We start from the raw sequence: 72,089 nt of genomic DNA on the forward strand, positions 1-72,089 counted from the left end.
GGGTAAAGATTTCCATCTAGCCAGATCGCCTTCTACTGTCTTTAAAAGTGGGATGTGGTTTAATTTCATAAATGTATAAATCAAGCCCTTATACAGTGATAGGTTTGTAGCATAAACCTATTCGCTGGAACGTTCAAGACAATTTACTACACAGCAAAAAGCAAGACACAAGTAGGCAAAGTTCTTTGTGTTACTCATGCATGAGGGAGGCCTGTCTGGAGCCAAGTGTCGTTCCACCCACTTGACCTCTGTCAGACTCTCAGCCAGATTCCCCGTAGCACTCCTTTTATTGTGGTTACATGAATATGCATAGGTTCATTAACATATAACATCTTACATAGGTATACATGTGAACAAAGAATACTGTGTGTGTGTGTGTGGGGGGTCAGAGTGTGACCCCATAAATGACTTCCCTAAACGACTTCCCTAAACCTGCTGGTCTGGAAGTCCAACAGTTCATCTAAACAAAAGGCACTTAGCCTAAAACAGATATAGATACGTTTATCCTACCATAAAACAATAAAACAAGGTACGACCTCTTCCCATGCTCCCAGGATGAAGGTGTGCATTCCAGTGCTGAATACTTTTGCAAGCCGCTGTAGTTGATGGTCATGTTGTTCTCCTGTTTTGCAGCTTTGTTTGAGTCTGAATTGCGTCGTAAACTGAGAAAAGCAGATCAATATTTTCTTCTTCCTGTTATTTAATGGTGGTTGGCAACCAGCGAAAACCATGTTACATTATCACGTATTTCCAGGACATCTCTCCTGAACCAAGCCGAAGTGGTGCTACAAAGAAATTAGTTCTTAAGGAGAGTGCATTTAATAGCAGTCTGGCCTGCCACAAAATGCACTGCTAAAAATACAGTTTCTGCTTGTCCCAGAATTTATTAATTTTGAGACTGAGGTAGGACTGAGGCTGGTTAGTGGTCTAGGTTTCATGGATGTGACACCTTAACTTGTGTAAAGTGACCACCAGAGCATATTCTGAGACTTTTGTCTAGTTCACTGTAGATAGGCAGAGGTCTCTTAAAAAGTACCACCTTATACAAAACAAATGAAGTTCCAGTATAAGAAAGAATAAGAAGAGAAAAAAGCAACACTCCGCTAAATGAATAAATTTTTAAACATTACTCTAAATGTCACATATAGAAAGAAAATCAGTCTTAGTTGCTGGCTTTACAAAAAATAAGTATACTTTAACTTCATATCATGAAGTATACTTCAAGTAAATTTCCCAAGTATACGTTACCTAGTAAGTATACTAACAAATGCTTCTTGGGACTATATTGGTCCCTGTTTTAGTACATAAAAGTATACTTGAAATTAACTTTTAGATGTACCTTTCGTTCACCATAAATGCACTAGCATAACCTTACAACTATACTATTAATTTACCTTTTAGTTTATATTCAACTAACTTCTGATTGAAACATAGTAATTAAAATGCAGTTTAAGCTCAATGTTCACATGTAATAAATCCCTCCATTCCCCAGACAGTCAAATAAAAGTTCAAACTTTCAGAAGACTTCCTTTGCAGAGAACTACACTCATAGTTCAAGCACCAGGATTTTATTTCAAACCGGTGAGAAATTTTTTGAGAGTTGAGCTATTGACCCTTTTCACTCACGGTTTGAACAATTTCATTTTTTAAATTAATGTTTTACCCCACTTACTCTGTTCAAAGGGTAAAAGACATTACACAAGAATTTGTGACAAATTCTTGTTTTGAAACATCAATTATTTGTTTCATAGTTGTTTTAATTTTACAGTTAAAGCACTGCAATGCATGCTGAGTATTTCTTTGTACTTTTTAAGTATACTTCAGGTATACTTCAAATAAACTACGTACTACATAGTATACTACAAGCACTACTATAGTACAAGTATAGACTAAATGTACTTGTACTTTTCTGTATGCTTAAATGTAATTTAATCTAAAAAACTATAAAAGTACATACAAAGTATACTAAAAGTATACTTCCTTGTTTTCTAGTTTTTAAAGTATACTTATAATATACTTGAATATTCTTTTATATAAGAGTGAGACTGGTTGTTTGTTACAAAGTGGACTGTAATTACGTTTCACATTGTTTGAATAAACAAATAAATTTATTAATATATGAGGTTCAATTTGAGAAATTCAGTTTTAGTGTAGCTGCAACTTACTCCTTAAGTTAAAAATGATGCTGTATATTGTAGTTTATATGTTATACTACTTTCACAAAGAATTGCATTTTATGATAATACACTCTGAATGAGGATTTAAGTAATTACTCTTAGATCTACCGTAGAAAACAACAGAAATCCGGATGGTGTAATAGTATAATCTCAGTAACATCAACAATTGTTACATTTGCTGTATTTTACAGCTGTTTCCATGAGTACGGTGAGTTACCGTAAAACTAATGTAATGTAATTTTCCCACAATGACATGCAAATTACACCACTAAACTGCAAACATCCTTTAGAGATTTTTACTGTTGATTTTGCAGTACTAAGCTATGGAAATTACTGCAGGCTAACAGTGCACTTCTATTCCACTCTCAAAACAAAACCATTGTTGGCCTTACAGTTATGTTTCAGTTCTGAAGTTGTGGACCCAAATGGGGACCAAAACAAGGATTAAAACACGAAGTAAACTTTAAGGTTGTGGTATAGGTATAGATATAGAGTTGGGCTATTTCCTGCATATCATATATCCTGCATATTAATCTTGGGGAATGACATGGAGGACATTCCCTATTTTTAACAGACTAAGGACTTCAAAGGACTTCTTCTCCTTCACAGCAACAGCAGCATCTAAAGGACATGAACAGGGTTTATTGTCTTATTCTTTTGTCATTGTTTTCAAGAGATGTTATTATTTTCTCAATTCCTCTGCTCAGGTCATGCAGCAGATTCTTGTAAGTGATAGACAGCTGAGAGTAAAAGTATTAAAGAAGCAGTTGCTCAAGGAAAAAATAAAAATTGTTCACTTTCTTTTGCTTGTCCAGGTTTGACGACCTGGACCAAAACGAAGTATTTGAGCTAGAATGAACAAGATCTCTGTGATGGACCAAAATCATCAGAGGCCTTGTGTTGTGAAAATTAGACAGTTGATGTACATCACATGTGTCGTCATCATCTATCTACTGTTTTGGACCTACAGGTGAGTGAAATTACCTGAAATTACATGACCCAATAGTAATTATAGCAGTATGCGGCTCTCACTTTATCAATTTTTGTTGTTTTGTAAAAAAAAAGTTAACAGCAGGAATGAAAAAGCAAAGTCACCTAAATGTGTAGCTGCACACAAAACATTAAAACCCTGTGAAGTTTAAAGTACTTTCCTGTTTTTGATTTGACTGGTTTCTAGTGTCACGAGCCCGAGATGATGGCAGATACAAAGTTTAGGACTCAAAAATGGACTATGAATCTAGTGCTCAGGGCCCATTCTTGTGCTGCCATTATCAGAGCTTCTGTGCTGTCATTTAATCAAGCCTTTTGTAGCCACTGATGGGATTTTTTGTTGTCAAGCAATTCCTCTTTCTGTCCATGGTATATTGACAACCCATGATTGTTTCTGTTCCTGTGTCATGGTCCGTGTGTGTGTGTGTGTGTGTGTGTGTGTGTGTGTGTGTGTGTGTGTGTGTGTGTGTGTGTATATATATATATATATATATATATATATATATATACACACACACACACACACACACACACATACATACATACATACACTGAACAAAAATATAAACACAACACTTTTGTTTTTGCTCCCATTTTTCATGAGCGGAACTCAAAGATCTTTAACAATTTCTACATACACAAAAGACCCATTACTCTCAAATATTGAGAGTTGTTCTTTGTGACAAGATAAACATGTCTCATGCACAATAGTGATGGGATTTCCGGCTCTTTTTAGAGAACCGGCTCTTTCGGCTCGGCTCACTAAAAAGAGCCGGCTCTTTCGGCTCCGAACCGGCTCTTCAGGTCGTTTTGTTGCTTTAATTAATTTATTATTAACAATAATAAAAAATTTTGCACAAAAGAAATTACTAATGTAAAAAAAAAAAGTGGTTTTATTTATATATGTTTATATATAAATATAGAGACAAAGCACGTACAAACTGCAAAACACATTTCTAGCGTTAACTGAACTTCAAAACAGAGCTACCTAGATCACTTAAATTACACAATTGAAAGCATGTGTGTATTGTTTGGGTATTTATACACAAGCACTCATATATATTCAAATAATTTAAAAAAATTTTCATTTACCTGTTACTACCACACACCAAATCCGGTCGTTGGTACTTGCTGGCTTGTGTAGCCACTAGGTGACAAAAGCTCAACACTGCGCCCGAGCATCCTGGAGCACTTCTGTTGTCTTTTGTATGTGTTTTGGAGTTTTTACGTGCTTTGTCTCTAGGGGCCACTGTAAATACTTTTATTTATTCACTCCACATAAAATGTAATAAATAAATCATATAATACAAAAACCAACTATTCACATTTCAACTTTTAACTATTTAAATTTTCAGCTTTTTCTTTTTAAACAAATTTAAAAGTGAAACAACACAAAACACTGCAAACCACAACACAATTAAATATAAATTAAAATATGAAAACAAAAAGAACATTCATATTCTCTGTCATATGGACCTGCATGAATAAACTTTCTGAATCCTTTATCATCTGCTACTGAAAATAGTTGTGGATGATTACTATACCTTTCTAATGTGACCTTGTTGTCCCTGGCTCTCTTTCTCTCTCTTTCCCTCCTGCTCTGTTCCTGTACTACTGTGAGTATAACTACCGCCCCTCTGCTCAGCGCAAAGCACAAGGCTCGCGTGCGGAGTGAAGCGGAAAAAAAGTGCGAGAGAGAGAGAGAGAGAGAGGGAGGGTGAGAGAAAGAAAAAGAAAAAACCCAAGCAATGAATGTTCATTCTCTACCATAAGCTGTCTCCAAAGACTTTTCAGAGAATCTGGCAGTACATCCAACTAGAGATGGCACCATACCACTTTTTATATGTCCGATACCAATATCATAAATTTGGATATCTGCAGATACTGATATGAATTCAATATAGTCTATTTTATAATCAATAAAACTGTTTTTGTCTTGCTGTATTTTGTACAAGTTCATAATAAAATAAAACACACATAAAAAACACTAAAGCTATTCTACTATACTTGTATACAAAAAACACACTACACCCAAAATATTTTGCAGTTCAGCAATACTAATCGTTTTATTTAAACTTGTTGCAGAACTTTAAATCTAAGTATTTAAAGTAATATTCAAAAGTAATTTAAAATGCAATTTTATGCAGATTTCAAAAACTCTTTGGTTCTGAAAAAAAGAAGTTCAATATCAGTACAAAATAATGAATAATAATTCAACAACTTAAAAAGATTCCCCTTTGTCGGGAGCAGAAGCTGGGCTCTCCAAATCATGGAGAAACAACGTCCCACTTCTTTATTTTTAGTTCACAAACTCTTCTTATAACGACCAACTACTGAAATTTTGGAGATGTTAGCCCTTTATACATTAAAGTTATAATGGGATACATATAATATGAGGCTGAGCCTGCCACAATTTGTTCTCCCTGTCTAAATCACGGACAAACAGTATGCCACAGTCTTGATTTTTAGTTCACAAACACTTCTTATAATGACTAATTACTCCTGAAACTTGAGGTTTTAGCTCTTTATACAGTAAAGTTACAGGAGGATAAAAATAACTATCAGGCAAAATAATCTCATCCGATATTACGTGAGAACAATGAATATATAATTTTCTGTTGTAAACCTCAAACTGAATAGTAATGTAACGACACTCACTTGTCACTTTTTCACAAAACTAAAACATCTCTACTTTCATGTCTAATTGTCTATAATGGAGGTGGAGTAAACTGGATCCGCACTCTGTGCCTAGCGGGTGCTCGCGGTGCGGGCGGAATGGGTTTTGTCGGGGATGCCTACCTTGGCAAAACACCTGGTCTGGCAGCATGTAGCGAGGCTCCAAAGGTTTTCAGTGTGAAGGAACTCCAGATCACTGACAGGTCTCGCATACAACAGCCACTTTATCACATGATGCATACTGCTCTGACGTGCTAAGGTCACTACCTGGGTTGCCATGTTGTTTTGTGAGGTGCTTTTGTGATATTTAATGGATCAGATTACATTTTCTTCCCTCCCCGATATCTGATCCAGTAATTTAGTTCAGGATTGGACCAATACCGATACTGTATATCGGATTGGTCCATCCCTACATCCAACCAGCCTCACAACCGTGAGATTTAGACTGTAACCACACCAGCCCAGGACCTCCACATCCAGCATGTTCACCTCCCAGATCATCTGAGACCAGCCACCTGGACAGCTGCAGTAACAATCGGTTTGCATAACCAAAGAATTTCTGCACAAACTGTCAGAAACAGTTGTACTCATCGGGGTATGGACCTGCAGTTTGTCGTCACATTCAATGGCGTCTCGAGAGGCGTTCTGTTGGAGAGGCATTTCTTTCACGGATGAGTCCCGGTTTTCACTGTTCAGGGCAGATAGCAGACGACGTATGTGGCATCGTGTTGATGAGCATTGTGGATCGAGTGGCTCGTGGTGGCGGTGGGGTTATGGTATGGGCAGGTGTATGTTCTGGACAACGAACACAGGTGCATTTTAATGCTGGCATTTTGAATGCACAGAGATACCGTGACGAGATCCTGAGGCCCATTGTTGTGCCAATCATCCATGACAATCACCTCATGTTGCAGCATGATAATGCGTGGCCCCATACTGCAAGGATCTGTACGCAATTCCTGGAAGCTGAAAACATCCCAACACCCCCACGCCCCAGTAAAGCAAAACTATGCACATTTCAGAGTGGCCTTTTATTGTAGCCAGTCTAAGGCACACCTGTGCAATATTCAAGATAAGATAAAATAAGATAAGACTTTATTGATCCCACAACGGGGAAATTATTGCGTCACCTCAGCTCAGGTACAGATATCAGAAGGAAATACAAAAATATAATAAGAACAATCGATGAAAAAAAGTAAGATAATACACTATATACAGTGGGGCAAAAAAGTATTTAGTCAGCCACCGATTGTTCAAGTTCCCCCACCTAAAATGATGACAGAGGTCAGTAATTTGCACCAGAGGTACACTTCAACTGTGAGAGACAGAATGTGAAAAAAAAAATCCATGAATCCACATGGTAGGATTTGTAAAGAATTTATTTGTAAATTAGGGTGGCAAATAAGTATTTGGTCACCTCAAACAAGGAAAATCTCTGGCTCTCACAGACCTGTAACGTCTTCTGTAAGAAGCTTTTCTGTCCCCCACTCGTTACCTGTATGAATGGCACCTGTTTGAACTCAACATCTGTATAAAAGACACCTGTCCACAGCCTCAAACAGTCAGACTCCAAACTCCGCCATGGCCAAGACCAAAGAGCTTTCGAAGGACACCAGGAAAAGTATTGTAGACCTGCACCAGACTGGGAAGAGTGAATCTACAATAGGCAAGCAGCTTGGTGTGAAAAAATCAACTGTGGGAGCAATCATCAGAAAATGGAAGACATACAAGACCACTGATAATCTCCCTCGATCTGGGGCTCCACGCAAGATCTCATCCCGTGGGGTCAAAATGATCATGAGAACGGTGAGCAAAGATCCCAGAACCACACGGGGGGACCTGGTGAATGACCTGCAGAGAGCTGGGACCAAAGTAACAAAGGTCACCATCAGTAACACACTACAACGGCAGGGAATCAAATCCCGCAGTGCCAGACGTGTTCCGCTGCTGAAGCCAGTGCATGTCCAGGCCCGTCTGAAGTTTGCCAGAGAGCACATGGATGATACAGCAGAGGATTGGGAGAATGTCATGTGGTCAGATGAAACCAAAGTAGAACTTTTTGGTATAAACTCAACTCGTCGTGTTTGGAGGACGAAGAATACTGAGTTGCATCCCAAGAACACCATACCTTCTGTGAAGCATGGGGGTGGAAACATCATGCTATGGGGCTGTTTTTCTGCCAAGGGGACAGGACGACTGATCCGTGTTAAGGACAGAATGAATGGGGCCATGTATCGTGAGATTTTGAGCCAAAACCTCCTTCCATCAGTGAGAACTTTGAAGATGAAACGAGGCTGGGTCTTCCAACATGACAATGATCCAAAACACACCGCCCGGGCAACAAAGGAGTGGCTCCGTAAGAAGCATTTGAAAGTCCTGGAGTGGCCTAGCCAGTCTCCAGACCTCAACCCCATAGAAAATCTGTGGCGGGAGTTGAAAGTCCGTGTTGCTCGGCGACAGCCCCAAAACATCACTGCTCTCGAGAAGATCTGCATGGAGGAATGGGCCAAAATACCAGCTACTGTGTGTGCAAACCTGGTAAAGACCTATAGTAAACGTTTGACCTCTGTTATTGCCAACAAAGGTTATATTACAAAGTATTGAGTTGTATTTTTGTTATTGACCAAATACTTATTTGCCACCCTGATTTACGAATAAATTCTTTACAAATCCTACCATGTGGATTCATGGATTTTTTTTTCACATTCTGTCTCTCACAGTTGAAGTGTACCTCTGGTGCAAATTACTGACCTCTGTCATCATTTTAGGTGGGGGAACTTGCACAATCGGTGGCTGACTAAATACTTTTTTGCCCCACTGTACAATGGTAGCATACACAGTATGTGATTATGGATATGGTTGGAAATATGGAAGACATAAACTATATAGCTTGACATAGCTATTGTACCACTACTATTCCTGTTTATAGACATGTACACACACACACATGTACACACTAAATATACATATGTATAGATATACATACATATATACCTGCACATGTCCATACGCATGGAAGGTCCATTATGCATGAAGTGGTGACCGTGGATGTTCACAGTGTCCAGTGACTTATGACATCGTGATTGAGGAGTTATAGAGTTTAACTGCTGTTGGGATGAATGATCTGCGAAAGCGCTCCTTCCTGCAGCGAGGGTGTTTCAGTCTCTGACTAAAGGAGCTGCTCAGCCCACTCACCTACTCATGCAGTGGGTGATGTGGGTTGTTCATGATGGATGTCAGCTTTACTAACATCCTCCCCTCACCAACCACCTCCACAGACTCCAGGGGACATCCCAGCACGGAGCTAGACCTCCGCACCAGTTTGTCAATCCTGCTCCTGTCCCTGTCCGTGCATCCACTCCCCCAGCAGGCCACTGCATAGAAAAGGGCAGATGCTACCACAGTGTCATAGAATGTCCTTAACAGAGTCCTGCAGACTCCGAAGGACCTCAGTCTCCCCAGCAGGTGGAGTCGACTCTGGCCCTTCTTATACAGGACGTCTGTATTTGTAATCCAGTCCAGTTTATTGTTGAGGTGAACACCCAGGTACTTATAAGAGTCCACTATCTCAATGTCTTTCCCTTAGATGTTCACCGGTGTTTCATGGGGTGACTTCCTCCTGAAGTCTATGATCATCTCCTTTGTCTTGCCGGCGTTGATTTGGAGTACGTTGGTCTCACACCAGCCAACAAAGTCACTGATGACCCCCTGTATTCCTGATCATTCCCGTCTGATACGCATCCAATGATGGCTGTATCATCTGAGAACTTCTGTATATGGCAATCGTCCGAATTATAACAGAAGTCTGAAGTGTAAAGGCTGAACAGGAAAGGTGAGAGAACCGTGCCCTGTGGTGCCCCCGTGCTGCAGATTACCACCTCGGACACACAGTCATGGAGCCTCACATACTGTGGTCTGTTGGTAAGGTAGTCGATGGTCCATGCAGTCAGCTGTTTGCCTACTCCGGCTCCCTCCAGCTTCCCTCTCAGTAGTGCAGGTTGGATGGTGTTGAAAGCACTGGAGAAGTCAAAAAACATGATCCTCACAGTGCTCCCCGCCTGCTCTAAGTGAGAGAGGGATCGGTGTACCAGGTAGATGACAGCGTCATCCACCCCAATTCCAGAACGGTAGGCAAACTGCAGGGGTCCAACACTGAGCCCACCAGAGGCAGAAGGTGGAGCAGGATGAGCCTTTCTATGGTCTTCATCAGATGAGAAGTCAAGGCAACAGGCCTGAAGTGGTTGGGCTCCCTGGGGTGTGCGATTTTTGGCACCGGAACCACACAGGAAGTCTTCCACAGTTCAGGAACCCTCTCCAGGCTCAGGCTCAGGTTGAAGATGTACAGAGCCACCTGACAGAGCTGGTCTGCACAGTCCCTGAGCAGTCTGGAGCAGATTCCATCCGGACCTGCTGCCTTCCTTGCCTTCGTCCTCTTGAGCTGATTTCTCACCTGATCAGCTGTGAAGTAGATGTGAGGCTGGGCTGGAGTGGGGGGTGGGGCTAGCTTTGTTGTGGGTAGATGTGTGGATAGGGGTGAAGCAGTGTTGTGGTGAGAGGAGAGCTCAGGTGACAATGGAACCTGGGGGGTGGGAGAGGTGATAAGTGGGCCATTGTCAAATCTGTTAAAAAACAGATTCAAGTCGTTAGCCCACCCCCGGCCAGCAGACACTGTGGCTCCTCCATTGTCCTGGAAGTGTCCAGAGATTTTTTTCATGTTCCTCCAGACTTCTCTGACGTTTTTCTGTTGGAGTTGGTTTTCCATCTTCCTCCTGAAGCACTCCTTGCCTTCTCGGATCTTGTATTTAAGATCTTTTTGGACTTTCTTAAGTTCCTCCTTGTCTCCCGACCAGAAAGCACTCTTCTTGTTCAGCAGGGCCTTCAGTTCTGGGGTGACCCACGGTTTATTGTTTGAGAAACACTGTATCTTCTTGGTAGGCACAGTGTTCTCAACACAGAAATTAATGTAGTCCGTGATGCAGAGCGTGAGGGCGTCGATGTTCTCAACGTGAGGCTTGCAGAGTTCCTGCCAGTCTGTGCATTCAAAACACTCTCTTAGGGCCTCAGTGCATTCCTCAGACCACACCCTTATCACCTTCGTGGGGGGGGTTCCTCTTCACCATAGGAGTGTAGGTGGGGTGGAGAAGGACCAGGTTGTGGTCTGAGTGGCCAAGCGGGGGGAGGGGTGATGCACTGTAAGCCTGCTTTGTGTTCATGCTGTCTAATCAGCACCTTGATATGTCATACCTGTTAGGTGGGTCGGATTATCTTTAGCTGTGGATGGATCGACCCAAATTGTATCGACACCAAATGGGCATCGGTATCGGATCGATACTAGCCTAGTGAGATCAGTTCTTTACCTAAAGTTCCGCTCTTGTTTGCAATACTGTGCTTTCGGCAAAGACGAAACAACCAGGTCGCTGGATTCGCCTCGCCTGTGTCAGCGCAGAGCAGGCACACTTTGCTCCCCCTCCCCCCTCTTGTGTTTAGATGTTGCACTGTCACAAGACATGACTTAGACGCTTTGGGGGTTGTTAAGTTGTTGAAGTGTTGATGTTATTATTTATATTTTCACCAGTTGTTTTTGTTGTTGAGAATTTTAATTGTAATTTTTGTAATATAGTTTATCAACAGTACTTGTTTGTTTTCATTTGTTTACTGGTTTGCGTGCACTTTTTATTTAAGATTTTTCTAAAAAAGAAAAAGAAAAAAAAGTGATAATTGTAAACCACCACGGCAGACCCGATGGCATTTTAATGCTTCATTTATTCTTAATAATCACACGGTTGCTGTAACAGTACATTAAACGGCTGCAGCTCTCCTGCTGACGGCCGTACACATCACCACCACCAACCACAACAACAACACAAGTAGAGCGTTTAAGTCGGCGAGGCGTGATTGTAGATGCCTTCCGGCATCGCAGACCACACTCCGCCACATATCCCCATCACCCGCCTGAGGTCCGGGAGCCATCCAACCGAACCTACTCCCCCCCTGTGAGAGCAGGCGATGGAATAAACCCGGACCATCGGCGCCCCAGGTCCCTGCCCAGCGATGGGGAAGTGTCCGCTCTGGCGGTCGACCGCGCATCCAGCGGCACCGGTGACAAGGTGGTTCTGTGGGCCGCCCACTCTCCAGCGGCAGCCTGGGAGCTGGTCCGGTGACCACCCATGTGGCAAGCAGTGGCTAAGCAGCAGGCGTGAGAGTGAGCCGGGGCTCACAGGCAGCTGGGTAGGCAGCCGTGACACAGGACCACACAGTGTGCCAGCCTATGTTGAAAGAGAGGCCGGACCGTGAGTGGCAGGACCCCCGCGCACCTCAACCTCCGTCTCCAGCTTGGCAGGTCACGCTGGCACGCCAGCCTCCGGCTCACCCTGAGCCGCACGCTGTCACCCTTACAATAACCACACGGTTGCTGTAACAGTACATTCAACGGCTGCAGCTCTCCCACTGCGGGCCATACACATCACCACCAAAACAACAACAACACAAGCAGAGCACAAGCCATGCAGGTGAGTCCATCTCACATGCAGCGGCTTCGCAGACCACACCGCGCCACAATAATAAAGCATTTTCTATTTCATTATAAACTTTGTTCTAATTATGTCCTGGGTTTTAACTATTTAATAATAAAAAAGGAAAAATCACAAAAATATTAATTGAGATTTAGCAATTCAATGACGCTTCCACTTTATTTATTGAAAAGTATTGGTGTCGACGATACTGGCCCATATTTACTTGGTATTGGATTGATACCAAAATATGCAGTATCGCACACCACTAATTATCTTAGCAAAGGAGAAGTGCTCACTAGCACAGATTTAGACAGATTTGTGAACAATATTTGAGCAATGGGTCTTTTGTGTATGTAGAAAATGTTTGAGTTCCATTCATGAAAAATGGGAGCAAAAACAAAAGTGTTGCATTCCTATTTTTGTTTAGTATATACACATATATAACTCCTATAACTCACAGGATTTTATTTTTGTTCAATACCGCCACATTGTGGTAGTTGCTGCAACTTTGGGTTTCTCCAGCAATGCTGTTACTTGTTATCTCTGTAGGACTGACAAAATCTTCCACCACCGGATCATGTACTACAGTGCAGTCGCAAGTTCAGAAGTCTTAGATCAACTAAATGTGACTCAGAACAGCAGTCAAGGAGATGTTGGTAAGCTAACTTTTACTGGATGGTGCTCAATGTTAAACTTGTTATTTTTTATTGCTATTTCAAAGTAAAAGTAAAGTCAGTAAAATTTTATTGATGTAGCACCTTTTAAGATAAAAAAAAAAAAATCACAAAGTGCTTCACAGAAGCAGAAACGGACATACAACCTCAAATAAACAAAATCAACCAAAAGCAAGTTTAAACAGATACGTTTTTAACTGCTTTTTAAAAGAAATGACTGAGTCCACAGATCTCAAACTCAAAGAGAGCGAGTTCCAGAGTCTGGGAGCCACTGATACAAATGCTCTGTCACCTTTTGTTTTTAACCTTGTTTTACTGTTATTACTGGGAGCTTGTCTAGACTTTGGATGCAGAGAATGTGATAAAGTTGGGAACAAGAAAAAATTCTGACGTCATTATGGACAAAGCGGTGTCATCTTTTTTTCACCTATGCAGTTCCTCAGAGACCATCCGCCCAGAGACCGTACACATACACTCTTGCAATGGTTAAAGGCACAAAGACACTACTGGTATCGGCTTATCTGGAACACCGCACAGACAAAAAAAAGGTCAGTAAAGAGATAAAGGTTGTAGTGTTCCATTATTTAAATCTCTATATTGGTTCCAATAATGCATGAACAGTAGGCTACTGTGCAAAGGTTTTAGGCAGGTGAGGAAAAAATGCTGTAAACAAGGAATGCTTTCAAAAATGGAAGTGTTAATCATTTGTTTTCATCAATCAACAAAATGCAGTGAATGAACAAAAGAGAAATCAAATCAATATTTTGTGTGGCCACCTTTTGCCTTTAAAGCAGCATTAGTTCTTCTAGGTACACTTGCACACAGTTTTTGAAGGAACTCAGCTGGTAGGTTGTTCCAAACATCTTGGAGAACTAACCACATATCTTATGTGGATGCAGGCTTCCTCACATCCTTCTGTCTTCATAAAATCCCAGACACACTCAATGATGTTGCGATCAGTGCTCTGTGGGGACCGTACCATCACTTCCAGTACTTCTTGTTCTTCTTTACCCTAAAGATAGCTCTTAATAACTTTGGCTGTATGTTTAGGGTTGTTCTCCTGCTGCAGAATACATTTGGGGTCAATAAACAATCATTTATATTTCTGAAAGCATTCTTTGTTTACAGCATTTTTTTCATAACTGCCTAAACGTTTTGCACAGTAATAATAATAATAATAATAATAATAATAATAATAATAATAATAATAATAATAATAATAATAATAATGGATTGGATTTATATAGCGCTTTTCAAGGCACCCAAAGCGCTTTACAATGCCACTATTCATTCACTCTCGCATTCACACACTGGTGGAGGCAAGCTACGGTTGTAGCCACAGCTGCCCTGGGGCAGACTGACAGAAGCGAGGCTGCCATATCGCGCCATCGGCCCCTCTGGCCAACACCAGTAGGCGTTAGGGTAAAGTGTCTTGCCCAAAGACACAACGACCAGGACAGAGAGCCCGGGGATCGAACCGGCAACCTTCCGGTTACAGATACGCGACCTGGGGGCGACCTGAGCCACGGTCGCCCCCAGTACTGTATGTTTGGGGGTCACTGAACATTCAGAAAATGCCAGACAAGGATTTGACAAGAAATTGACATAAAGACATTGTTAAGGTCTCAGTAATATTTTTTATATGAATCGGTTTTGGGTGGCAAAAATAAATGGAATTTTCTTGTAGAAATTATAGAAATACATATTAAGGAGAAGAGACAGAGGACACAGACAGAGGGGAGCATAGGAAGCACAATAGAAGGAAAAACCATCATGTTATGCTATAATGCAACAGGACAATGAAGTGAGCAGCTTTGAAAAGGTAGGATTAATCATAGGTAGGCATTAACTTCAGAGAGGGTAAGCCACTGATGAAATCTAGTGAAACGTGAGTGTTGCGGCTACTCCAACCAATGGCCGCGGCAGGCTAAACATGAGGACCCTGATGACGCGCAACAATAAACGCACAGAACACTTCTGTATCATTCGCTTCTTTATTTCCACATGCAACCGTCCAAACCACAAATCAGCACATGGGATTAACTATCAAACAAACGCACAGACTGCACAAGCAAAATAACTGCAACTCGTCAATAACTGTACTAACTATTATGTCCAATTACAACCTGGTCTATGGCATTAATTAGTACTCCGATATACAAACACCATCAAGTTACAGTCAAATATATCAAATCATTCAAATTGTGCTCAAGTTGCGCTCAAGTTGCGGTCAACAGAAAGTTTTGCCTCGTGCTCACCCTACCTTCTGCTCATCACAACTGGTGCTGTGAACAGGTGAGTGCAACCACATTTATTATCTACCACACCCATGAGACACGCCCAACACCCATACACCAATATAGTGAGTCCATTTAAACCAACCCACTTCAGACGGGAACCACTCATATGGCTCCTACATACCGGCCCCTAATTATTTTAGAGCAATAATTACCTCACACTTACCATGTAGGAGTCATACTAATAAACATGATCAATCCTTTATCAAACATTCAAAGATACAATTTTAATTCAACATAATAAAATACACAGTAATACATATAGACACTTAGAAAAAGTCAATCTTCATGACTCTTCTGCTTCCTGTAGAAGACACACTTTAGTGATCGGCCTGTCCAAACAACCAGTCTTTGTCTTAACACGAACCCGACGTACAAGTCCTTTACTGTCAGAAATTGCTTCCACAATCCTTCCAGTCACCCAAGAGTTACGAGGCGCAGAATCATCGACAACGATAACCACATCCCCAGGAATGAAGTTCCGTCCGATTTTCTGCCACTTCTGACGCTCTTGAAGCTGGGGCAGGTACTCCTTGACCCAGCGCTTCCAGAACAGGTCAGACATGTACTGAACTTGCCTCCATCGACGTCGTCCATACACGTCCCCCTTCTGAAACACTCCTGGTGGTATCAATGGCTTGGTCTTAAGCAACAACAGATGGTTAGGAGTCAAGGCCTCCAAATCATTAGGATCAGTAGAGGCTTTAGTTATTGGTCTACTGTTCACAATAGCCTCTGCCTCACAAAGAACTGTACAAAGGCCTTCTTCGTCCAAATTCTGCACTTTCAAAATGGAATTTAACACCTTCCTAACAGACCTTATGAGACGTTCCCAAACACCGCCATGATGGGAACCAGCAGGAGGATTAAAAATCCATTTTATGCCCTTTTGCAGCAGCATCTCATGAATCTGTGCCTGATTCCATCCTTCCACTGCCTCTTTCAACTCGCGTTCACCACCCACAAAGTTCACAGAGTACACTTCTTCCAGTGTAATCTCCTGGTCCAGTATTATGTCATTTCTTCTGGGAATATTCCTGTCCTGTTGCTGTCGGTTGCCACCAAACATGAAAACAAAGTCACCAAAGAAACTGGAGAAGACATTGCTGTGAAAGCTGTGGTGACCCTCTTTGAGCCTGTATTCTCCATACACGTCATACTGTTTCCTTTTCTCCTTATCTGAGAGAACCTCGTAGGCTGCCCCCAAGTCTGCGAACTTGTCCAGGGCTTGCGGGTCGTCTTTGTTTCTGTCGGGGTGTAACTGCAAAGCCAGCTTTCTGTAGGCCTTCTGGATGTTCCTGATTGATGCACTCTTGTGTTCATTTGCATCAACAGCATGAACTAAAATGTCCATTTTAATTTCTGGATCATTTATGGAGATCTTTCCAAGATCAAGATTCACTGGCCAATTAATTTCTGGTTCAGCAAGAAACTTTGGCCCTGACAACCAGGAATCATCCTTGACAAACATCTGTTTAAGGCTCATAGCTCGCTGTTCTACAGCCTTCCTATTATTTGGCATGTTTACCTGATTGCACCTAAAAGGTAAACCAATGGTGTAATGACCATCAACCAACTTGACAGAGTCCATCACTGACTTCATAAACTGCTGGTCTTCTCTAGATAAAGCCAACTGCTCATCTTGAATACATTCTGGAAAGTCAGTCTTCATTTGACGTTCCCACAGTTCATCCAATCTTGCTACGGAAATCCTATTGACACTCACATCAAAAATGTCAGTCTTACGATCCTCTCTGAGAGGACCATTCACCGTCCAACCCAGCATAGTTTTTACTGCATAGGGACCTCCATTTTGACTTCTGACAACCTCCCATGGCTCTAAAGCCTTGGGCACATTGGTCCCGATCAACAGGTCTACCCCGGAATTTATCTCCAGTACGTTAATATGGCGCAAATGTGGCCATCTGTCGAGATCTTCCTGTCGGGGAATATTACGTTGATGAACAGGCATGCTTTTCTGAGTAAATAAGTCAGGCAAGTCACAGTAATGATCTAAACCCAAACCAGCTACTTCCAAATCTGAAACCACGTAGCTACTGACCATTTTCTCCTGACCCATTGTCCGCAAAAGAATGCCAGTTTTCCTTCCTGAAAGATTCAGTCTATTCATGAGCGCTTCCGTACAAAATGAAGCTGAGCTCCCAGGATCTAGAAAAACATAGGTTACTAATGACTGAGTACCTTTCTTAGACTTCACTCTAACTGGTATTATGGACAGAGCACTATTTTGCTCACCGGCCCCAGTAACACCACTGCTTTGCACAGCACATGAAGGACCTTCATCTGGTGGTTCTCTCCCTCCTATAGTTTGCACTGCAACACTTTCCCTCTGCTTGGAGTGAATATGTAAGAGTGTGGGGTGTTTCTGATTACAAACTTTACACAAGAGACGTTTCCTACAGTCCCTGCTTCTGTGTCCAATGCGCAGACAACCATAACACACACCATTCTCTTTCAAAAAAGATAATCTTTCACAGTGTAACTTTCTTTCAAATGAAGGACACAACTCCAACATATGCCCTGCTCCACAAAACAAGCAGGCCTTGGTCATAACTGAACCATTTTCTCGCCTCAATGCTGGCTCAATCTTCCCTTCTACCTTGGCTACTGTAGTAGCAAAACTACTCCGCTTAGCCTTAGGGTAAAACTGAGATTTACTATTCCTCGCATCTTTTCTGGTGGCTGTCGGAGGATCCTGTATATCCCCAAACAATGGATCACTTGCAATCTTAACTTGCCTTTCAACAAACTCAACAACATCGCAAAAAGACACTTTACGTTGAAATCTCTCCTGCAAATCGCAGACAACATTTCTCCACTTATCCCTGAGCTTGTAAGGCAACTTTTTTATAACTGCTTGCATATTAGCAGAGACATCCAACTCATGCAAGGACTCAACGTCTCCCATTGCATTACAACATTGCCTTAGTAAAAATCCATATTCCTGCAAAGCCTTCACATCATCAGATTTTATAGATGGCCATTTACTGACCCTTTCAATGTAGGCAGCAGCAATTTTCAGCGAATTGCCAAAGTTCTCTTGGAGCAAAGATTTAGCTTTAGCATATCCATACTCAACAGGCATATACTGACAGCTTCGGACCATTTCTCTGGGATGGCCTCTAGTGTATTGCTCGAGAAAATATAAACAATCCTTAGCACTGTGAGTTTGACTCTCCACCATGTGCCCAAAAGCTCTCATAAATGTTTGATATTGCAAAGGATCGCCATCAAATAACTGAATGTCACGTCTTGGTAACAAAAACAGAGACTGCTGCTCAGCCAATAAAGTTGTAATTTCATTTTGTTTCTTCAAAACTGTGACTAGATGATCATGACCCTCACCACCTTGCACTGTATGTGTGAGAGGTTTTGATTGTGCGTGAGACTGCGAAATCATCTGAGTAGTTGAAACTGCACCTGGAAATACTTGATGTAACTTAGTCTCTGCCCTTTCCAATGAAACGACCTTGGGTTGAAAAGTATTTTTAACCTTGGGCCTTACATCCAATACCTGTGCTTGATGATCACTAGCATCCACACCCTGATATGGTTGTTCTGGTAACAGGTTTGAACGTCGGAGCATTAGGATTTAAAACGGCTAAACGCCCCTGCTCTCGTTCTAAATACGAATTCATTCCATCAGATTTAACATTAGCAGCACTTGAGACTCGGGACATTTCAGAAGTTTTTAAAACATTCACCTTTGCTGCTGAGGCTGCTATTTCAGTTTCCAAGTCAAGCAGCTCCTTTCTTTTCTTAAGCTGTATTTCTTGTTCTTCCAAAGCATGCTTTTCTTTCAACAACCTCTGTCGAACAAGAAGGGCAGCCATGTCAGCTTCTGCCATTATGCGTGCTGACAAGGCAGATGAAACCATTGAGCCACTGAGTGGAGTGATGATTTGCTTTTCTTACAACTTTTATTTCCAACATTAGAGATGCTATCACTTGGTTTAACATCATCTATCGCAGCACCTTTACCAACATTCCCGGTGTGCCTAGCAGCACCAGAACCATTTCCAGCAGGTAATGGATCAGAGGAATCAACACCAGGTGGATTTAAATCTGGCAAATCAAGCTCAGACACCTGATTTTTGCTCTGAGGGTTTCCTTTTGCATCATGAAGCCATTTCTTTATCTCCTCCATAAACTCAGTATTATGTGCTCGCACACTTATAAACCAAGCAGTTTGTTTCTCTTGCTCTTCTTGAGGAAGCAAAGGAAGCAAGGTTTCATGCAGATGAGTCGCCTCTTTAAGCAACACAGACAAATTCTCTAACTGAGCCTGAACAGTTGAAACATTATCCTCATATTGCTTTAACTCTTTAATAATTTTTATGACCTTTTTAATTTTATTAATCTTAGTGTGACGTTCTGTTTGCAGTCTTTCAATCTGATTCTCCAAAGCCTTAGCAGTCGGTTTTGGCTTTCTTTTCTTTCCATCCACATCACCACATTGTATTAATTGGTGTGTCTCCATTTTTCTTCAAAACATTACGAAATCCAAACGCTGAACTGCACCTATGCCACACAGCTTCATTCCAACGCCTCCACTTGATGACATTCACTTCATAAACCCTGGCCATACACAATTGACAGGAGCAATATCCCCCACTAACTGCCTATTAAACCTAACTAACTCCACCTAGTCTTCCGTACATACTAGCGGTGGGTATTTATGTACCTCCATACCGTCAGCTGTGAGGAAGACAAACTGTCTTAAACACAAACTGCGGCGGTACTCCCAAGCCAATGGCTTCAGCCGCCTGATGCACAAATACTAGAAAGCAAATCAGTACAACGCCTTGTGCAGCTGTACTGCTAAAACCTAACAGGGGAACAAGACTCCTGAACAAAATGTGCTTATGTAGCCAAAGGCTTAATCTAAAAGCGGGTGGTAAAAGGCAACAGCAAACTACAAAACTATCATCAATAAAACTCATCTATTTATAAATAATCCAATAAAACCTACAAACGGTTTCTGTTGACAATTTGTTGCGGCTACTCCAACCAATGGCCGCGGCAGGCTAAACATGAGGACCCTGATGACGCGCAACAATAAACGCACAGAACACTTCTGTATCATTCGCTTCTTTATTTCCACATGCAACCGTCCAAACCACAAATCAGCACATGGGATTAACTATCAAACAAACGCACAGACTGCACAAGCAAAATAACTGCAACTCGTCAATAACTGTACTAACTATTATGTCCAATTACAACCTGGTCTATGGCATTAATTAGTACTCCGACATACAAACACCATCAAGTTACAGTCAAATATATCAAATCATTCAAATTGTGCTCAAGTTGCGGTCAACAGAAAGTTTTGCCTCGTGCTCACCCTACCTTCTGCTCATCACATCAGGTGCTGTGAACAGGTGAGTGCAACCACATTTATTATCTACCACACCCATGAGACACGCCCAACACCCATACACCAATATAGTGAGTCCATTTAAACCAACCCACTTCAGACGGGAACCATTCATATGGCTCCTACAGTGAGAAAAGGGCCTGTTAGAAATGGGCAAAGGTTTTAAGTGATGGAAACCCTGGATTTCCATGCAAGTGGTGGGATTGGTACATCATCAACCGATGTCTGTAAAACTGCTGGAGCATTAGTCAGAATTTATAATCTGATATTTGTGTTTATGACTAAACACAATATTTATTACAAATAAATCAGCTAAACATCAGTATGTTAATAAGAACATAACAAAAGTTTTGAGCAGTTTTTCCGGCAAGTACATTACAATAATCCTCAATATTTTTATCCAGTGTTGAAGTTCAATGTTGGTAGCAGAGTGAAGGTTTCGGACACTCCAAAGAGTTTAAAATCCAACAACCTTTGTAATATGTAGAACTTTGAGGACCATCACAAAGGCTATAAAGGTAAACTGATCTAGGAGTAAAGTAAAAATTTACTTCTAAATCAGATAGTAAAAATTCCTTTATACGTGTTAAACTTTCCATTTTAGTGCAGGAAGAGAGGAGTTATGTAGAAACACAGAAGGTGAGGGTGCTAATGTTGAGAATGGACTTGTATGACCTCAGATTTTAATGCAGCAAATAAGAAATTACATAAATTTACAGTAGCATAGCATAGCATAGCAGCTTTATTTATAACTCACTTTACATCCAACAAAGTTGACCAAAGTGCTACAAATATAAAACAGAGAAGAAACAGTTTAAATTACATATAAAATATCTTAAAATTAAAAATAATATAATTAATAAGAAACAAATTAAGAGACATCAACAAGTCCTGCTGTGCTAAAAGCCAAGGTAAATAAATATGTTTTAAGACGTGATTTAAAAACAGATAAGGAAGGTGCCTGTCTAACATGTAAAGGCAACTCATTCCACAATTTTGGTGCTGCCACAGCAAACGCCCGATCCCCTCTGAGCTTACGATTAGTCCTGGGCACGCTCAGGAGGAGCTGGTCTGCCGACCTGAGGGACCGGGAAGGTATGTATGGATGAAGAAGCTCAGAGAGGTACAGAGGGGCAGCATTGGACAAATTTTTAAAAACAAATAAAAGCAGCTTAAAATGGATCCTAAAATGCACGGGCAGCCAATGAAGTAAATATAAAACTTCATTATTCATTACAGTATTCATAAGGGTCTTCTGAACTGCTCTTTGTCCAACTGGTATTCCACACTAGCAGTCTCAGAAAAAGTTGTTTCAGACCCAGGAAAGGTATCAGGAATGAGCTTATTGCCACAAAACATAGTGTTTGACCTTACAGAGTCTGCAAAAAAGGTTGCTGTTCCTGAAACCCCAGGCTCAGATGGAGCATTAGGGAAAATGCCAATTTTACTCAGTAGCAGACTCAGAAAATTCAATGTCAGAGACCGTTTTTGGGTGGAGAAACGTTTGTGAGAGCTCTGTTTCCTCCTGAAAGAGGGAGCTCACGAAGGCAGGGCAGCAGACACTGACAATGAGCAATCAGGCATCACTGAGGCAGGCATGCTGGTCATTGCCAAAACGGACATGAGCAGCAGAGGCTGAGGTTCGACAGCTCCTGTCTAATCTAACTGACAAGAGGGGTGAAGCAAAACCTAGCATGATGCACATGATGGAACTCAGTACTCTGGGTGTCTCACTGCATAAGGGAATTCTACTAACAGTTTGGTCCTTTGAACCAGATTTCAAAATCTCTCCAGTTCATTTCTGCTAACGCTAACCGATCGGGGCTCAAGAGTGGGGAGTTTGCCTTGTAATCGGAAGGTTGCCGGTTCGAGCCCCGGCTCCGACAGTCTCGGTCGTTGTGTCCTTGGGCAAGACACTTGACCCGTTGCCTACTGGTGGTGGTCAGAGGGCCCGGTGGCGCCAGTGTCCGGCAGCCTCGCCTCTGTCAGTGCGCCCCAGGGCGGCTGGCTGTGGCTACAATGTAGCTTGCCATCTCCAGTGTGTGAATGTGTGTGTGAATGGGTGAATGGGTGGATGACTGGATGTGTAAAGCGCTTTGGGGTCCTTAGGGACTAGTAAAGCGCTATACAAATACAGACCATTTACCATTTAACGTCCAGGAGACCTACAAGACCTCTGCCCCATCACTCATAAAGTGCCGTCTGAGAAGGTGAGGCTGAAGCTGCAGCTTCCTTTCTGAAGCACAGAAAGGAATTGGCAAGAATAACAGAGGAGCAAACCACCAGCTAGTGGTGGACAGAGCAGTTGCCCAAAACTGCAAGACCAGGCTTAGAAATCTGTAGCACCACTTGAATTGACTACAAGAAAGCCTATGACTCGATGCTCCACATGTGGCTCCTTGAATGCCTAGAACTATACAAGATCAAGAGGACCCTAGGAGCCTTCGTCAGGAACTCAATAGGAAGGTGGCAACCGCTGGAGGCCAACTTCAAGCCAATAGCACTGTGGTGGGGCGTGGTTTGCGGTGCTGCTGCAGGTGCGATTGACCCACCTGAGCGGCATCCGCAATCACGCCTCACCGGCTTAAAAGTTTGGAGTTTTGGTGAATATGTTTGTTGTTACGTTGAGCTGGCAGCGGGAGACCTGCAGCTCTGTGTGTGTACAGCAACTGGTAAAATCAGAATCAGAATCAGAAAGGGGTTTACTGCCAAATGTTGAGCAGGTTTACAACATTAGGAAATTGCTGCAGTGCTTCAGTGCAAACATAGTGTCATAAATAGCACTTAAATAGACATGAAAAAATAAAAGTAGGGATAAGAATTAAAAGTGCTACGTAGAAAGATATGTGCATGAGCTATACATGGGATATATACATGAGAATAAGAATTAAGAGTGCTACGTTGAAAGATATATACATGAGTGCAGGTGGTGATCAGTGCCAATCATGGAATGATGCAGTGAACACAGCGTAGGGTCATGTGTTAGTAGCGGGAACAGTCATATGGTTATTGTTCATGTGTCCAACAGCAGAGGGGAAGAAACTGTTCTTATGGCGAGAGGTTCTGGTGCGAATGGACCGGAGCCTCCTGCCTGAGGGGAGCAGGTCAAACAGACTGTGTCCAGGGTGAGAAGGGTCAGCTGAGATCCGAGCTGCACGCCGCAATGTCCTGGAGGTGTACAGGTCCTGCAAAGATGGGAGTCTGCAGCCAATCACCTTCTCAGCAGAGCGCACAACACGCTGCAGTCTCTGTTTGTCCCTGATAGTGGCTCCAGCGTACCACACGGTGATGGAGGAGGTGAGGATGGACTCGATGATTGCAGTGTAGAACTGCATCATCGTCCGTGTTGGCAGGTTGAATTTCTTCAGCTGCCTCAGGAAGTACATCCTCTGCTGGGCTTTCTTAATGACGGAGGTGATGGTGGGCTCCCACTTCAGGTCCTGGGTGATGGTGGTACCCAGGAAGCAGAATGAGTCCACAGAGGTGATGGGGGTGTCAGTCAGGATGATGGGGGGGAGTGGGGCTGTGTGCTTCCTGAAGTCCACAATAATCTCCACTGTCTTCTGGCCATTCAGCACCAGGTTGTTGTGGCTGCACCAGGACAACAATAAAGATGATCAAAATGCCACTGGGACTGCCATGTATGTTTACAAGCACAAGTCACCATCAAGTTGGGGAGCTATCAAGGAGATGCTCTGTTCCCACTGCTGTTCTGCATAAACCTGAACCCTCTCAGTGAGATCATTGACAACATTGACTACAGAATGGAGCAATTATCAGCCACCTCCTCATCCACATGGATGACATCAAACTGTGTTGGATTGTAGCTGGTACATCTGTCTCTCTCCATTAAAATACAACTGTCACAAAAATTAGATTTCATATATTAGATATCATAATATTTCTGTAAGTGCTCAAACTTCAGAATTCAGCAGGTTATTGAAAACATTTGCCTTATTTTAGATTAAACCAAGAAAAAAAAGCACTTACCAACATATTCACTTACAGGAACAAGGATATTTTCTGTCATGCACATCTACTATGCAGATGAGTAACACAACATGATTGGCTTGTATGAGTCCAATAAGGCTGTTGATTAGCACTTTGGTGGCAGTGGTTAAACATAATGCTTGTCCTGTAATTTCTCTTATATTAAACCCTCCTTCCTGCCTTTTTCTTGTTCCAGGTTTGTGCCATTGCAGTGGTGCTGCGGAGTGAGAAGGTGGCCTATCGCTGTGTCTTTCGTTGCCAGGAAAAGCAGCTTCTCTCTAATGGTGTGGCCGACATCCACACTCATCACTTTGGTTTTGCCTATGGGACAGCAAACATCATGTGCCCCCTCCCCTCAGGCTGTGAGACACCATCTTCTATTGCCGTGACCTCCGCTGATGCCAACTCTACAAGTACAAGTACAATGTTAACCTTGCTGTGGGGCATGTTAATGTAAATGCCAGTCTGTTTGTCAATTTGGTGCTTGCTTTAAGTTGAAATATCTCAGCAATTAATGAATGGATTTCAAAAATACATCTAGTCCCAGTTCATGGTGTGCATGAGATCAATTAAATACCAAAATATTGATGTAAAAAGTAAATAAATAATAAGGTAAATAATTACTTAATTTTTTAAAGGTTCTACAATAATTTTTCTAAACTTTACATTCTAAGTGAACTATTTGATGACCATTCAGGTTTACATTATGTTGACATTAGTGATTTTCTCATTTTGCCTCCTATGTCACCACCAGGTTTAGACTCCCACTCATTTTGTGAAATATCAATATCTACTCTATAGCCTGTCAGTAAAACAAAGCTTCAGGGAGTAACTGATACCTGAAACATTTTTATATGTCAGTTTGACTTTAAGATTGTTTAACACAAAAAGTATTACTAATTGGAGTTCAGTTACAAAAATAAGATGGTAAAAGTGTATGTTTGTGTGGTCTCTTAAGATGATCCCAACCAAGAGTTTTTAGAGGTGAAGAACCAGCAGGAGAAGACAGAATCTTTTCCTTACAACTTCACCGTCTGCATCTCCACCATGTTTGATTTTACCAACGTGCTGCAGGTACAGTGACATTTGCTTTCTTGCTTTCAGAAGACAGAAAAAATAGATTTTTGAAACTCATTCTCTAAAGTATGCAGACTAAGACAGGAAGAAATAAAACCAGAAAAGGTATATTTTTCCCAGTATTCCTTACAGTTATAATAATAAAGAAACAAGACATTTCTGCCATCCTTGCATATTAACACTTGTTGTTCAAATGTGTTGGATTGTAGCTGGTACAGAGTCTTGAGATGCTGCAGTTACTGGGAGTGAACAGAGTGGTTGTCTATAAAACCAGCTGCAGTCCTGAAACGCAACGAATATTGGACTACTACACACAAAAAGGTGGAGTATGGTATAATTTTCTGTCTGAGTGTGTCTTTCCTTATGACCTCACATCACCAGCTAAAGGCATTTTCCCACAGTGAACACTGAGTGAAGTTGCCAAACACCCTGAACTTCCTTCCTTCAGCTAATCACAACTAATGTTTTGTGATCAAAACATACACTAGTTTACTACAGTTTCCTCTATAAATCACTCCAGTTTGTACTGGATTTGGACTTCTCCAGGCAACTTCAGGATTAGCCTGGAGTTTTCAGTACTATGATAATGGTTCGTGTTTAAACAAGGAATATCAATATGGCATCATAGACAGAAAACCTAACCTTCTCAGGGGCAGATCATTTTTAGGATAAGAGATCAACAAGAGGTTAAGTGTGAAATCATTACTGACCAATCAATTCTTTTGAAAATGACATCATATTAAACATGTTAACCTGGGTCGTTTGGCTCTTGGCAGAGGTGGTCGCGTCTTTCTCCCTCATCTTTCCTGCTTGGCTTCTCTTGTCCTTGTCTAGTCTTGTCTAACTCAAAGAGACTCTCTCTGTCTTGTTCTCTAACCAAGAAATTACGGATTTGATCAATTGGTCTCTTGATGCAATTGACATCCTCTTCTCAATGAGAAGCCTGGGCTTGGGGCAGGCTGAATGGAGGGCGTTGAAGACATCTACCTATTCGGAACCATGATAACGGGGTTCTTGCTGATTGGAGCTGGCACGGCCCTGGTTTACTGACGACTAATGGAAACGGTTACAGCTGCTCAAAATCCCATAAGGCCGGCTGGATTGATGCCGTGGGTAGAACGCAATATGGATAAAATCATAGAGAAGCTTGCGACTCCGCAACGGGAAATTGATAGATCTGTGAACCAATGATGGAACTGGAATGCAGAAACCAAACCTGAACAACCACTATCTTTATGTGGCCTCCCCTAACCAGCTGGAAGCTCCAGGGCCAAAGCTGGAACAACAAATTCTCCCAGATAACAAGACGGTGTATGACTCTCTGCCCTTTCCTCCTACTTCTTCAAGATCACCTGCGTCGGCTTGGGGATTGTCGACTTTTGTTTAAAACTGGTGAAAGGGCACTCTCTCGAGTTGGACACACACACATGCACATGCACTCAGACACAGATATACAAATTCCCCCCATCTAAAGTTTTGGTCTTTGTCTGACACACATCAATAGAAGCAGCTGTATCACCTGATGTTTATTTTATTTTATTTATGTATTTATTTATTTATTTATCTAATGCTGGCTATAAACATTTTCATAACAATTGTATTGTTTTATAAAACTTGATATATAATTCTAAAACAGGATACAAATTTGTACTTATAGATCTATCAAATTTGCAAGTTTGTCTTGTTTATGTGCTCTCAGACCATCAAACACCATCAGGGCTGCAGCTGAAATGAGTGAAAGTTAAAACTGTCTTACACATTTTGTCAGATTCTCCCGTGTCTTTATGTTCATGTTTCCACTGTTTATGCAAGTGAGTCATCTTGACTTGCTGTGTATTACAGAGACCTGGAACTGTTTGGTGGTCTCAGTATTGAGACTGCATGAGCTCTCACAGGATCCTTCCGTGGCCATGCTCACAAACTGGATTTATACTTAATATTGGTTTCTCTAATGTTTAATGCCATTAAAAATGACTAAAACTAAGTACCTAAAAGAACTGATAGTTCTCTGTGGATTTATGTATTTTTTTGTTTCACACATGGTACAGCAGTAATTCATTTCCTATACACAACCTTCCTTTCAATTAACAACAGAGCCTTTCACTTAGTCACACAGACCAGTTCTAATATTGGAAACCTTTATGAAAACTAGCATTCATTCTTGGATCATGTTTGAGAGCAACAGATGAGAGTCTGTTTTGTCTGTTTTTAGTGCAGCCAAAACCTTAGGTTGTTTTAATGAGATCATTAAGTTTTTGCGTTGGGTTGTTTCTTAGCCATGTCACTGCTGCTGCTCCAGGTTGTTTATTACTCTAGTCTTATTCACTGAGACAAAAAAAAAAACAGGTAATGTTTTGTTTTCATGTGTCTGCTTCACCATAAAGATCCAGAATGCATTTCACCAGTTCAATGATTTCAGTTTGAGGTTGGAGTTGCAGTAATTGTAATGTCTAGTTTTAATTACTGACATTGAACTGCTTCCAATGTTTTTTTCTCAGGTTTACTGGAGGTGATTCCTTGGTCTCTGTCCAGATATGTGAACGTGTCTCGTGGCTGGCTGCCTGAACATGGTCCCGGTGAACTTCACTACTTTGGTCAGATTCCTGCTCTCAATGACTGCCTTTACAGATACATGTACCAGTCCAGATATGTGGCTCTACATGATATAGATGAGCTCATACTGCCCCAGAAAGTCGTCAGGTATGTGTGTGTATTTTCATGGTTTATTATGAAGATGGAAAATATGTGCAGTGATATACTAAAACATGTGCTGCAAACATACATGGAAATACAAAATATAAGACAAAACAAGAACAGTTTGTATGATTAGAGAGGTCAATGAGGTTGAAAGTCAATATTTATAATGTTTTAGTAGTCTTTAGTAATAGTTCTCCAGGCTTCTTGAAGGACATTCAAAGCTCTTCTTTGGATGTTTGCTGCCTTTCGTTTTGTCCTCTGTCAAGATAATCCCCTAACCCTGGTGGTCCCCGTTTCATAGCGCCGTCACGTTTTTGACTCAGTGCACGTTCTATTACATCTGGGGTTCCGGGCCTTTGTTAAATTGGTCAGCTTCAAGTTTGTTTGGCCAGGCCTTCGCAGGTCTGTTAGTGAATGGACTGCAGCGTGCGTTCCATGCCAGCATGCAAAGGTCCATAGGCACACCAAGGCACCCTTTGAACCATTTCTCATCCCTGGCAAATGTTTTTGATCATGTGCATGTTGATCTGGTGGTTCCTCTACCGCAGTCACAGGGTTTCACATACCTTTTGTCCATGGTTGATGGGACCACCCGGTGAACAGAGGTGGTCCCCCTGATATCCACAACTGCGGCGGTGCTTCCGTATTTCCCTGTCTCAGGTTTTTATGTTTCATGTTCCAGGTTTCTAGTCACAGGCTTTTTGTTCCTTTATATCAGGGGTAGGCCAGCGGGGGAGCTGGCCCCAGGGAGGGGTCACCTGCCCCTCCCTTCCTTCCCTCCCCATCTCCAGCTGCCTCCCTCTTCCCGCTCCACCACAACCACCCACACATGCAGGGCCTTGGAGTAGGGGTATGTCACCAGGGTGCAGAGGAGGCTACCCCCCCCCCCCTCTGTCCCCTTCTGGCTGCCTCTGCCTCAATTTTATCCCACAACTTAGACATTCACATTACTCACACCCTCATTACACATACATATAGGATCTTGGGGGTGGGCACGATACACGGAGTCCAAGTTACCATCAGGGTGTACACCTCACCCCTGGCATCGTTGCCCACCTCTCAATTTTAAATACACGTAGACATTGAGGGCTAGCAGGAGGGACTATGCGCTTACCTGCTGCTCTCTGGCAGGTAGCTCCATGCCCTCCTGGGTTTTAATTGCACCTTAGAACACACATGCATCAACACTACAATGAGCGGGTGGAGGGAGGTTTGGAGTCTTCTCTCACCCCCATTCTCTGCGGCCTGCTGGAGCGGGGGGGCTAGGAGGAGTTGGCCGTCCGACTGCGGTCTGGGGTGTGGGGCCTCCCTGCTGCTGCGGAGTCGGGGCGGTCTGCCTCTCCCCACCGCAGGGAAAAGGGTAACACCACCTGGGTCTGGGTGCAGTTCCCCCCTCCAGGGGCAAGGGTACCTAGACCCGGTTGGTAGAGTACGCTTGGGGAGTGTGATCGTGTATACAGCGTCTCTTTATGTCTGTCTCCACGTTGGTTGAGTGTGGTGTAAGTGCATATGAGAGCATGAGGGTGGGAATGGATGTTTGTGTCTGTGTGTGCCTGTATGTCTGTGTCTATATGTCAGGTTGGGTATCAGACGCCACCTCTCTGGGGACATCTCAGGCCTCCAAACCTTGGAGGGCCTATCTCCACCCACCACCACTTCCCCTGCCGGTGGCGGACTCCCTCAGGTGTCGGTGCGTTGGTGGTTCTTTGTGTCTGGGGGTGGGCGTCCGGGTACACACCGGCTCACTCCTTGGCGGCCGCTTATTGGGGCTCGCTCGGGCCATTTCGGAGGTGGGGTGCCCCCGGCCTCTCGGCCTGGGGCTCGGTCACTCAGGCACAGCTGGCTGCCGGCGGAGCTCACGGGCGTGTCACTGCAACTCCCCCTGGCTTCTGCTCCGCGGCTGCTGAATGAGCCCTCATCTGGGACTCTCCTCAGCTCTTACTGGGACAGTGGCGCGGCTGCCCCTCTGTGTGTCTTCCTTGGTCTCTTGTGTTCTGGGGGCCTCTGGATGTCTGGAGTTTTGATCTCCTCCATACCTGCTTCATACCATAGAGGACAGGGCTGTGGCTCCCCACACTCCCTAGCAGATCATTACATGGAGAAACCTTTGGAATACAAGCATGCTGATCCACACAGGTATGCACACAGGTGTACACATGGGTGTTCACAGACGCGGACTACAGCTTTCTTGGCTGCTGCCTCAAAGCACATTGTGCGCTGTCTATCTTGCGTGCTGCACAATATCGTTTATTATTTAGTAACTATTGATATCTACTGCTAGCTAGTTTATTGTGATGGTGCTTTTTTTTTCTTATTATGTTGCTCTTTGTTGTTTGCCTTCTCTTCTGTTTTTTTTTTTCTCCATACAGGTGACCCAGGTGTTTTGTTTTTTTTGTTTGTTTGTTTGTTTTTTTTCTCTCTTCCCCCCCTTCTCACCGTCTCTTCTCCCCTTTGGTTTTCTTTCTCTCCCTCTCTTTCTTTCATTCTTTTTCCCTGTCCTATCCCCCAGTCATGTCTGTCCCGTTTGTAGCAACCGAAAATAAAATAAATTCATAATTATAATAAAGGTCAATCAAATGGACCAATATGGCAAGGCCATGATGATCCACTTGGTAAAATAAATCCGCTTGGCATCTTTCTTGGCCTTAAGACAACAATTCTGATGGCTATAGATCCAAACGGGACAAAAAAAAAAAAAAAAAGATGTGTCTATGATCCATCACAGCTGATTTAAAGGGCTAAATGACTCCTCAGCATTTCTTGAAGTTCTCCAGAGGCCTGGTAATGAACTAATCATTGGATTCAGGTGTGTTAACCCAGGGTGCGATCTAAAACCTGCAGGATACCGGCACTCGAGGCCTGGAGTTGCCTACCCCTGCTTTATATTATTATTTTGTACCTGCTCCCATCATTAACTGATCATTAACTAATAAAACATTCTTATTGAACGATTTTATGTATTGAAAAAAAATTCGGAAACCTGACGATCTGGCTTTGACTTTTTATGCCTCATCAAGCTTTGCCTTAATCGTCAATTCTTTATCAGTCAGCATCAGACATCCAGTCATCTCAAAACCAGTTCTCTTGTTGTTCAGTCAATGTTGAACATTTTTCTTCATTTGAACTTCAGCTTATTAAAGTTAGGAATAAGTGATTTTTATTTTGAAAGTACAATAAATAAATAAAATGTGTTCTCTTATATTTCTTTTATACAACACTTTGATCAGCTATTTATCTTTTTTTTCTTTGATAGGAATGACAAATATCTTGCTTTATAAATTTGAAGTCTGCAGTATGTATATACGATGTAGAAAGGAGTAAAAACGAAGAAAAACCATTAAATAAGAAGGTGTGTCCTGTTGGTGTGTATTGATGACAATGTCAGCCAAAATTTGGATTCATGACACCAATAGTAAGTTAGTAGACTTGCCTAAACGATTCCCAGGTTAGTGAAATAACAAACAAACAAACATTAAAAGTAGAAGGTCAAGTCCAAGGTTTGGTCCTGAAATATGGGAAAATCCAAAGAAAAACTTTGAGAGATCACTTAAGATCACTTAGAGATCACTTAAAACACATTATTGAAATTGTTTTCAACTTTCCTGCTGTGGTTAGTCATCTTTTAATTGCTTGTGTGCTGTTCAAGTGGTTTTACATGTTATAACTATCTTGTTATTCTGTTGCCAGCTGGGTAGAGTTGTTGCCGCTGCTGGAGAACAAATATGGTGCCAACAAGTGCTACATGTTTGAAAATAACGTGTTCCCCATCAATATCATGTTGGCTCCTCCAGCATCCCAAAGTCTGCCACCACAGACTGACTGGAAGAATGTCACTGGTGTGAACATTTTGGCTCACCTGTACCAAGAACCAATCATTGAGGAGACTCATTACAGTAACTTCAAGATCATTGTCAACCCTCGAGCAGTGTTTTCCACAACTGTTCATGGGGTTCTGAAGTCACAGCATGGCTGCTCCTGGATTGACAGGAACATAGCACGGATGTACCACACAAGGTAAATTAGTTAAACAATTCCTCATCATTAGTTGCTACAAAAACCAGCAAAAATTGTGCTCAATCCCATGATAGTCTGTTTCCCTTTTAATGCTATTCTGCTGTGCTTCACTGGATAAACCCATTATTAAATCTGTTTGTTTACCACACTAATATTTCTTTCACCTTCCTCTCTTTATCAACAGATTCATGTTTTTGTTCCTGAGCAGTGACTTTTAATTTATTAAACGCTTAGTTCCTTTTGTTCTGAATATTGTGGATATTATTTATACATTTTACAGATTTCACCCTTGTGCATTAAGATCTATTGTTTCTTTAGACTTTCTGGGGTCAGAAAGAATTTATAATGGTAGCCAAACAAGGACACTCACCGAGTTCCAGGAGGATTTGATGAAAATTGTAAAGAATGTATTTACAGTCAAATCTGATTACAAACAACTTGGAAATTTTTCTTTATACAAAACAATTGTCTAAATAAAGATTACTTATTTATCACTGTGTTTTTACCTGTAAGATATACTTCCAACAGCATCTTTGCTAGCACGTAATTTTTAGATATTTTTATTCTGAATCTTTTGTCTCTCTTATAATGTATTAAGCACATACAACCTGTTTCATACAATTTTTTTTGCAGATTTCCGAGACAACCCAACCTGGCAGAAGACAAGCTGATTTATGATGGCAGACTGCTGAGCTACAGCGCCCACTTCACACCAGCTGTGAACAAAGTGCTCAGAGAGACTGGATTCCTACCAGAGCACAGCACACAATAGGCTTGGTGCATAGCTAACTCCCTTTGAGAAACAGAAAATAAACAAACAAAAAAAAAACAGGGGAAGTTTTAGGAGTGACGGCGAGAGAGAGAGAGAGAGAGCGAGTTTTGAGATGTGAGAGATTCGTGACGTTTAGCGTGTTTGGAGTGTGTAGTTAATGTTGTGTCTTGTGTAGTTAGTGTGTAGTGTTGTGGATAGTTTTGTGCTGTGTGTGAGAACAATGAGGCGACTGCTGTCTCCAGGTAGAAACAGGAGTGATACACCTGCTGCTGTCAGACCTGCAGGTATCAGGCTGTGATGTTCTTCTTTATAGTGGACAGAAATTATTTCTTTTGGAGAGGCACAAATAATGTGTGTGGCATCTTATTGAATGCAGAACAGCTGATTGTTCTGTAAATAGTTTGAAATGGTTATTTAAAAAATCAAGGTAAAAGGTAAATGGATGCAAATAACTTTGTTGTTTGCAAAACTTGTGCATATGATTTTAAAATTGACAATTTATATTTACATTTAAAGTTATGAAATATGATTCATTAAACATGTTTGTGGTTGTTACAGTAAAAAACTTTTTCTACTCTGATTTTTATGTTTTTTGTCTGATTTTAGATCAATTGTGTTAATACAGTCCGTAAAAATGAAAACAAAACTGTAAATTCAGACACGTGAGGTTGTGCTGAAAAGGATGATACCAAACGAGGCAAATAAATAGTTTTTAAAGGTAAAATGTGGAGGAAACATCAAAAGTAGTTAAAAATGGCCGATTATACCCTGGACCCCAGAGGGTTAAATGTTTTTTTTTTAAAGTAACGCAATAGTTACTTCAAGTAATTAATTACTTTTAGAATCTTGTAACTCAGTTACTAACTCAGTTACTTTTTTGAAAAAGTAACTAGTAACTATAATTAATTACTTTTTCAAAGTAACTTGCTTTGAACACTGCTGTTCACCGGGACAGTTTTGCTTGCAGAGCTATGGACTCCTCCTCCTTCCTTTGAGTCACGGCTTCTTAAAGTTGGTTCATCAGATATGTTTTATTGTGTTTTAATTTACTGCCCTCCCGGCCCCGCTGGTGTTTTTATTCAAGATTTTACAGACTTTTTAGAATAATAATTATAATGTGTACTTTATCGATCCCCGTGGGGAAATTACTCTTTCTGCATTAGTCTTTTCCCATTTACTTAGTGAAGCAGTGGGCAGCCACAAATCAGGCACCCAGGGAGCAGTGTGTAGGGACGGTACCTTGCTCAGGGATACCTCAGGGTAGTGGATTCGAACCCCTGACCTTCCAATCATGGGGCGACCACACTACCTACTGAGCTTGCATTATTAAACTAGAGAAGGTCTTAATGATTGGGGATTTCAACCTGCACGTGGATGATCTTAGCTGTAGCATGGCCTCTGACTTTCTATCCATTACAGACTCTTTTAATTTTATTCAGCATGTCTCTGGACCCACCCATGTTAAAGGCCACACCTTGGACCTTGTGTTTTCTCTTGGCTTAGACAAAACTAATGTCTGTGTTAAGGACACAGGTGAGTGACCATTCCTGTGTTATTTTTAATCTTAGCTTCCCTCTGTACACACCACCTTCTAATCTCATGTTCCATAAGCGGTTCATGAATCAGGATGTTGCTTTGAAGTTTTCTAATTTGTTGGACCGTTATGTGATCAGTGGCTGCACTGATGCTGATGTTGCTACTCAGTGTTTTAACAATCACTGCTTGGAGATTTTAAATTCAGTGGCACCTATGAAATCTGTCATTGCTGCCCCAAAAAGAGCTCATCCATGGATAAATGATGACATAAGGAAGGTCAAAATAATCTGTAGGAAAGTAGAACGCCTTTGGAAATCAACTAAACTCGAAGTTCACAGGCTCCACCTTAGGGAACTTTGGGTTTCCCTACATGAAACCATAAAAACAGCCAGATCAGGATAGTTTTCTCAGTTAATCTCATCAAGCAAGAGAAATTTCAAGGTACTGTTTAACTCCATAAACTCTATTGTTTCCCCCGTGGTCCACCCAGTACCCGTGACCTCCATATCTGAGAGTGATGACTTTCTGAATTTCTTTGTGGATAAAGTTGATAATGTCCGTATGAGCATTGGTTCTTCAATACTGTCTGTTTGTGTCTCTGGGCCACCTCCCCCTCATTTAATGTCAGTGTTTAACCCAATGACCATACATGACCTTTCACTCCTGCTGGATAAAATGAAAATTACCACTTGTGCAAATGACATTCTACCTGCTGGGCTGTTTAAAAATGCTCTCTCTGTCATTGTAGAGATATGCAATGCCTCTCTTTCAACAGGTGTGGTCCATAGGTTCTGTAAGCATGCTGTTGTTGAGCTGATATTAAAAAAGAGCAGTTTGGATCCAACTCAGCTTAAGAATTATAGGCCTATCTCTAAGCTCCCGTTACTGTCGAAAATTCTGGAAAAAGTATTTGCAGATCAACTTACTTCTATTTTAGAAAAACATGAAATCTATGACAAATTTCAGTCAGGTTTCTGTAAAAGTCACTCAACAGAAACCACATTACTTAAAGTCTCTAGTGACATTATCATGTTAGCTGACTCCGGAGCATCCTCAGTCATGGTTTTGTTGGACTTGACATCTGCCTTTGACACCATTGATATCTCTAATCAAACAGCATCTTGGTTCTCTTGGCTCATCTGTTCACCTGAGCATCAGGTACCTTGGTGTGATCTTTGATTCTGCCATGTCCCGAGAACAATACTCTCGACAGTTAATTAGGAACTGCCTTTTTCAGCTAAGAAACATCTCCAAACTTCGAACTTTGCTGTCTAAATCTGCGTTAGAAATGGTTATTCATGCTTTTATATCATCTCGCTTAGATTATTGTAACAGCCTTTTCTTTGTTTAAGCAAAAGGAATCTGGACCGTCTCCAGTCAGTCCAGAATGCTGCTGCAAGGCTTTTAACTTAGACATGAAAAAGAGAGCACATTACACCAGTTTTACATTCATTACACTGGCTTCCAGTACATTTTAGAATTCATTTTAAAATCTTGGTACTGACTTTTAAAGCTTTGAATTGTGATGCCCCTGCCTACATTTAGAACCCCACACTCCCTCTCGCAGCCTGAGATCATCTAATCAAAGGCTCTTGGTAATCCCCCAAATACGTTTTAAAACCAGAGGAGATAGATCTTTTAGAGCGGTGGACCCCAGGTTGTGGAATGCTCTCCCTCCATCATTACGTTGCCTTGATTGTATTTATTCTTTTAAAAAGCAGCTTAAGACTCATTTATTTAGATTGGCTTTTAATTAGATTTGTGCTGTATGTTTGATTGTGCTGGGGGGGGTTGATTGTTTGTTTGTTGTTTGTTTGTTTTTTATGTATTTCTTTTTTTATATTACTGTGAACTACTTTGTGGCTTTTATCCTGTGAAGATTTACCTAGCATTGCTAGGATTGATTGATTGATTGATTGATTGATTGATTGATTGATTGAATCTTTATTTTGAATATGTTGAAGAAGTTAAACAACATGAAAATAAAAAGAGACAAACGAACAAAGCAAAACAGAAGGAAAACGAGCACCCACAACTACGAATAACTTTCATGTTCAAAAAGGAGCAGGAGGAAGCATGCGCTTATTCAATCCCACCCCCTTTCCACTATCTAGTAATCAATATGTTTTTTAATGTATTAATTATATGTGTATCTATCTATATACATATACATATGTACATACACATATACATACATATACAGTGGGGCAAAAAAGTATTTAGTCAGCCACCGATTGCGCAAGTTCCCCCACTTACAATGATGACAGAGGTCAGTAATTTGCACCAGAGGTACACGTCAACTGTGAGAGACAGAATGTGAAAAAAAATCCATGAATTCACATGGTAGGATTTGTAAAGAATTTATCCGTAAATCAGGGTGGCAAATAAGTATTTGGTCACCTCAAACATGGAAAATCTCTGGCTCTCACAGACCTGTAACGTCTTCTGTAAGACGCTTTTCTGTCCCCCACTTGTTACCTGTATGAATGGCACCTGTTTGAACTCATCATCTGTATAAAAGACACCTGTCCACAGCCTCAAACAGTCAGACTCCAAACTCCGCCATGGCCAAGACCGAAGAGCTCTCGAAGGACACCAGGAAAAGTATTGTAGACCTGCACCAGACTGGGAAGAGTGAATCTACAATAGGCAAGCAGCTTGGTGTGAAGAAATCAACTGTGGGAGCAATCATCAGAAAATGGAAGACATACAAGACCACTGATAATCTCCCACGATCTGGGGCTCCACGCAAGATCTCATCCCGTGGGGTCAAAATGATCATGAGAACGGTGAGCAAAGATCCCAGAACCACACGGGGGGACCTGGTGAATGACCTGCAGAGAGCTGGGACCAAAGTAACAAAGGTCACCATCAGTAACACACTACAACGGCAGGGAATCAAATCCCGCAGTGCCAGACGTGTTCCGCTGCTGAAGCCAGTGCATGTCCAGGCCCGTCTGAAGTTTGCCAGAGAGCACATGGATGATACAGCAGAGGATTGGGAGAATGTCATGTGGTCAGATGAAACCAAAGTAGAACTTTTTGGTATAAACTCAACTCGTCGTGTTTGGAGGACGAAGAATACTGAGTTGCATCCCAAGAACACCATACCTACTGTGAAGCATGGGGGTGGAAACATCATGCTATGGGGCTGTTTTTCTGCCAAGGGGACAGGACGACTGATCCGTGTTAAGGACAGAATGAATGGGGCCATGTATCGTGAGATTTTGAGCCAAAACCTCCTTCCATCAGTGAGAACTTTGAAGATGAAACGAGGCTGGGTCTTCCAACATGACAATGATCCAAAACACACCGCCCAGGCAACAAAGGAGTGGCTCCGTAAGAAGCATTTGAAAGTCCTGGAGTGGCCTAGCCAGTCTCCAGACCTCAACCCCATAGAAAATCTGTGGCGGGAGTTGAAAGTCCGTGTTGCTCGGCGACAGCCCCAAAACATCACTGCTCTCGAGAAGATCTGCATGGAGGAATGGGCCAAAATACCAGCTACTGTGTGTGCAAACCTGGTAAAGACCTATAGTAAATGTTTGACCTCTGTTATTGCCAACAAAGGTTATGTTACAAAGTATTGAGTTGTATTTTTGTTATTGACCAAATACTTATTTGCCACCCTGATTTACGAATAAATTCTTTACAAATCCTACCATGTGGATTCATGGATTTTTTTTTTTCCACATTCTGTCTCTCACAGTTGAAGTGTACCTCTGGTGCAAATTACTGACCTCTGTCATCATTTTAGGTGGGGGAACTTGCACAATCGGTGGCTGACTAAATACTTTTTTGCCCCACTGTATCTGCAAGACCTTAAAAAGGCCAAGGGCCATCCCTGTGCAGCCCCTCAATCCCTCCCGCCCCTCCTGGTCACGAAGCCCCTTTGTGTGTCCCTGCTTTCCGTTTTCAGTCTAACATCTGTATGCTAATGCAGCTGAATGGGAATAAACTGGAATCAGCCTGGGAGCGAGGGTGAGGGGTGGCTTCCCTGTGTGTGGACAGATATGGGTGGATAAAGTGATTTGGGAGAATTCAGCAGCAGGGAAGGGTTTGTGCTGAGCTTAGAGAGAAAAAGAAGAATTATTGGTTAACGGGGGAGCTTAGGAGGGAATGGATGGGCTTGGGCTGTTTCAAGGAGGTGTCCTAATAAGCAGATGGCTCTCATCAAATATCCTGAAATGCTCACAAAAATTAAACAGCAAACTTAGATAACTTAGAAGCATAAATACATTTCACCTGTGATGCTGAGGCACAACTGTGTATTTTTAAGTTAAGAATGTTATTTGGCTGCTGGAACTGGACTGTGAGTTCAGAGGAACTGAGGCTCTCATTAAGCAAAAAAATGGCTCAAGTCAAAAATCCATGTGGGAGGTAGATTTGCTTAAGTCATGTTGCTTCAGTTGCTTGAGACCTGACATTTAAACACCAGTTACTAAAGTGCTTTCATAACACTGAGAAATGTATGTTGACGATGGTTCTCGGTATTTACTTAGACTGCACATGTAGTAGTAGTAGTAACCCTGTTAAGCTGTGACAAATGCAATTCTGCAGGCTTTCCTTACATTTTCACTCTCTTTAGAAGCTACGGGCACATTGTCATTAAAGATGTTTGTCTGTCCACTATTTATCTTCTAAAACGGGAAAGTTTCCTTGAACTCATAAAAACTGGATTTAATATAACTTCTATATGATAAAATCCAAAGTGATATAGTAAAAAGATACAATTAACACTGTATTTCATGTGGCATAAAACAAGTCTGTAAAAAGCTGTTGCTAAACTGGCCACTGGAAGACTTCCTGGTGTCTTTAATGAGTATTCTTTTTCCATTCATAAGTTGTAGGCTGTTAGATATTTAGAATAATCAACTATTTCATCCATTTGTGTTATGATAATTTTTTCATCACAAAATGCAGTCAGGGCTGGACTGGACAAAAAATCATCTATTTTTTATCCTTGTGACCCATCATTACCCCTCTCTGTCTCTCTCTCTCTTGATTACCAGTCCAGCCCTGTAGCAGTGGACTGGAATAAAACAATGTCCATGACATCAAAGCGAGAATGTCTTTTGGCGTCCACGCCCATTATCTTGACTCCTCTCCTTCCTATCTCATCCATTTGTATCCAATGGGGGAGTGGCAAATACATGTGGAGAGGAGATGAGGAAAGGAACTGAGGATGTACAATCTGAGAAATAAGAAGAGCACACATGGTCTCTCCTCCTGGCTCCAAGCCCACTCACCTGCCTCCCATCATCTCAGCTTATGCAATATACTCTGTCTTTTGAACCAGCTCTCACCAGACTCTTCTTTTCTGTTACAAAAGATTGCAGACTACAAACTTAACACACATCAATTCCAGTTCCAATTTTTCACCCCCAGAGTCCCTATATTTCAAAGCCTCTTCAGAATCAGAATCAAAATACTTTATTAATCCCTAAAGAAATGATGACAACCGGCATGCAGCCTGTTTCAGTTGCCCTGCCTTGATTCCATCTGATTCGTACCTCTGTAACAAAAGATCCTTAAGTAATAGTATTTAAGATGCAAAACCTCTGAGGAACATTTCTAGCTATTAGCTTTTGACTCCCTTTGTTGGTATTTAATAAACACAACAAAAAGTGTTTTTATAGCATTTGTTACTTTTCAGTATATTAAACAAAAGTTTCCCTAAAAGTTCGACCAAAACATGCTGAAGTCCACGGCACTGAAAATAAGAAGGCCAAATAAAAGGTCACTGCTTTAGTGTCCACGTTCCTTTATAACCCCAAGCATGTCAAAGTTCATAGTCATTTGTTCTCAGAGCCATCAGACTCTGGAGCTCAAACGGAGAAATCGATCCTCTAGTGTTCCTGTTTCTGTTTGTGTTATACCTCCTCACACATGACCTCCACAGAGAAGAAGCAAAGTTTTACTGCTTACTTAGAAATGCTTGAATGCTGGCCCCGGGTTATCCGTTAGACCTGGCACACTCTGGTCAGTGGGCCAACAGCTTTAAGTGGCCCCAAGATTCAGAGTTGCAGGACTGTCCAGTTTTTATTAAGTTGCACATTGGAAACTTTGGAACAGCCTCCTCAAGTACTCAATGGTTTAAATGCATCAATGGTTTAAATGCATCACAAACAACATCTTTAGTCGGATTCTATTAATTTTAGCTGTATGTGCCTAATAAATGACGACTAAGTGAACATGTTCGAAGCAAGTACTCATTTCTACCCGTAGACATAAACTCAACACACAACATTAAGCTAGAAGAGTGTTTTGGCAGCTCCCTCTACAGGTCCTCTTGCTTTTTTCAAGATGTTAGGAGGTTAAGAAATGCCTTCAGTTTTTACTACTGCACTTTTCATTGCATTATCTAAATTTTTATTTCGATTTTTTTTCTAATCCCTGCTGCCAGTATCTGTAGGCATTACTAACCAGTACAGATATTTTGGTGAATGCATTTTAATACAAATCGTTTTAGCCAACAAATATCAAACCTGTACCTATACTGTGGTAAACATACTGAGCTTGAAATCGGGAATTAGGATTCATTTACTATTCTTAAACTCAAAGCTACAACAGCATTCACGAGACAAAAAAAATGTCCTGAATTACAAATCATATATCTCAAGGTTTCCATGGTTATCTTTGTTGGTAGCGTTTTAAAATGAAGAAAGGGCAGCTGTCAGCAGATACTTAATTTCCACATTCAAGTCTGCAAAAGTGAAATGGAGAGACTTACTGGATGAGATGTAGGGAGGCAGTGCCATCTAGTGTACGCTTTAGTGAGGTACAAAATTATATGAGGGAGTTGGGGATCCTCTGTGTGCGTCATAAAAACGCAATCATTCATCTTCCAACTGTATCTTTCTGTTCTGGCTTTAGAATCATAGGTTGTTTACTGATCTGTACTTTGGGAGTCATGCTGTTGTGATACTGGGGAGAAAAGGGTAAGGTTTGATAGACTAAACCATTACACACAAAACTTGAAAAACCTAAAGAGTGTGTGAGACTAGCTGTGTTGTTCAGCAATAAACTCATCTACAAATGTGTTAGTAAAGAGTGACTTGTACTTCTGTCCCATTAAGCAACGGTTTAACAAATTTCACTGCAAACTATAAAAGGAATCTGGATTTAAATAGAACATAGCAGTGATGGATTAAGTGCAGGAAACACTAGTATAAGGTGTCTATGGAACAAATCTCCTTCAACGTTCAAAATGACCAAAGTGAGGACTACAGGCGTTTCTCTCAGTTGGTTGTGTTCAGGGAAAAAGCAGCTAAATACACTGAGACTGCTCCACATTGTTAGTGAGTTAACTCTGGATATCTGTAGGTTTTGTCAAACTTGGAGTGAACAAATGCAGAAAAAACAGTAAAAGATGCAGACAGTGAAAGTCTGGTTTATTTCATGAACACAGTGAAACATTTTACAGTCCACAGAGCAAAGTAGCATACATGATAAATAGATACACATAACACGGACGGTGAGAAGTAAAACTCGTTGTCTTACCACATGTTATATTCTGTAAACTTAAAATAAACCACAGAAATTAGAGTTTGGTGTTTTATAGTCACCTATTAAAAACATGAGTCAACATTACTGAAGTGACACTTTAATGATGCTTCATATCACAGTCTTTATGATGATAAAACTTGTTTTCTCATTAGCAGATGTCTGCGCTGTCACTTGTCATGAAAATGTCCTGAGCCAGGGTTCAAGCTTCCTCTTCAATTACCATTGATCATTAATAGGACACACAAAAGATTTGTCGCATTATCCCCATAAATAAAATGCTTTTATAGAAATCATTGTGACACAAATATTTAGATTCTTGATTCACAATGTGCCTGAACTCAAAATCTTTAGAGTTTCATAATTTTAAATTACCGCAAAGAATACATTTATACCATTGTATGAGCTACACTTCTTGTAAAAAATAAACTGATGCGTTTGAGAAAAGCTCCTGCTGTGACCTTCCTTCTGTGTGGCACACACACTCTCACACACACACACACACACACACACTCACACACAGAGGGGGGAGATCATTAATACAAAGGATTGGAGCCGGTTTTTTGGATTTTCACTTGTTGGCTTTAATATGAACAGTCACATAAAATTCATTCCAATTTTTTGCCTTTGCTTCAATTAAGATGTTTCTTTAAATCTACAACACCTTCCTTTTCAAAAAGTTTACTGACATAGTAAAGAAGTACACTGTAAACCCGAATGTTCAAAGTAATTAAATAGATTAAGTAGTGTATACTCAAAGTCTTTAAAAAGTTCTGTTAACTTAAATATGTCAAGTTCGTGTAACATGTTCTTCTTTTTGAGTAAATGAAACTAATAATATTTGATTGAATTGAACTATTTCTATATTAAGTAAGCATCACTTAAAATCATAACTTAAGCACAACGTAACACAGTTAAGTTAGGACATATAAGAATGGTAAAGTCCTGTTATTTTTGTTGTTTCAAGTATAGGATTTAATAATAAACTTAATTTATGTAGCACATGCTAAAATACAATAAAATCTCAAAGTGTTTCACCAAATAAGTGAAATCAAATTGTCTTAAATGCATTAGTGGAAGACAAAATGTATTTATTTTAATATTCATTATTTTATCAATGTATCCTACATATATATTTTTAATTTTTTCCGCAAGTGTTGAGCAGCTGCAGGAATCAATTTTTATTCCGAGTTAATCTCTGATTCACCCTCCGAAGCGGAAGGCGGCGCTAATGAGCATTAATACGAAACACAGAAGAAGTAAAGGTATATGGGCGGGAACAGCACCAAAGAGGCACGGACACGGACGACTGGAGAAAGTTGCACCTAACTGCAGCAACTAGCATCACTGGACTTACAGTAAGTTTTCAATGTTGATATTAGTTTATTGTTAAAATACGAATATTTAGTTGTATTTTGGGTGCGTGTCGAAAAGAATAGCAGAAATGTCGGGTCCGTGTTTTTTATGTGCTTTGCTGCTCTCCCCGAAGGAAACTTTGCGCTTGCAGAGCTAGCATTAAGTTGTTGTAATGAGGGTCGCAGGCTGTTTAAAAAGTTAGATACTACTTGTTCTAGAGGTGGCGCCCGGTCGCCTTGTATGAAACAAAGTGTTTTAATCTCTCTAAATTTTTAAACCCCCTCTCATGACTCAGAATAGTTGGGTCCAAACAAGCCCGTTGTCCCTGCAGTTACACAACGGAGATGCCTGTCTGCAGTGAGAGTGCTTTCAAGCAGTTTTCTTGTTAGAAACGCTATATTTTAAACTATATGTGCAGGGTTAGGGTTGTGAAGGAGTGAAGGAGCTCTTGGACCTCTGGCCTGCTCTAAAAATGGAGTCTGAGGTAATATGGATCAGCTCTCTTTAAAATGAAAATTGTAATTCTTACTCATGTGGCAGCTTTTTGCTGCTTTATAAAGATGTGCGAGATTCTTCAAATTGAACTGTATTGTCCTTCTGCTGTAGTTGTATGCAGAGTTTCAGCGGATTACAAATCAGAACCTGCCCAATACATTCTACGCTGAACTTGACCGCCATCTTCCTCGACTGATGACCTTATTCAGACAGAAGGCATCAAAAACTGGGAAGACAGCTGATGCCCTGGCTGAAATTCTAAGAATTCACAATGAACAGGTAATAATAGATTGTTACACATTTCATAGGTTGAACCAGTGGAACATTGGACAGGTTCAATGATTTAAATGAGCTTTTTGAATTTTGCTATTACTCCACTTTGTGTTTGCTATTTGTCTGACTGTATTAAAGATGTGAACAGGTTATTTGTGGACATATGTTCTGATTTGACTGTTGTTGTTGTTGTTGTTCAGTAAACTCACCAGTATATACAATTCTGTTTTTAATCTGGAAATAGGAAATCCATGATATCCACACCAAGCGCACTACCGTTCTCCACGCCCTTCCTGTCTATCTGCGTGAGGATGTCTCTGGATTTTTCAGAACCTGCACTGTGAGTGTCCTTAAGTATCTAACAGATACTACTGTGTATATAAACAGTGCATCAAAGTACAAACATGTATTTTGATGCACTGTTTGGACTTACCTTTGTTTAGTCTACCCATACGGTTTCCATGTATGGTCTTTTCTGTCTCCTCACTACGAATGAACTGAATTGGTGTTTTGTTGAAAGTGATAAGATGTTTAGTAAAACCTTTTCCTGTGTATTTCCTTTAGCTTAGTTTCAGTCTATCTCACACCACTTGATTCTCTGGTGAATTAGCTGATTTATGTGTGCAGAACATGGATCTTCTGTTTTTCACCTCTTACAGTGAGACTCAGGTCTCCCTTGTAAAAGAGGTATTGGATCTCAATTGGAGTTGGTAAAATGAGAAATTATATGTCGTCTGTTGTATTTCTTGGGTTAGATTGTGATTAGTATCTCTTTTTCATTAATTCAGGACGAATCTGATGAGTTGGAGCTTGATGGTGTTGAAGTGGCCCTCTTCACTGTCATTAGTGACCATGACACGACAAGTCCAGTTCACTACCAACCTGTGAAAATCTCTGTCGTCATTGAAAGTGATGCCGTGTTCAGTCTCCCCAGATTTGGTGAAGCCTTCCTGGTAATGTTTGGACTGATCTATGCACCTCAGCTACCCCAAAGCCCTGACCAACACTTTAGAATTTACTCAAAAGATTTTACTTGGTCTAGAAAGTGGTAAACTGTCACCCAGGTTACAGACCCTCAAGAATGACTTGGTTATGTAGGAACTCATCTGAAAGAAGGATGCAGGGTGAAGCATTATAAAAGGCTAGTTCAAAGTTCTCTCCTTTTATCTAAATAATGCCTCAAAACGTTATTGCATTCAGCCAATAGGTCCAAACTATACAACGTGCCTTTGTTCTCATTAACATAATGCAAAGCAACACTAATGTTTTGTGTGTTTTAATGTTTTTCGTAATACTATTTCCAAAACATTGTGGGCTGCGCAAGATGACCTAAATTTCACTGTTTGATACTGGTTAATGTAAAACAAATAGCATTGTAATTCACTCAAATTGCTGCCCTGTTGCCTTATTCAGATATTCAGATATTATTCAGATATTAGCCAGAGAGCCAAAAGCCAGAGAGCCAGAGAGCCAAAAGCACATTTTGATATTATTTATTATTATTTGGCATTATTTTTCATTACTCTGACAGTTTTCCTGACTAAACAATTTTTGGTCTACTTATTTTAATTTATAAATGTTTTTGTTAATTATTTTTAATCAATTTATTTATTTTTTTAAAAAAATGTATTTAATTTCAACATAGTGCTAAAAGGGAGCAGGCAAGATACTGTTCAATGGCAGATGTTTATGACTTTTGCATATTAAGTTACCGATACTCAGTGTAATTGAGGCAATCAATTGCCTCAAAAATTTTATGTTTTGGGTCACATGTTTTTAAGTATCAAGTAGTCAACATATTTGACTAACGTGTACTTAAAATAATGACAACACAAACTAATAAACATTTGAGTTTTGTTAACATAAAAATGTTGTGGTTGTGTACTTATTTTTTATAAGTTCTGTGAACTTATTTCTTTGAATTTGTAAACTTGAAACTTTAAGTCATATTAACTGCAAATATTTGAGTTGACCGTTCTCAAAAGATACAAGTACCATGTAATCCAAACTTTTATGTTCTGGAAAAATTTGACTTTTGAGTTGATCAACTCAAAAAAATTGAGGCAATCGATTGCCTCAATTTTTTTGAGTTCTGGTAACTTATTCGGGTTTACAGTGTAGCTAGGGAACTCAGTAAGTATGAGCAGCAATAGCTTAGGGACACTTTCTCCAATAAAGAGGAATTAATCATCTGCTGTTCATCAAAAAGTGCCATTAAAAACAATTCAGCAGACCCTCAAAAAAAGTGCCATTACATTACTACTCCTGGGGATCCCGCAGGCAAATGGGAACCATGAAGAGGTAGAGTTGGATGTCTCGAATCTGGTCTTGGTCTCGAGACCACTTTTACGTGGTCTTGGTCTCGTCTTGGTCTCGACGGACTTTTGTCTTGGTCTCGACGGACATTTGTCTTGGTCTTGTCTTGGTCTCGACGGACTTTTGTCTTGGTCTCGCTGTTTCTGTCTTGCGTTCTCAAATCGACATAGTGTTCGGGAGATTTGGAGTCAACCATAAGCGGAGCGGGGGGGGGGGGGGGGGGTGGCTTACTGGGCTTAAGCCCGGGTCATTTTTTCAGAAGCATGGGGTCTTTTGGAGTGTAATTTTTTAGTTAGATGCCTGACTGACAACTGTATAAAACAAAAACAACACACGAAGCACAGAGCGCACCGTCGTAAATTCCCCCTAATTTTGGTATGATCCGAGCTCAGGCACTAGGCGACTGAGCACAGCACCCATGTGAGCGAGGGGGGAGAAGCTGCTGGCTGTAGTGATGGGATTTCCGGCTCTTTTTATAGATCCGGCTCTTTCGGTTCGGCTCACTAAAAAGAGCCGGCTCTTTCGGCTCCGAACCGGCTCTTCAGGTTGTTTTGTTGCTTTAATTAATTTATTATTAACAATAATATAAAATTATGCACAAAAGGAATTACTAACGTAAAAAAAGTGGTTTTATTTGTATATGTTTATATATAAATATATGCGGTGGCCCCTACAGACAAAACACGTACAAACTCCAAAACACATTTCTAGCATGAACTGAACTTCCAAAGCAGAGCTACTAGATCACTTAAATTACACAATTGAAAGCATGTGTGTATTGTTTGTGTATTTATACACAGGCACTCATATATATTCAAATAATTTTAAAAAAGTTCATTTACCTGTTACTACCACACACCAAATCCGGTCATTGGTACTTGCTGGCTTGTGTAGCCACTAGGTAACAAAAGCTCAACACTGCGCCCAGCATCCTGGAGCACTTCTGTTGTCTTTTGTACGTGTTTTGAGTTTTTACGTGTTTTGGAGTTTGTACGTGTTTTTACGTGTTTTGGAGTTTGTACATGCTTCAGAGTTCGTACATGATTTGAAGTTTGTATGTGCTTTGTCTGTAGGGGCCACCGTAAATATACTTTTATTTATTCCCTCCACATAAAATGTAATAAATAAATCATATAATACAAAAATCAACTATTCACATTTCAACTTTTAACTATTTAAATTTTCAGCTTTTTCCTTTTACAAATTTAAAGTGAAAACAACACAAAACACTGCAAACCACAACACAATTAAATATAAATTATAATATGAAAACAAAAAGAAGATGCATATTCTCTGTCATATGGGCCTGCATGAATAAACTTTCTGAATCCTTTATCATCTGCAACCGAAAATAGTTGTGGATGATTACTATACCTTTCTAATGTGACGTTGTTGTCCCTGGCTCTCTTTCTCTCTCTCTCCCTCTGGCTCTGTTCCTGTGCTACTGAGTGTAACTACCGCCCCTCCCCCTCTGCCCAGCATAAAGCACAAGGCTCAGGTGCGAAGTGAAGCGGAAAAAAAGTGAGAGAGAGAGAGAGAGAGAGAGGGTGAGAGAAAGAAAAAAACAAACAAAAAAAACCCACGTGACGGCTCGCGATAAGGAGTCGGGTCGCGTCGTTCACGTCAAAGAGTCGGCTCTAAGAGCCATTTCGTTCGCGAACGACCCATCACTAGCTGGCTGCGAGTTTGCTGCAGACAGAGGAGAGCTTAAGTTTGACCAGGTACCAAAGCAAATCATTCGTACTGAACTAATAATGTAAATATGACGGTGTATCACGAAAGATTGATTTCAAACTGATCACTTGGTTGCGTTACTTGCTCTTCGAGTGAATCAACAAATGGATAAATAAAAAGCCGAACAGCAATGCTGATTTTTTAGAGAGTCTTAGCTTACATTTCATATTTTCAGTTGTTACCCTCCACGGCTAAACAAACTCTCTAAATCGGTTTCAATTGTGTACTGATGTACACAACAATGGACATAAGGAGCTTCTTTCAAAGAAAAAACTCAGGTAGATGTTATTTTATATATTATGCTTTGGATGTTGTTTAGTATATCTATGCAAAACAAGAGGAATTTCAATACACAGCAGTATATTCACAGTTGAAACCAGATATTTACATACAATTTATGGAGAAAACATAAAAACTTTTTTTTACTGTTAAACATCAATTTAGAGTAAACTTTTGTTTTAGATAAATAAATGTTGAAATATCTTTTGAATTAGTGAAATGTCGGAATAAAAAGAGGGAGCTGTCTATTTTAATCACTTTCATCAAATGTAGGAGCACATGTACACTAAGTTTATTGTTAATTAATAAGAAACTCCAGACGATTCGATTCTGAGCTGAAGAAGCTTCTGATAGGTTAGTAGAGTCCATGTGAGTAAACTGGTGGCACACCTGTGGATGCATATAAGGCAAAACACAGAGCCTGTTTCTGTGACATGGGAACATCAAGAGATGTCAACCAAAACACCAGGAAAAGAATTGTGGAGCTCCATAAGTGTGGCTCAGTTTGAATACAATTTGGTGCCATTTGCAATTAAGAAATACAGATAGTTTCTCTCTTTACTCTCAAAGTTAACAAATATGTTTTTTATATTTATCAATCTAACAAAATAAACATTTAGTCTGATTTGATGTTACAATTAAAAAGTGTTTGTGTTTTTATCTGAAGAGTACATAAATATCTGGTTTCAACTGTATAGTTGATGATGTTGGTGTTTGGCTTGATTGTCAGCACAAAGAGGGAGAGAGAGGAGCAGAGAGGGAGAGAGAGGAGCAGAGAGGGAGAGAGAGAATGACGACAGAACAGAGATGAACAAGAGCAGGTGAGACACACATGTTAGTCAAATGGCTGTTTGCCAAAACTCATCAGAACATGTACCTAGTGTTTCTTTTTAGATACCATTTGTTACTTTTCAAATTCTATATTTATTAAGTTATGCAGGCTTGTTTGCACAACAAGGCTACATAATTATATAAACTTTTCTCAATCTAAATATTGTACTTTGGTAGAATTAAAAAATAAGTGTAGTGCAGGTCTATGATGATTTTTTAGTGCTACTATCATCTAGTTCTGATTCTGGTTCTGTCTTGGTTACTGTTGTAGTCCTGTTTTAATTCCGGATCAGTTCTGGGTATGGTTGAATTGGGGTTTAGTCCCTGTGTCTTGATACAGGCCCGACTTTGTTCTGCCTTGTTGCTTAATTAAAAAACTAGTTTAAGGTGTCCTGCATATGTATATAGAATAGCATCTGGCTGCAGTTTAAAGACTTTTTTTGTCTCGGTCTCGGTCTTGGTCTTGGTCTCGTCTCGACTCGGTCTCGTCTCAACTTGGTCTTGGTCTTGTCTTGGTCTCGATACCATCTGGTCTTGGTCTTGTCTTGGTCTCGATACCCTCTGGTCTTGGTCTTGTCTTGGTCTCGGATTAGGCGGTCTTGACTACAAGTCTATGAAGAGGTCACTAGAAAAGCTGCAACCACCAAGTACCTGCAGAGGGTCAGGCAAGTCCTGAGAAGTCAGCTGAACGGTAAGAACAAGATCCGGGCCATCAACACCTACGCCCTGCCCGTGATCAGGTACCCAGCTGGGGTAATAAAATAAGCTGGTCAAAGGAGGAGATAGAAGCCACTGACATCAAGACTCCTGACCATGCATGGAGGGTTTCACCCCAAGTCCAGCACCCTGAGGCTGATCGCTAAGCGGAAGGAAGGGGGCCGGGGACTGGTGAGTGTCAGCACCACGGTTCAGGATGAGACAACAGACATGCATGAATACATGAGGAAGATGGCCCCAACCGACCGTGTGCTCAGATAATACCGCAGGAAGCAGAAACCCAAGAATGAGGAGGAAGAGGAGGCACCATCATGGAAGGCCCCCTAGGGTGGTGGAGAATGACCGAGCTAAGATCCTGTGGGACATCCAGATACAGACGGACAAAATGGTGATGGCTAACCAACCGGACATAGTGGTGATAGACAAACAGAAGAAGACGGCCGTAGGGATAGATGTAGTGGTTCTGAATGACAGCAACATCAGAAAGAAGGAACATGAGTAGCTCAAGAAATACCAAGGGCTCAGAGAAGAGCTCGAGAAAATGTGGAGGGTGACGGTAAGAGTGGTAATCGGAGCACTAGGTGCAGTGACTCAGGAACAACATCAGAGATCTCTGTTCAGAAGAGCGCAGTCCTAGAAAAAGCTAAGATCAAGGGCTGGATCGCAGGGGCAGCAGCCCAAGCAGAGAAGCTCAGACTTCCCTCTCCCCGGCCACCTCCTCCAGCTTTTCCGGGGGAACACCAAGGTGTTCCAAGGCCAGCTGAGAGATATCTCCTCCAGCATGTCCTGGGTCTGCCCTGGGGCCTCCTCCCAGTGGGACATGCCTGGAACACCTCAACCAGGATGCGCCCAGGAGGCATCCTTGTCAGATGCTCAATCCACCTCATCTGGCTCCTTTCGACGTGGAGGAGCAGTGGCTCTACTCTGAGTTCATCCCAGATGGCCGAACTTCTCACCATATCTCTAAGGGAGAGGCCAGCTACCCTTTGGAGGAAGCTCATTTCCGCCGCTTGTATCCGCCATCTCGTCACAGGGAAGAACTGTGGGGTGATTCTTAGAAATCCCCTTTCACAATACAAAGGTCACAAGGAGTTAAGAAGGAAGGAGTTGGCATGATGCTCCCACAACAAGCTGATGTGAGTATTTACGTTCATTCACAAATGGAAAACTCATAGATTTCTTCTTTTTTTGGGCTGTATGGAAGCCCCAAACGCAATTTCATTGTTCTTGACAATGACAATAAATAAATAAATACTAATACCACAACTGTCTTATCCAGTCTCATAAAATATGTATGTGGGCTAATCAGGTTGTTAGCTTTTACTTGTTTCAAATCTGCAACGGTTATAGGCACTTATTTTCACTGTAACTCATTAAATGTACTTCTTCATATCCTTAAACGTATATTTCTATACGATTACAACCTAATACACCATTTGCTCAAAAATTCGTAATTCGTAAATTAATCTGTGCTTAGTACACAACAGCATTAGTACAAATAATGTTAAATATTCTTTCATTCTTGTCAACTCAAAAACTGTACTAAAATAAAAAAAATAAATAATGACAGCATGCATCTCGTCATAAAACTAAACATCTAATACATGAACAAAATAACTCACAAACATTCAAATTTTCATTTCCTTGAAATTAGGTTACCCTGATGTTTATATACATTCACTCAAGTGGCTCCAAAGTGTTTTCTTCAAACAGGACACCTGATAAATGGTAAATGGCCTGTATTTATATAGCGCTTTACTAGTCCCTAAGGACCCCAAAGCGCTTTACACATCCAGTCATCCACCCATTCACACACTGGTGATGGCAAGCTACATTGTAGCCACAGCCACCCTGGGGCGCACTGACAGAGGCGAGGCTGCCGGACACTGGCGCCACCGGGCCCTCTGACCACCACTAGTAGGCAACGGGTGAAGTGTCTTGCCCAAGGACACAACGACCGAGACTGTCCAAGCCGGGGCTCGAACCGGCAACCTTCCGATTACAAGGCGAACTCCCAACTCTTGAGCCACGATCGCCCCACAATATAAATGAAAAATGTTAACGATATGTTCACAGTTAATAATATCCAGAGTACCTTCAAGTTCGAATCACTGCCTTGTGGTTGTTTTACCTCAGCCAAACAATTAAGGTGTGGTTTACATCCATGTCTGTCCACTTATGATACAGTATACACATGTAGTCCGTTAAAGCCACTCACCTTTGATTACTGAATTGCATTTACTTCATCAATGAAGTGAATGCAATTCACATTTGTGCGAACATTTGTCCTTACAATATAACAGACATTGAGTCAGGATTTGTTGACTGTTTAAGTGGTGCTACATGAATCCCCCACCTGTGTGTAATCTCCCTGTGTTTCTCTGAGTGTATTTAAGTCGTGTCTTCAGCTGTAGTAGTTGCTGGTCCGTCTGTGTTTCTACCATGTTCCATTCGTGTGTTCTCCCTGCTGTCACCATCATATGCCATCATCTATCTTCCTTCATGTTCATGTTCGTGTTCAGTAGTTAGTTGTTCCCAGTATAGTTTAGTTCATTCTCCGTTTTCCGGTCTATTTTTATTTTGTGTTTAATAAACCACCTTTACGAGTGCCTGCGTTTGGATCCTCCTTTATTACTTCCACACGGCTCATCTCACTCGCCGTGACAATTGTGTGATAAACAACTAACAGCTTCCTCTTTCTGTAAGAACATACAGAATTAGAAAAAGGGGAACCTCAGCTCAAAGTTCTTAGAATAACTGTTTTATTTGTACACACACACACACACACACACACACACAGAGCCACACAGAAAAGTATAAATAAAGCACGCAGACAGTGATGAGATGCAGGTCGTGCGTCCATGACTGCCCTCGCGAGTGAAAGACAACTGCAGTGTTTGTGTTTTCTAACTCAGGTGTCTCAAGCTGAAGAACTGTGGGGTGATTCTTAGAAATCCCCTGTCACAATACAAAGGTCACAAGGAGTTAAGAAGGAAGGAGTTGGCATGATGCTCCCACAACAAGCTGATGTGAGTATTTACGTTCATTCACAAATGGAAAACTCATAGATACCACAACTGTCTTATCCAGTCTCATAAAATATGTATGTGGGCTAATCAGGTTGTTAGCTTTTACTTGTTGCAAATCTGCAACGGTTATAGGCACTTATTTTCACTGTAACTCATTAAATGTACTTCTTCATATCCTTAAACGTATATTTCTATACGATTACAACCTAATACACCATTTGCTCAAAAATTCGTAATTCGTAAATTAATCTGTGCTTAGTACACAACAGCATTAGTACAAATAATGTTAAATATTCTTTCATTCTTGTCAACTCAAAAACTGTACTAAAATAAAAAAATAAATAATGACAGCATGCATCTCGTCATAAAACTAAACATCTAATACATGAACAAAATAACTCACAAACATTCAAATTTTCAGCATTTTTATTTCCTTGAAATCAGGTTACCCTGATGTTTATATACATTCACTCAAGTGGCTCCAAAGTGTTTTCTTCAAAACACTTTGCGCCACCAGGCCCTCTGACCACCACTAGTAGGCAACGGGTGAAGTGTCTTGCCCAAGGACACAACGACCGAGACTGTCCAAGCCGGGGCTCGAACCAGCAACCTTCCGATTACAAGGTGAACTCCCAACTCTTGAGCCACGATCGCCCCACAATATAAACGAAAAATGTTAACGATATGTTCACAGTTAATAATATCCAGAGTACCTTCAAGTTCGAATCACTGCCTTGTGGTTGTTTTACCTCAGCCAAACAGTTAAGGTGTGGTTTACATCCATGTCTGTCCACTTATGATACAGTATACACATGTAGTCCGTTAAAGCCACTCACCTTTGATTACTGAATTGCATTTACTTCATCAATGAAGTGAATGCAATTCACATTTGTGCGAACATTTGTCCTTACAATATCACAGACATTGAGTCAGGATTTGTTGACTGTTTAAGTGGTGCTACATGAATCCCCCACCTGTGTGTAATCTCCCTGTGTTTCTCTGAGTGTATTTAAGTCGTGTCTTCAGCTGTAGTAGTTGCTGGTCCGTCTGTGTTTCTACCATGTTCCATTCGTGTGTTCTCCCTGCTGTCACCATCATATGCCATCATCTATCTTCCTTCATGTTCATGTTCGTGTTCAGTAGTTAGTTGTTCCCAGTATAGTTTAGTTCATTCTCCGTTTTCCGGTCTATTTTTATTTTGTGTTTAATAAACCACCTTTACGAGTGCCTGCGTTTGGATCCTCCTGTATTACTTCCACACGGCTCATCTCACTCGCCGTGACAATTGTGTGATAAACAACTAACAGCTTCCTCTTTCTGTAAGAACATACAGAATTAGAAAAAGGGGAACCTCAGCTCAAAGTTCTTAGAATAACTGTTTTATTTGTACACACACACACACACACACACACACACACAGAGCCACACAGAAAAGTATAAATAAAGCACGCAGACAGTGATGAGATGCAGGTCGTGCGTCCATGACTGCCCTCGCGAGTGAAAGACAACTGCAGTGTTTGTGTTTTCTAACTCAGGTGTCTCAAGCTGAAGAACTGTGGGGTGATTCTTAGAAATCCCCTGTCACAATACAAAGGTCACAAGGAGTTAAGAAGGAAGGAGTTGGCATGATGCTCCCACAACAAGCTGATGTGAGTATTTACGTTCATTCACAAATGGAAAACTCATAGATACCACAACTGACTTATCCAGTCTCATAAAATATGTATGTGGGCTAATCAGGTTGTTAGCTTTTACTTGTTGCAAATCTGCAACGGTTATAGGCACTTATTTTCACTGTAACTCATTAAATGTACTTCTTCATATCCTTAAACGTATATTTCTATACGATTACAACCTAATACACCATTTGCTCAAAAATTCGTAATTCGTAAATTAATCTGTGCTTAGTACACAACAGCATTAGTACAAATAATGTTAAATATTCTTTCATTCTTGTCAAAAACTGTACTAAAATAAAAAAATAAATAATGACAGCATGCATCTCGTCATAAAACTAAACATCTAATACATGAACAAAATAACTCACAAACATTCAAATTTTCAGCATTTTTATTTCCTTGAAATCAGGTTACCCTGATGTTTATATACATTCACTCAAGTGGCTCCAAAGTGTTTTCTTCAAAACACTTTGCGCCACCAGGCCCTCTGACCACCACTAGTAGGCAACGGGTGAAGTGTCTTGCCCAAGGACACAACGACCGAGACTGTCCAAGCCGGGGCTCGAACCGGCAACCTTCCGATTACAAGGCGAACTCCCAACTCTTGAGCCACGATCGCCCCACAATATAAACGAAAAATGTTAACGATATGTTTAAGTAAGGAGCAAAATACAATTAGGAGAGCTTGTTTGGATGAAGACTTAAACTGCAAACAGCAGCTAAGTGAATAAGGAGCTGTGTCCAAAAATCCTCAGCAGTGACATCATACATCATAGTTCAAACATCAAACATCATAGTTCAAAATCCTCAGTGCACACCTTTTTTTCCTGCTGTGTCTAAATGCTCTTAGCTGTTAAAATAGAGGAAAAAGTTTGACATATATCTGTCACGGTTCTGGGTCGGTTCGACCCAGCATTTTAAGTTGGGTTTTTTTGGGGTTTATTTTTGCATTATAGAGTGTTTTGGGGTTCTCTGGTGTTTTGATTATTTACAATAGATTATATTACTGTGGTTCTGGTTTAGGGTTTTCTTCACAGGGTTTGTGTTCTCATGTTTTGTGTGGGTTTAGTTCTGTGTCTGGTCTGCGTCTTTGTGTAGTGATGTCTTGTTCCTGTTTTATTGTGAAGGTCTGCGTCTCATGTGGGTGTGTTCAGTTTACCTCCCTTGTCTCGTCTCGTTAATTACTCCCAGCTGTGTCCCCCACCTGTGTGTAATCTCCCTGTGTTTCTCTGAGTGTCTTCAGCTGTAGTAGTTGCTGGTCCGTCTGTGTTTCTACCATGTTCCATTCGTGTGTTCTCCCTGCTGTCACCATCATATGCCATCGTCTATCTTCCTTCATGTTCATGTTCGTGTTCAGTAGTTAGTTGTTCCCAGTATAGTTTAGTTCATTCTCCGTTTTCCGGTCTATTTTTATTTTGTGTTTAATAAACCACCTTTACGAGTGCCTGCGTTTGGATCCTCCTTTATTACTTCCACACGGCTCATCTCACTCGCCGTGACAATTGTGTGATAAACAACTAACAGCTTCCTCTTTCTGTAAGAACATACAGAATTAGAAAAAGGGGAACCTCAGCTCAAAGTTCTTAGAATAACTGTTTTATTTGTACACACACACACACACACACACACACAGAGCCACACAGAAAAGTATAAATAAAGCACGCAGACAGTGATGAGATGCAGGTCGTGCGTCCATGACTGCCCTCGCGAGTGAAAGACAACTGCAGTGTTTGTGTTTTCTAACTCAGGTGTCTCAAGCTGAAGAACTGTGGGGTGATTCTTAGAAATCCCCTGTCACAATACAAAGGTCACAAGGAGTTAAGAAGGAAGGAGTTGGCATGATGCTCCCACAACAAGCTGATGTGAGTATTTACGTTCATTCACAAATGGAAAACTCATAGATACCACAACTGTCTTATCCAGTCTCATAAAATATGTATGTGGGCTAATCAGGTTGTTAGCTTTTACTTGTTGCAAATCTGCAACGGTTATAGGCACTTATTTTCACTGTAACTCATTAAATGTACTTCTTCATATCCTTAAACGTATATTTCTATACGATTACAACCTAATACACCATTTGCTCAAAAATTCGTAATTCGTAAATTAATCTGTGCTTAGTACACAACAGCATTAGTACAAATAATGTTAAATATTCTTTCATTCTTGTCAACTCAAAAACTGTACTAAAATAAAAAAATAAATAATGACAGCATGCATCTCGTCATAAAACTAAACATCTAATACATGAACAAAATAACTCACAAACATTCAAATTTTCAGCATTTTTATTTCCTTGAAATCAGGTTACCCTGATGTTTATATACATTCACTCAAGTGGCTCCAAAGTGTTTTCTTCAAAACACTTTGCGCCACCAGGCCCTCTGACCACCACTAGTAGGCAACGGGTGAAGTGTCTTGCCCAAGGACACAACGACCGAGACTGTCCAAGCCGGGGCTCGAACCGGCAACCTTCCGATTACAAGGTGAACTCCCAACTCTTGAGCCACGATCGCCCCACAATATAAACGAAAAATGTTAACGATATGTTTAAGTAAGGAGCAAAATACAATTAGGAGAGCTTGTTTGGATGAAGACTTAAACTGCAAACAGCAGCTAAGTGAATAAGGAGCTGTGTCCAAAAATCCTCAGCAGTGACATCATACATCATAGTTCAAACATCATAGTTCAAAATCCTCAGTGCACACCTTTTTTTCCTGCTGTGTCTAAATGCTCTTAGCTGTTAAAATAGAGGAAAAAGTTTGACATATATCTGTCACGGTTCTGGGTCGGTTCGACCCAGCATTTTAAGTTTTTTGGGGGGGGTTTATTTTTGCATTATAGAGTGTTTTGGGGTTCTCTGGTGTTTTGATTATTTACAATAGATTATATTACTGTGGTTCTGGTTTAGGGTTTTGTTCACAGGGTTTGTGTTCTCATGTTTTGTGTGGGTTTAGTTCTGTGTCTGGTCTGCGTCTTTGTGTAGTGATGTCTTGTTCCTGTTTTATTGTGAAGGTCTGCGTCTCATGTGGGTGTGTTCAGTTTACCTCCCTTGTCTCGTCTCGTTAATTACTCCCAGCTGTGTCCCCCACCTGTGTGTAATCTCCCTGTGTTTCTCTGAGTGTCTTCAGCTGTAGTAGTTGCTGGTCCGTCTGTGTTTCTACCATGTTCCATTCGTGTGTTCTCCCTGCTGTCACCATCATATGCCATCGTCTATCTTCCTTCATGTTCATGTTCGTGTTCAGTAGTTAGTTGTTCCCAGTATAGTTTAGTTCATTCTCCGTTTTCCGGTCTATTTTTATTTTGTGTTTAATAAACCACCTTTACGAGTGCCTGCGTTTGGATCCTCCTTTATTACTTCCACACGGCTCATCTCACTCGCCGTGACAATTGTGTGATAAACAACTAACAGCTTCCTCTTTCTGTAAGAACATACAGAATTAGAAAAAGGGGAACCTCAGCTCAAAGTTCTTAGAATAACTGTTTTATTTGTACACACACACACACACACACACACACACACACACACACACACACACACACACACACACACACACACACACACACACACACAGAGCCACACAGAAAAGTATAAATAAAGCACGCAGACAGTGATGAGATGCAGGTCGTGCGTCCATGACTGCCCTCGCGAGTGAAAGACAACTGCAGTGTTTGTGTTTTCTAACTCAGGTGTCTCAAGCTGAAGAACTGTGGGGTGATTCTTAGAAATCCCCTGTCACAATACAAAGGTCACAAGGAGTTAAGAAGGAAGGAGTTGGCATGATGCTCCCACAACAAGCTGATGTGAGTATTTACGTTCATTCACAAATGGAAAACTCATAGATACCACAACTGACTTATCCAGTCTCATAAAATATGTATGTGGGCTAATCAGGTTGTTAGCTTTTACTTGTTGCAAATCTGCAACGGTTACAGGCACTTATTTTCACTGTAACTCATTAAATGTACTTCTTCATATCCTTAAACGTATATTTCTATACGATTACAACCTAATACACCATTTGCTCAAAAATTCGTAATTCGTAAATTAATCTGTGCTTAGTACACAACAGCATTAGTACAAATAATGTTAAATATTCTTTCATTCTTGTCAACTCAAAAACTGTACTAAAATAAAAAAATAAATAATGACAGCATGCATCTCGTCATAAAACTAAACATCTAATACATGAACAAAATAACTCACAAACATTCAAATTTTCAGCATTTTTATTTCCTTGAAATCAGGTTACCCTGATGTTTATATACATTCACTCAAGTGGCTCCAAAGTGTTTTCTTCAAAACACTTTGCGCCACCAGGCCCTCTGACCACCACTAGTAGGCAACGGGTGAAGTGTCTTGCCCAAGGACACAACGACCGAGACTGTCCAAGCCGGGGCTCGAACCAGCAACCTTCCGATTACAAGGCGAACTCCCAACTCTTGAGCCACGATCGCCCCACAATATAAACGAAAAATGTTAACGATATGTTCACAGTTAATAATATCCAGAGTACCTTCAAGTTCGAATCACTGCCTTGTGGTTGTTTTACCTCAGCCAAACAGTTAAGGTGTGGTTTACATCCATGTCTGTCCACTTATGATACAGTATACACATGTAGTCCGTTAAAGCCACTCACCTTTGATTACTGAATTGCATTTACTTCATCAATGAAGTGAATGCAATTCACATTTGTGCGAACATTTGTCCTTACAATATAACAGACATTGAGTCAGGATTTGTTGACTGTTTAAGTGGTGCTACATGAATGAAACTGAACAGACCTAAAGAAGGTGTTCCTGAAATTCGGGTTTATTAGAACAGGATGAGCACAGCCCTCTCAGCACAGGGCCGACAGGACTTTTCCCCGATATGATAAATAAAACACAAAACAGCTTAAGACAGATGACTATACCAAACTTAAAGATAAAAGTGCATTTACTAGACTTGTTTTGTCAGCTCTTTCTTTTCAAAGACAGTAAGGAGCAAAATACAATTAGGAGAGCTTGTTTGGATGAAGACTTAAACTGCAAACAGCAGCTAAGTGAATAAGGAGCTGTGTCCAAAAATCCTCAGCAGTGACATCATACATCATAGTTCAAACATCAAACATCATAGTTCAAAATCCTCAGTGCACACCTTTTTTTCCTGCTGTGTCTAAATGCTCTTAGCTGTTAAAATAGAGGAAAAAGTTTGACATATATCTGTCACGGTTCTGGGTCGGTTCGACCCAGCATTTTAAGTTGGTTTTTTTTGGGGTTTATTTTTGCATTATAGAGTGTTTTGGGGTTCTCTGGTGTTTTGATTATTTACAATAGATTATATTACTGTGGTTCTGGTTTAGGGTTTTGTTCACAGGGTTTGTGTTCTCATGTTTTGTGTGGGTTTAGTTCTGTGTCTGGTCTGCGTCTTTGTGTAGTGATGTCTTGTTCCTGTTTTATTGTGAAGGTCTGCGTCTCATGTGGGTGTGTTCAGTTTACCTCCCTTGTCTCGTCTCGTTAATTACTCCCAGCTGTGTCCCCCACCTGTGTGTAATCTCCCTGTGTTTCTCTGAGTGTATTTAAGTCGTGTCTTCAGCTGTAGTAGTTGCTGGTCCGTCTGTGTTTCTACCATGTTCCATTCGTGTGTTCTCCCTGCTGTCACCATCATATGCCATCGTCTATCTTCCTTCATGTTCATGTTCGTGTTCAGTAGTTAGTTGTTCCCAGTATAGTTTAGTTCATTCTCCGTTTTCCGGTCTATTTTTATTTTGTGTTTAATAAACCACCTTTACGAGTGCCTGCGTTTGGATCCTCCTTTATTACTTCCACACGGCTCATCTCACTCGCCGTGACAATATCACAGCCATTAAATGTTAGAGAAGCCTCTGAAAACAAGATCACTTCCCAAGCAAAAAGAAATCTGCCTGTGCGCACAGACCCTAAATCACAACACGTAAGACAATAATAAGACAAATGACTACAAAGCGACACAGAGGCTAGAGGAAGAGCAAGCACAAAGTGACACGTTGTGTGTGCACACTTTCTCATTACCACTCTTCATATACCAGTTTGATAAAGTCCTGAATGCAGCCTGCATGTTAGTCCATCAAGTCCCATCTGAGCTTTGAATAAAATACACTCAGCTTTTCCTCTGAGTTGTTCAGTTCATACAGGAACTTCAGCAGTCGAGGTTAACACGTCGCTGTTTTGCTCCTCCATCTCAACCATTGAACTTAGTCAGAATTTATTCTGAGGAAAAAAAGAGGAACAAAAAGACATTTTAAAAAGTTGGTTTTTTGTTGCTGTTGTTTATGTTTAAGGTAGAAAAATGAATAAAAACAAAAAGAATTAGGGCTGTGTAATATGACGATATATATATCGGATGATGATATGAAAACATCTATCATTTCATATTATACACTATTGTTTGTTTCGTGGTGTCGCAAAATACACTGTTTGCAGAAATATTTCTTAATCGTTTTGATGGTCACTGTAGTGCCTATAGTAATTTATTAAAGTTCTCACTTTCTCTTATGTTTAAAATAACCACACTATGGACGGACTGTTTTTACCAGTTGCCGTTAGCAACAACAACAGTAAAACCATCATGTGGCTCCACCATCCCTTTGCTTATTTTCCACACAAACCTTTCACAATGAAGCTCAAGATCCTGTTGAGACTTTTCAGAATAAACTGAAATGATACACATTACTCTCAAACATCAAATTTCAGAATATGCATCAAACAAATTACCTCAAATAAAAACATGAACTATAAATGGCGCTTACAGTCACCACGTAGATGCAGGCACAGAGAATACCAGTATGGCCAGTGAGGATGAGGCAGAACCAGTTAGCTCCAAACAGAAGGACAAACAAATTGAGGATCTTATCAAAGAGCAGCATGGACTAAATTCCTAAACTCTGTAGCATGGACATGATTTGGTTATGAAAAGCCTTACACAGACCAGGAAACTGAACAATGCAAATTATGCTGTAAACCGTTCCCCAAAACATTTAAGACATTCGACAGCCACACAATGCCCTGCTGAAAACACTTCACACAAGTCGAGCAGCCCAAGATTCACAGAATTTACAGAAAATGCACTATTTTGTGATATATATCATTATCGGGATGAGAAATGTCTTACATCGGGATATGAGAGTTTGTGTGACATCAAATTTGATGCAGAACAGCTGATTGTTCTGTAAATAGTTTAAAATGTTTATTTAAAAACTGCCTTGGCTGCATTTTTAGGTACACAGCAGCAGCAAAACTCAGTTACTTTTTTGAAGAAGTAACTATATAATTGATTACCCAACATTGGTCATTATATACTGTATTTTGCAGACAGAGAGTTACAGACTCTCTCCCAGACCACAGACTCAGACTCATAATACAAGTCAGAGCTTTATAAAAACAAAACAAAACAAAGTTGTACAACTCTGTTTGTTTGTTTGTTTTTAAACACGTGTTTTCAAAATTGGAGTCCAAGTTATTTTTACTTCCAATAGTGTATGTACACACAAATACAGGCCATTTACCATTTAACATACTACACAGGTCATGAACAAGATTTTTTTAAATTTTCACTGTAAGTGGGATAAAGCACGTAATTAAAAGTAGTCTACTTTAAATGCAAATGCTGTAATTTGATTATTTTAATAAACCATGTGACATGTGATGGATTGGATGCTGGCATGACCACAGTGCACACGTCTGCTGTTGCTCATAGTGGTCCAAGGGGCCACTCAGGGAGTTTGTGTGTTCACTCAGACTCATGAAAAATTAGAGGGAACATTGCTCGCCACATATTTGCTGCTTGATTGCAGCTGCCTGGTTAATGTTTTTCATTAGCAATTTAGCAAAGTTGTTGTTGGTGGTGGTGGTGGTGGTGGTGGTGGTGTGTGTGTGCGTGTGTGTGTGTGCGCGTGCGTGCGTGCGTGTCTGTGTGAGTGAAAGACAGAAAGAGGGAGAGCTTTTATAAAACTTCATGTTATGGACGCACAGTGTGAGCACTCAGGTCTTATCAGAGCATCCGCCATATAGTGTGAAACCCTGCATCGAGTTTGGGCCCAGACATGGCTAATGATATCGGACTTAAAGACTGGATAGTATTTATGAAAACTGTTCCAGCCATGTGGTATCATAGCAAAAATTATTTTAATATTAACAAAAGTGGAAAGCTTAAGTCATGTTAAACCTAAAAAACAATTATTTTAAAAATGAGTCAGTTCAATATTCCTGACTTATCTGGAGATAGTAGAAACAAGTTAACTATAGTTTAGTCTTTTGAAAAACATTATTTTAATAAAAGAAAACATGAGCTTTAATATTTACCACAGAAATTTGAAGGCAGTTTCCCCAACTCCAGAGTGCAAAATCCTGATGAAAGCTGAAACAAGTGTAATGGCTGCTTTGCTCTTACCTTTCCCCCCTTTTGGGATTCTTTTTCCCACAATGCATTGCAGTAGTTGAGAAATACAGGAAAATACCTGTAAATGACTAATACAGAAGTAATACAGTACATTGTACTGTATTTTTACAGATTTTTTTACAGTGTGGATTTAATGCTCAAGTTAACAGAAGTGATGATATATTATTAATCATGCACAAACAGATTGTAATCACTGAGTTACTTGTGAAACAGCAGCAGCTGGCTCAGTTGCCAGCAAAGGACATTCCTCTTTTTAAAGGTGAGGCACTACAGTCTAAGGCTTTCGAAAGAGCCTTCAAACATGCAGTAGAGCAAAAGGCTGATAAAGATCAAGATAAGTTGCATTTCTTGGAACAAGAACTTTTACTGCTGGCGAAACTAATGCATGCAATCTTGCTGGCTGAGGGTAGCGATGTGATAAGGATCATGTAACAAAGCACCTATTAGTGATAGGTAATGGCAGGAAAAATGTATAAAATTACTAAAATCTAGTAAAAACAGATTTTACTTTGGGTTTTCAGGCCCCTCTTCTGTGGAACAAGCTTCCAGTTTGGATTCAGGAGACTTTCCTTTGTGCTAAAGCATATAGTTAGTAGGGGTGCAACAATACACAAAATTCACGGTTCGGTTCGGTTCGATACTTTGGTGTCACGGTTCGATATTTTTTCGATACAAAAAAAATGTTCATGCCTTTTTAATTTGTCATTTATTAAATTTTCACGGCACATTCCGCACCACATCTCTGTGCGTTCATCATTTGTTTGAAGCCAGCTCACCTCCTGCAACTACTTTTCCGAGAATACATGCTTCTTTTGTGGTTCGGACTCCTTCTGACATTTCTTTGGAGGTGGAGGAACATCACAGTAATTGCTTAAAGGAGCTTGCTTCTTCGACATCTTTAAGAGTTCTAAACAAATGTCTGTCCTCCTCCTGAAAATCTTATGTATGCAAACACGCGTTGCAACTTCTTATCTTGTGCCCGTTTTTTATTTTGACAGCGAATGCGCACCTGCGGACCACTTATGTGCAGCCCTGGTTATTTCACTTGTCATATTGCAGCCACAGAAATTCTTTTGTCCATGAAACCATAAAGCTGCACTTTCTTTTTGCCTTATAGTCTGATTTGTCATAACTTTTCCATTTTGTGGTAAGCTTTTCTTTGGCTGTCACTTCTTCACCCTGACCTGTCTTACTTGGCTCAGCAGAACTAAAATATTGTGGCGAGCTCAGACAAGGAGGAGACGGAGGTATCGTTTGGTCTTGCTTCCCGTGAGCTAGCCAGGGAGCACAGCCGTTTATTGACATCTGCAGAAGAACACTGCCGCTAGCTAACTGCTCAGCGCGGCAACAGCACAGCAACAACAACAACAACACACAGGGCGCCCTCTGACCCCGGAAGGACACACCGTTGCAGCGAGAGGGCGTCACCCGTCACTATGGCAACATAAACAAAACATAACTGTACAAACAGAACCCCGAACAGCCCTGACCCGCTACATAGCCCCCACCTAAGGGGTCAGTCGTCCCCGACGACCCCATTACCCCACACAAAGTCCTGCAAATGTCCAAGTGCCTTCTTTTGGCGCACCGGCCGGTCACGACCGGTGGGGGAAAAGTCACTCGGGTCAGAACATGGGATGCCACCATCATCCCACTTCTGACACCAATTTGGCGAGCTCAGACAAGGAGGAGACGGAGGTATCGTTTGGTCTTGCTTCCCGTGAGCTAGCCAGGGAGCACAGCCGTTTATTGACATCTGCAGAAGAACACTGCCGCTAGCTAACTGCTCAGCGCGGCAACAGCACAGCAACAACAACACACTTGGCGCTCTCTGACCCCGGAAGGACACACCGTCGCAGCGAGAGGGCGTCACCCGTCACTATGACAACATAAACAAAACATAACTGTACAAACAGAACCCCGAACAGCCCTGACCCGCTACATAGCCCCCACCTAAGGGGTCAGTCGTCCCCGACGACCCCATTACCCCACACAAAGTCCTGCAAATGTCCAAGTGCCTTCTTTTGGCGCACCGGCCGGTCACGACCGGAGGGGGGAAAAGTCACTCGGGTCAGAACATGGGGTGCCACCATCATCCCACTTCTGACACCAATGTGGCGAGCTCAGACAAGGAGGTGACGGAGGTATCGTTTGGTCTTGCTTCCCGTGAGCTAGCCAGGGAGCACAGCAGTTTATTGACATCTGCAGAAGAACACTGCCGCTAGCTAACTGCTCAGCGCGGCAACAGCACAGCAACAACAACAACACACAGGGCGCCCTCTGACCCCGGAAGGACACACCGTCGCAGCGAGAGGGCGTCACCCGTCACTATGGCAACATAAACAAAACATAACTGTACAAACAGAACCCCGAACAGCCCTGACCCGCTACAATATATATCCTGCTGCTTTTACACACGCACTCACATAACGCTCAGCGATTCTCTGCGCGATCAACCTCTCACATGTTTAAGCTTGCTGCAGGAGATTTCACTTGTCATGTTTGCATAGTAAGCTAACGATTGATAAGACGATGTCAGAGGAATTGGTGCGCAAATTATCATCACTCACCAATACACAGTTCGCGCGATTGCAAAGTGAAAGCAAAAAACAAGCGCAAATTCAAACGCGATTTCAATATGTCACATATTGGCAGTGGCTCACCGATGCCAATGACAAAATTACCCAGCTACATTTCCGAAAGAATGCAAAACCATTGACATATATTTTTCCTTCCTACGATAGCCCGACGGGCAGGGCAGAGATCGATTTTGGTAGCCCGACTGGAAAAATCGCTAGCCCCGGGACGTCGGGCATGCGATTTTGCGAGCCCTGTATCTGATTGAGGAATCACTCATCTTTGGAAAAGAGAGTTTATTACAGAGAAATGGCTCTTTCCAAAATAAAAGCTATACTATACGCTTCTTCTGGGCTATATTCTCAGCAGCATATTAAACATATCAGGTCCCCATAAGAAGAATCATGTGCTAACGGCTGTCTAAATGACTCGGGTGAAGTTTGTAGCATGCGTGGTTATTGTTTTTGTCTGCTTCCACTTGTCTTTGCACTAGGATGATGTCGGTGTAAATGTGCAGTCATATTTGTTGTGTTCCCACTAGTGCTGTCAGCGTAAATCTCGTTGAAATGACGTTGGCAAATCTCCGTTAACGAGCTACCACGGATCGCCCGTGCATGGGGCTGGACGGCCAACACGTTAACGAGCTAACTGCGCTAACACACTAGCTCCCACCCATGTAATTGAGCTTTGCGTGGCACATCCAACATACTGTTTTACTTTAGTCCATGACGCGCTTACCTTCAGGGTCATACCTCACATGAAAACCAAAATAGTTCCAAACGCCAGATCTGAATGAGGGTGGGGGAGGTTCAATTTGCCATGTTGCAAGGAGAGCTTAACTTCTGTCTCGCTAGCTTGCCCTGCGCTCAGTGAATCTGCGTTCGACTACTCCGCCTAGGCTGCACTGTCGAGCGCAGATCCACTGAGCGCTCAACACAGACAGCATCGTCAGAAGGAAAGTTGATAAAATAATTAAAAAATTTATTTTGTATTGTTCGATACATATGGGTACCGAACCGAAAGCACTGTATCGAACGGTTCAATATCGATACGAGTATCGTTGCACCCCTAATAGTTAGGGCTGGATCAGGTGACCCTGAATCCTCCCTTAGTTATGCTGCAGTAGGTGTAGGCTGCTGGGGGATGATGCATTGAGTTTTTCCTTTTCAGTCACCTTTCTCACTCAACATGTATTAATAGACCTCTCTGTTGAAACACACTTGTAATTAACAGTGATGGGAATAACGGCGTTACTTTTTTCAGTAGCAAGTATTCTAACTAATTACTATTCCTAACGTTACAACGCCGTTACAGTTACTATTTTTCAACAAACAGACGGTTGAAGCTGTGTTCAGCTTACCGCATCTTATATCAGTTGCACGGAAGTAGCTGACTACATAAGTAATCTGGGCGCTACAGCTTTAACACTAGAACTACTGACTTTTTTTTTCTGGTGCAAGTCCCTACTACTAGATTTACTAGCCCTGCACAAATTTGTGTAAATTCCCTGAACCTAACACCTCCTAGCACCCTGCTGAGATTTTCACAGGCCTTCAGCTTCATTGCTCTCCTGCTTTTGTTGTGCAAACACATCCTCCTCCAACCCCTAACCAGGAGAGATTCAGAAAGTCTTTCGTTCCAATTGTTGTCAGACTCAACAACAAAGTACCTGCAGCCTACAGTACACCATTGTACAGGGAGTGCAGAATTATTAGGCAAATGAGTATTTTGGGCGATCGTGGCTCAAGAGTTGGGAGTTCGCCTTGTAATCGGAAGGTTGCCGGTTCGAGCCCCGGCCTGGACAGTCTCGGTCGTTGTGTCCTTGGGCAAGACACTTCACCCGTTGCCTACTGGTGGTGGTCAGAGGGCCCGGTGGCGCCAGTGTCCGGCAGCCTCGCCTCTGTCAGTGTGCCCCAGGGCGGCTGTGGCTACAATGTAGCTTGCCACCACCAGTGTGTGAATGGGTGGATGACTGGATATGTAAAGCGCTTTGGGGTCCTTAGGGACTAGTAAAGCGCTATATAAATACAGGCCATTTACCATTATTTTGTCCACATCATCCTCTTCATGCATGTTGTCTTACTCCAAGCTGTATAGGCTCGAAAGCCTACTACCAATTAAGCATATTAGGTGATGTGCATCTCTGTAATGAGAAGGGGTGTGGTCTAATGACATCAACACCCTATATCAGGTGTGCATAATTATTAGTCAACGTCCTTTCCTTTGGCAAAATGGGTCAAAAGAAGGACTTGACAGGCTCAGAAAAGTCAAAAATAGTGAGATATCTTGCAGAGGGATGCAGCAGTCTCAAAATTGCAAAGCTTCTGAAGCGTGATCATCGAACAATCAAGCGTTTCATTCAAAATAGTCAACAGGGTCGCAAGAAGCGTGTGGAAAAACCAAGGCGCAAAATAACTGCCCATGAACTGAGAAAAGTCAAGCGTGCAGCTGCCAAGATGCCACTTGCCACCAGTTTGGCCATATTTCAGAGCTGCAACATCACTGGAGTGCCCAAAAGCACAAGGTGTGCAATACTCAGAGACATGGCCAAGGTAAGAAAGGCTGAAAGACGACCACCACTGAACAAGACACACAAGCTGAAACATCAAGACTGGGCCAAGAAATATCTCAAGACTGGTTTTTCTAAGGTTTTATGGACTGATGAAATGAGAGTGAGTCTTGATGGGCCAGATGGATGGGCCCGTGGCTGGATTGGTAAAGGGCAGAGAGCTCCAGTCCGACTCAGACGCCAGCAAGGTGGAGGTGGAGTACTGGTTTGGGCTGGTATCATCAAAGATGAGCTTGTGGGGCCTTTTCGGGTTGAGGATGGAGTCAAGCTCAACTCCCAGTCCTACTGCCAGTTTCTGGAAGACACCTTCTTCAAGCAGTGGTACAGGAAGAAGTCTGCATACTTCAAGAAAAACATGATTTTCATGCAGGACAATGCTCCATCACACGCGTCCAAGTACTCCACAGCGTGGCTGGCAAGAAAGGGTATAAAAGAAGAAAAACTAATGACATGGCCACCTTGTTCACCTGATCTGAACCCCATTGAGAACCTGTGGTCCATCATCAAATGTGAGATTTACAAGGAGGGAAAACAGTACACCTCTCTGAACAGTGTCTGGGAGGCTGTGGTTGCTGCTGCACGCAGTGTTGATGGTGAACAGATCAAAACACTGACAGAATCCATGGATGGCAGGCTTTTGAGTGTCCTTGCAAAGAAAGGTGGCTATATTGGTCGCTGATTTGTTTTTGTTTTGTTTTTGAATGTCAGAAATGTATATTTGTGAATGTGGAGATGTTATATTGGTGTCACTGGTAAAAATAAATAATTGAAATGGGTATATATTTGTTTTTTGTTAAGTTGCCTAATAATTATGCACAGTAATAGTCACCTGCACACACAGATATCCCCCTAAAATAGCTAAAACTAAAAACAAACTAAAAACTACTTCCAAAAACATTCAGCTTTGATATTAATGAGTTTTTTGGGTTCATTGAGAACATGGTTGTTGTTCAATAACAAAATTATTCCTCAAAAATACAACTTGCCTAATAATTCTGCACTCCCTGTAATTTCTCATATGCAATATTAGTTCTTGTCAAGCCTTGTGACTGCATTGCATGCCTGTCCATAAAGATATATACACAGAGTTGTACATAAATTTATATAGCCACACCTTAAATAATATACATAAAGTCTAATTATACATACACAGGGCTCTAGAGTGCGACCAATTTGGTCGCAAATGCGACCAAATTTTTCAGTGGTGCGACTAAAAATAAATATTTGGTCGCACAGGTGCGACCAACTGTTCCGGTAACAAAAAAAAAATCTCTGTAACTCTCCGTGTGGTCAACAACAGACACACATTATGCCCCTATCGTGGACTAAACCAATCAGAGATAGTCAGGGGCGGGACCTCTCTGATTGGCCGTGGTCCAGTTGAAAGTGCAGGTGGAAGAGAGAGGTGAGTAGCTTGAATAAAGCGATATCAATTCATTAACGGATTCCACACAAAGACCTAAACACGGAGCGGACCCAACACATCAGAATCAGCTTCGTCTTTCTCGGCTTTCTCACCCGACGGCCTGAACACGGACACGCTGTCGGAGCTTAGCGATTCTTCGGGTCCGCGCTGTGTTTACGTCTTTTTGCGCTGATTCTGAGCTGCAGGTTTTGCCTCTCTCCAACCAAAATTCACCGAGCCTGCAGCAAAAGAAGCAGCAAACTGCGCTTCACATTTGATCAATGTCGTCATGAATTCCCTCTGACTTTTGCTGTTTTGCTTCCACCACGATAAAAATCACACTTCCTGCACAGCTTTCTCTCTCTCTGTACTTCAGGAACAGTTTCCCGTCTCAAATCTGTTTTCTGCATTATTCATTCGCTTATTACCCACCAGTCTAGCATTGTTTACAGCGCTTTTTCTTTTTTCACTTAAATGACCTCGGACAAGAAAGCCTAATTTCTGCTGTTCAATACTGAAGAAATTTAAATTTCTTAAAATTATGCAAAATTGCAGAATATTTTTAAGGTTATCTGCTATAAAAAGCCAGACCAGGAAAATCTCCTTCATGTTTTCCTGTGTTTTATTCTCAGTTACTTTCACACAAAGGCATCTGCTGTGATTTTCACAATTCTGATGAAGTCTCATGTGTATCAGTACTGATAAATGATCAGAATTATAATATTTCTGACTGTCTGAGGCTAAATTGAATCAAATCAGGACTTTGAGAACCGGAATTGAATGGATTATAGAAATCAGTGATGATACTCAGCCCTAGTGAGCAGCCTAGGCCTGAGAGAAGTGGATGTACTGTAGCTGTGGGTAATAAGAAAAGATGAAAAGAACTATTGATAACTTTTTTGTTAAGTTAAGGCCTGATCTGTCTGAAATTCATAGCCAGTGCTCTGACACGGTGCCATCAATATCTGAATGCTGAAAAAGCACAGTGTATCCAGAAAACACATTATATGCTGCAGTAAATGCACTGCCCAAGTGTCCCCTCTCCCCACGGCCTTTCAGCAGCAGACAGCAGCAAACAGGTCGTCAGAGGAGGCCAAGATGATGATTAAGTTTTTAACATTTTCTACAATATTGACAAAGCACTTTAAGCACAAGTTTGTTAGTTAATAATTTAGAAATTAATATTGTCTGTATGGACTTCCCCCCCCAAAGAAAGTGCACATGTAAAACTGCGGTGTTAAGCGATGCGGTTGAAAAATTTGAGTGCGCCTAACTTTTGTGCCGGTACGCCTAAATTTTTAAAGTTAGGCGTACCGGTGCGCCCATGTCAAAAAGTTAGTCTAGAGCCCTGATACATATACAGATAAGCCCATAATTATTCATACCCCTGGCAAATTATGACTTAAAGTTACTTTTATTCAACCAGCAAGTTGTTTTTTGACCAGAAATGACACAGGTGTCTCCCAAAAGATAATAAGACGATGTACAAGAGACCTCATTGTGGAAAAAAATATTTCTCAGCTTTATTTATATTTTAGCAAAAAGTATCATGTCCAGAATTATTCATACCCTTCTCAATAATCAATCGAAAAGCCTTTATTGGCTATTACAGCAATCAAACGCTTCCTATAATTGCAGACCAGCTTTTTTGCATGTCCCCACAGGTATTTTTGCCCATTCATCTTTAGCAAGGGGCTCCAAATCTTTCAGGTTGGAGGGTCTTCTTGCCATCACCCTGATCTTTAGCTCCCTCCACAGATTCTCAATTGGATTCAGGACTCTGGCTGGGCCACTGCAAAAAATTAATGTTGTTGTCTGCTAACTATTTCTTCACCACTTTTGCTGTATGTTTTGGGTCATTGTTGTGCTGAAATGTCCACTGGTGCCCAAGGCCAAGTTTCTCTGCAGACTGCTTGGTGTTGTTGTTGAGAATCTTCATGTATTGCTCTTTTTTCATGGTGCTGTTTACTGTGATTAGGTTCTCTGGTCCATTAGCTGAAAAACACCCCCAAAGTATTAGGTTCCCACCACTATGTTTGACAGTTGGGACGGTGTACTTTGGGTTGAAGGCTTCTCCGTTTTTACGCCAAATGA

General features: G+C 41.2%; 2 protein-coding genes across 2 annotated transcripts; both read left to right on the forward strand.

Moving 5' to 3' along the window:
- Positions 1 to 23,107: 23,107 nt before the first annotated feature.
- LOC308401030 (uncharacterized protein) lies at positions 23,108 to 36,672 on the forward strand (the record flags this gene model as incomplete). The annotated part of the gene is made up of 7 exons (XM_080889094.1): positions 23,108 to 23,317; positions 24,914 to 25,130; positions 25,676 to 25,791; positions 26,004 to 26,115; positions 28,293 to 28,494; positions 32,179 to 32,505; positions 33,139 to 36,672. 7 exons carry the CDS (start codon positions 23,108 to 23,110, stop codon positions 33,275 to 33,277), a joined length of 1,323 nt encoding a protein of 440 aa, XP_080745220.1. The 3' UTR covers positions 33,278 to 36,672.
- A 6,901-nt stretch (positions 36,673 to 43,573) lies between these two features.
- LOC308400640 (uncharacterized protein) lies at positions 43,574 to 46,326 on the forward strand. The gene is made up of 5 exons (XM_080888473.1): positions 43,574 to 43,674; positions 44,091 to 44,156; positions 44,279 to 44,446; positions 44,685 to 44,780; positions 45,229 to 46,326. Exons 2-5 carry the CDS (start codon positions 44,145 to 44,147, stop codon positions 45,490 to 45,492), a joined length of 540 nt encoding a protein of 179 aa, XP_080744599.1. The 5' UTR covers positions 43,574 to 43,674; positions 44,091 to 44,144; the 3' UTR covers positions 45,493 to 46,326.
- The last annotated feature ends 25,763 nt before the right edge of the window (positions 46,327 to 72,089 follow it).

The sequence above is a fragment of the Rhamphochromis sp. 'chilingali' genome (genome assembly GCF_963969265.1).
Source record: "Rhamphochromis sp. 'chilingali' genome assembly, chromosome: 8".
Classification (NCBI taxonomy): domain Eukaryota; kingdom Metazoa; phylum Chordata; class Actinopteri; order Cichliformes; family Cichlidae; genus Rhamphochromis; species Rhamphochromis sp. 'chilingali'.

Coding starts and splice junctions, on each gene's coding strand:
- LOC308400640 (XM_080888473.1), top strand. Junction 44,447..44,684: donor TAAGAATTCACAATGAACAG/GTAATAATAGAT, acceptor ATCTGGAAATAG/GAAATCCATGATATCCACAC. Junction 44,781..45,228: donor GATTTTTCAGAACCTGCACT/GTGAGTGTCCTT, acceptor TCATTAATTCAG/GACGAATCTGATGAGTTGGA.